The 65,570-nt window shown below is 44.8% G+C and overlaps 1 protein-coding gene across 4 annotated transcripts; it reads left to right on the top strand.

Moving 5' to 3' along the window:
- The first annotated feature begins 9,793 nt into the window (after positions 1 to 9,793).
- Positions 9,794 to 61,923, top strand: MOCOS (molybdenum cofactor sulfurase). 4 transcript variants are annotated; one of them, XM_039238976.1, is made up of 15 exons: positions 9,794 to 10,006; positions 16,062 to 16,151; positions 19,439 to 19,505; positions 20,385 to 21,026; positions 21,814 to 21,890; positions 23,958 to 24,157; positions 30,221 to 30,337; positions 31,566 to 32,024; positions 38,668 to 38,830; positions 43,304 to 43,382; positions 44,677 to 44,798; positions 50,957 to 51,062; positions 54,782 to 54,920; positions 59,807 to 59,911; positions 61,729 to 61,923. In XM_039238976.1, the coding sequence occupies exons 1-15, from the start codon at positions 9,865 to 9,867 to the stop codon at positions 61,879 to 61,881; spliced, it is 2,661 nt and encodes an 886-aa protein (XP_039094907.1). In that variant the 5' UTR covers positions 9,794 to 9,864; the 3' UTR covers positions 61,882 to 61,923. The 4 variants fall into 4 exon arrangements, with proteins under 4 accessions (XP_039094907.1, XP_039094908.1, XP_039094909.1 ...); XM_039238977.1 differs by lacking the exon at positions 30,221 to 30,337; XM_039238978.1 differs by lacking the exon at positions 31,566 to 32,024.
- The last annotated feature ends 3,647 nt before the right edge of the window (positions 61,924 to 65,570 follow it).

The following is a 65,570-nucleotide window of genomic DNA, read 5'->3' as shown; positions in this document are numbered from 1 at the left end:
CAGTCACCTGAATTGATGTGAAGTCACATATATGAGTCATGAGACAAAAAGCGTCCCCGAGGGTGAATGAGTAGTGGAAGCAGAGGGAAGAAGAAGATGCTAGAAACAGAGTGTCGAGGGTGGCAGCTGAAGTTTGGGAGGTGGGCCAGGTCATTTGGGAGCTTGGGAGGTGGGTGGAGGAGGTTAAGCCTGGGAGAGCAGTCCTGGGAAGACTGCCATGAGAGCGGAGGTTTGCCCTGACCCAGTATCCTCTGGCAGATTGGCAGTGACATGAAGGCTTTGCGTAATAAATATGCTGAGGATTGGGACATGGGGATTTTCCTGGGTGGAGTTTGCTGTTATCTAACATGACATTTTCCTTCCAAAGGAGTGGTGATATTTTGTTTAAATGGAGATTTCTACACCAGCATTATCCAGTATTTCTAGCCCAACAGAAATATAATGGAAGCTATATAAGTAATTAATTTTCTGGTAGCTATGTAATAAAAGTAAAAAGAAATAGATGAAATTTATTTTAGTGACCTGTTTCAACCTAGTATGTCCAACATAAGCTATGTATTTCAACATATACAACATCAAAGATTGTAGAGGTATTTTACACTTTTTTTTGTATAAAATCCTTGTATGATATAGAGTGTTGTATACTCAGAGCCCATCTCAGTTTGGACTAGCCACATTTCAAGTGCCCGCTAGCCACATGCCAGTAGCAGCCATCCATATTTGGACAGTGCAGTTCTAGACAGTTGAGTCCATATGAACTTTTTTTCCTCCCTCAGGCACGTGTGTACATGTATGCCCCAAGGCAGGGAGAGTCTGAGTTCCCAACCTCAGAAACTGGGACACCCTACGGTAGTTTCCTTGCTATCAACTGAAGGATCTGAGTCTTTACCCCCCCACCAGCATGCCGGGGTTTGTTGGGATCCCATGCATCTAGGATTCCAGAGCACAATCAGTGAATTAACCTGGTGTTGTAGAACATTAAGCACAGAACTCAACCTCCTAATGTTCCCTGAAAACAGGCCTAGTCTTGGGAAGACTGAATTCATAGGTACTATTTTGTCAGTTGGGTTTGTGTTAGACACTTTCCCCCAAGTTGTCCTGAAGCATCTTCCTCAGGAACACCCTGGGTAAGTCAGTTCAGTAAGCGTTCAGAGGATGCGCTGTACACATGGGCAGTTGGCACTGTAATTCATACACATACGTTGTAATTTGATGTGCATCTTAATCTGCTGAAAGAGCACTGTTTGAGCCATACTATATTACAAACCATATTGTTCATCACATCTAAAGTGAAAAGGTACCGTGGGAACTTTGCTCCAGGGGAGTAGATGGGGTATTTCAGAGTCCCTGACCTGCCCTTCCCCCATCTCACTTCTCTGCCTCATTCACAGTATCAGAGCTCAGATCTATGCTGAGCGCCAACCTAAGCAGTAGCTGCCTTCTGACCTGTACAGCTTCCTAGACAGGAAGTTGAGTTGTTCTGAGGACATTTGGATTTCTGAGCCAAATCCCTTCCCAGTAGCCTCAGAGGAAGCAGAGTCAGTTACTGATTCCAAAGGGGGAATGTGGGAAATGAAGAGACTGCAAATTCAGGAGTAAAATGGAAGAACAGAATCAATCTCTTTTAAATGAGAAATTCTGGCCACCACGGAAAAGCCTGGGTTGTCGAAGGAATATGCCACGCCTGTGAATCACTACGTACAAGCCTGTGTGTTTCTCAAGGCACTCTGGGTGGGGGTTGGAGACCGGATGTAAGGAAGCGCTTTGATCCTAGCTCATACTGTCAGTGATTGTGGGTAAGTGTTTTCCCTCATCTCTAAATGCAGATAATACCAGTGGATCAGTCTGACTTCAGTTCAACTTGTGTGAAAGGAAATGCCAATGTTCTTTCTGGTTTTTGCAAGGTAGAAGTTTTCTCTGAAAAGGAATCAAGATAGGCAGACTATGACAGGCAGGGAGACTTCTCAACGTGATCAAGGACCCAGGCTCTTTTTCTTTGGTGTCGCCATCCTCAGTGAGTGGCTTCCTCACCACCGAGGATGGCTGCTTGGCCTCCTGCCATAATCTTTGCATTCCAGCCAACAGAAAGGAAAGGCTCATCCCTAGCTTTAAGAAAACTTCTTGGAAGTCCACACAGTTCTGCCTAATCTCCTTGGCCAGAATTTAGTCTTGTGGCCACACCTCAAGAGAAACTAGGAAATGAAATTTTCATTCCAAAGGCCTTGTGGTCAGCTGGGAACTGAAGTGTTTTATTCTGAAAGAATGAACAAATGTTAGTCTCATTTTGCAAAAAGACAACCACTTTGTAGGGTGGTTTTGAAGATTAAATGAGCCAGTGCATGAAAAACACTAGCTGGGGTAGCACTGGTATGTGTATATATATATTTTGTATAACATATACACATATATATAATATGTATATTATATATATACATATATATAAAATAAGACACCAACTGTTAGATTTAAGTAATTCTCAGCTCACTCACCTCTCTAGAACCTTTATTAACTCCCCCGTCTCAAGTATTCTTTTTCTGAATGCCACCGTATTTTATTCTCATTTTCCTTTATGGCATTTCTCATTTCCTATCTTTTGTTTTACATATGTCTTATATTGTATCAGATTCTTTCTATGGGAAGAAAGTTTGTCTCAAAATGATATGGGGAAATAATTAGATCACATACTTGAAAACAAATTCAGTGGTAGGACAAAGTTCAGGTAGAGTTTCATGAGGACACTGCCCCTTTGTCTACTTCTTTCAGAGGACCTCTCCATGGGTCAGCCAGCTTCCAAGGCTGCCCTCCCCCGTGGATGAAAGCAGCCATTGAAGTTACAGATTTCCTTGCTCATATGGCAAAGGGGATACATTTTTAAACATTAAGTCCCAAGCTTTACTAAGTGGAATATCCTGAACTACTAACAGTGGGCAGGGGGAAACCGCACATTGAGTGGCATGGGCCTGCCCATCTGACACGGCAAGAGCCATGAGATTACTCTAGAACTGAAGGAAGGCAAGGTTGGTCCCATTAGGACCACATTGCTGATCTATGTGGGGTGGTTTTTCCAAATCAAAATCAAGGGCAGTGGTTGGTGGGTAGGCAACCAATGAAATCTCCCTATACAAGCCTACTAAAACCTAAGTATCTGGGTATCACATTTGTTTTCTCGTTCTCCACGGCATTTAACAGTGCATCTAGCAATGTATTGTCAAATATTTTCTAAACTTATGAGTAAATTTGACAACACAGATGGCTGGCTGGTGGAGGAAGGATTCTCCAGTGTAATCCACTAGTCAGTGAATAGAATGATTGGTATCAGAGCCTTTCCCTGTCTTGGTGGCATAGAGGGGTAGGGGACAAAGAGCGAGAGGAAGGTGTCATTGCAGAAGGGACCAAGAAGGAGAAGGGCTTGTCTACACCTGCCCCTGAATGAACATAGGGAGAAGCTGAGCCCCCTGGAAAACAGCCTCAAGAAAATCCCCCCCTCGGGGTCCACCCACCCTGTGTCTACTACAGTCTCCCTAGTACTGGTGGGGTTTTGTTGTTTTGAATATTATGGACTTAGATAGAATGGAGCTTTGTTCATGATTCCAAGCTGCCCTTTTAGCTTCTATTCACAGAAAAGGTCTCCTTTCCCTCTAGGGGAGGGAGCTTCCTGGGGTTTCTGATCATTCTTTCCATTGCTTCCGAGTTCTTTCTCCCAGAACTTCTCCTCTGCCAGGCTTTGGAGAGAAAGCGGCTCCATTATTGTCTCTCTCATTCCTGCTTGTCGATGTCTGAAGATCTCAGTCAGCAGGAAATAATAAATTCACTCTCCTAACCAGATTTTGCCCCTAAACACCCACTCTCCATCCTAACTACATGGCGGGAAATTGGATACACCGTAATAGCAGCCCCCAATACCTCCAGGATCAAGAGTCCTTGATGCTTAGCCAGTAGGAAAACCTCTACCCCCATCAGCATTTAACACTTGAATGGAGCTTGTAAATGGAGCTCCCTTCCCGACCAAGATAAAAGTGTCTCACTTAGGTCACTGCACACCTCCTGGCCAGCACATTCAATAATCTGATTGGCCCTTGTCCTCACTGGCCTGTCAGTCTTAGGGGTGGCTCTCACTCTACCTCCCTGACTATGCCTTCTCACCAAGTAGTGGCATGGAGGCGGACATCACTTAAATGTGGCTGTCCCCAAGGCTCTGTCTCTCCCTGAACACTCCAGAGCCCCTGGGGTGACCTCTGCACAGGCCTCCCCTATGAGTCGTGTCTCCAACTCCTGGCACTGTCCTTCCTGAGCCTGGGCCCCAATCTCCAATCCCCACTTAGATGTCCTGAACCATCTTGTGTCCCTGTGCCTGAGCCCCCCCCCCCCCGCATCCACCTAAGGCATCCAGTCCAACACTGCTGAGCCCATCCTCCCTCAGTCCCCATTTTCCCTGAATTTCATCACCTCTGCACCTTCTGGACCCTCATTGCTCCTCTCCAGGACTCCTGCCCAGCCTCCCTACATGACCCTAAGTGCTGCCAGGGTGTCAGACAGACCTTTGACACAGCCACTGTCCTGTGGGCACTTCTTGGTATCTTCCCATCCCTACTGTCTGCAGAGTTTGCCCCGCTCCCTTTCTTCACTCCCTATCCCCACCCCCTTATCCCTGCACAACCACATCCTGTGCTCCAGCCTCACTGAAGGTCCGGTCTTTGTAATTTTTGGAGCCTTTTCCTGTCTCCAGCATTTGCACCTGGAATGCTGCCTTCTCTCTCTCACCTTCTCTTCCAGGACTTCTGGAGTCCTAGGTTGGGGGGCTCTCTCCCCCACAGACTTGACCTCTTTGGGAAGCCCCTTCTCTGGCACTGCGCAGTGTGGAAGGGTGATCTAGCTGTGGCCCCATCTCCTTCCCTGTCCTGGGGCCTCCCAGGCACTCAGGCTGCCTTATTGACTAATGGCTCCCCAGTGAACACTGGGTGACGCCCCTGCCAAAGCCCACTTTCATCTCCAGTGACTCAAGCCTGGAGGTTGCAGGAGGTTGTAGCTGGTCTCCCTACCCCCAGTTCTTACCACCCCATCCAGCCTGGTCATGGCCATTAGGCGATCTGTCTAAATCACCTCTTGCAAGCACTTTCTTGCTCAAATATTTTCAGAATGAAATTCCAGTCCTTTTGGGTGACTTACAGCCTTCCAAAATCTGGCCTCAAGCCTACATTGCCTTTTACTTCAACCACTGTAGACTTTAACTCTGAGAAGTACTCGTTGAACGTTTGCCAAGTGAGTGAATGAATGAAGAACATATGAATAAGTACCTTGAGTATAGTGGTGATTTCTAGAAATGGAATCTATTGCCAGGAGACCCTGGGGCTGGGGTCCCATAGAAGTCTGTTAATGTGGGAGCAAGTGGTTTTGGCAGGTATCATCCTAAGTAGAAAACTAAGCTCAGTGAACTGGATCAGGGACAAAGCCTTGCCCAGGGGGAAAGATTTTAAGTACAAAATCAATGCTCTCAGTCTGCCTGATCTGGCCTTCAGGCACATATTTTTCATGGCTCCCAGGTGAGAGAGGGCTGTAAGTAGGTGCTGAAGAGCTGTTTCCCTACAAAGCTCTAAACTTTGGGCGCAGAAGCTAGTTTCTTGGGACCTCTGCATAGACTGGCTTAGGCTCGTCCAAGGCCCCTCGGCCAGTAGCTGGACCAGGTCAGATGAGGCAGTGACAGGCATACAGCACAGGAACGCATGTAAGACATTCACCAGTGGGGGGAGGGTACGAAGGAGCAATCTGATTTCTGACTGCCTCTTTCTGGCAGGAGAGGCCTGGGGAATCTTGGTGAAATAAATTTTAGGGTGCCAGTTAGAGGCTGAGCCTCCCAGCATCCTCAGACCCCACTATTCTCCTTCCCTTCTTCACAGGCTCATTGCTATGGCCCAGGTCAAAGGCTTCCTCCTTTGGGTGCTTTCCCTGAACTCCCTGGTGGGAAGTAGTCCCTTTCCTCTTCCTTGTAATTCTACACCTGCATCCTAGAGCAGTGGTAGGGGACTCAGGCCACATGGCCTTGTAGCTGGACGTTCAGTAGTTCATTTCCCTGCATGCCTGTAGGTGCAAGTCCTTCCTGTCCTCCTGAGCATGCAGTGCTCTGGGAAGAGCCAGGAGCCAGGAGCTTAAAGATCTTTCTTTCTTTCTTTCTTTCTTTCTTTCTTTCTTTCTTTCTTTCTTTCTTTCTTTCTTTCTTTCTTTCTTTCTTTCTTTCTTTCTTTCTTTCTTTCTTTCTTCCTTCCTTCCTTCCTTCCTTCCTTCCTTCCTTCCTTCCTTCCTTCCTTCTTTTTTTTCTTTCTTTCTTTCTTTCTTTCTTTCTTTCTTTCTTTCTTTCTTTCTTTCTTTCTTTCTTTCTTTTTTTGAGAGAGAGAGAGAGAGACAGAGAGAGCTTGAGCAGGGAAGGCAGAGAGAGAGGGAAAGAGAATCCCAAGCAGGCTCTACACTCAGCACAGAGCCCCACCCAGGGCTCAATCTCATGACCATGAGATCATGATCTGAGCTGAAATCGAGTCAGGCACTCAACCCCTTAAAGATATTACTTTACTGAATGGTAGTTCAGTGATTTTTGATGATCTTCAAGAGTTCTGCACTGTACATAAAAGGATACAATTAACAAAGTGAAAAGACCATCTACAGAATGGGAGAAAATATTGCAAATTATGTACTTGACAAGGGGTTAATATTCAGAAAATATAAAGAACTCCTACAACTTAGCAATTTTTAAAAAAGCTCAGTCGACAAAATGAGCAAAAGACTTGAATAAAGATTTCTCCAAAGAATACATAAAGTGGCCAAAATGCACAGGAAAAGATGTTCAACATCATTAATCGTTAGGGAAATGTACATTAAAACTGCAATGAGATGCTACCTGACACCCAGTAGAATGCCTACTATAACATCAACAACAGAAAACAAATGTTGGTGAGAATGAGGAGAAATGGGAATCCTCATGCACTGTAGAAATGTAAAATGGTGCAGCTGCTAATGGAAAACTATATTTTCCTTGAAAATTAAAAATCGAGTGACACATTATCCAGCAATTCTACTTCTGGTTAGATATCCAAAAGAACTGAAAGTAGAGTTTCAAAAGAAGTATTTGTATATCCATGTTAATAGCAACATTATTCACAATAGCCAAGAAGTGGAAGTGATCCAAGTGTCCATCAATGGATGCATGGATAAACAAAATGTAATCTATATACACAGTGGCATATTCTTCCGTCTTAGAAAGGAAATTCTGAAACACGCTACAACATGGATGAATCTTAAGGACATTATGCTAATTGAAATAATCCCGTCACAAAAAGACAGATACTGTATGATCCCACTAATGTGATGTACTTAGAATAGCCAAATTCAGAGAGACAGAAGATAATGGTGATTGCCAGGAGCTGGGGAAGGGGGAAATGGGGAGTTGTTTAATGGATACAGACTTTCAGTTTTTGCAAGATGGAAAAAGGTCTGGAGATTGCACACAATGTGAATGCACTTAACACTACTGAACAGTACACTTAAAATGGCAAGGTCTGTAAATTTTGGTTATGTATATTTTACTACAATTAAAAATTAAAAAAAAAAAAAAGTTCTGCATTGAGTTGGCCCATTCAGATTATTCACTAGGCAAGTTTGCCCGTAAGCAGCATGCTGGTGGATTTGCGACTTGCCCACAGAACACCTTGAGGAGAGGTAGATACTCTTTACATTCCCGGGGGAAATAAGGAAGTCACTCACTCCTCAGAGTGCAGTTCATGGACCCAACGAACATCACCCCAATTAAAACTTAAAGAATCGGAATTTGCATTTTAATAGGCTTCCAGGCCATTTGTGTAAGTCAATGCCTGAAAAGCCTGGCCTAGGGGTGATCCTCACTGGGAAGTAGGGCATTAAAGGAGGGGTGAGTGGCACACACAGCATCCAGCGTCTGGGACCACCAACTCCCATCACTCTCCCGACTTAGACATGGGGAGACTGAGGCCTTGAGGACCACAGAGGCTTGCACCAGAGAGGCTGCTGAACACATTTACCTGGTTGGGCTCTGGAGACTTACTTCGCAGGTGCTGGCTTGTCCGTCTTCCTCTAGCTGTGTGCTCTTATGCAAGTTACTCTATGTCTCTGTGATTTAGCTTCTCCACCGGTTAAAAGTCACCTCATTAATTGTGGACTAATTAGTACAGGTCAAAGTGTACAGGTGCCCAGTGCAGTACCTGCTCTTGTCATTGTTCCCAGAAGTCACACTGCAAAAGGGGGTGCTGTGGAGAGGGCTCAAGATGGCACCAGAGCCCAAAGTTCCAGCTCCCAGTGTGGTCAGAAGGTATGCAGAAGAGGATGGGGGGAGGGGTCAGTGATGCCAATGAGCAAATTCCTGTATTGTTCATGAATATGTTCAGTATTCAGAAGTATGAATGCTTCTCCAGTAAGGACCTGGGGATCTGGCAGTGAGGAGGATGAGCAGTGGCTGTGTGGGGGCAGAGGCTACCTAAGTAGGGGTAACCCGTGGACTGGCTCTTATGGATCCAGCCCCAGGACCGGGCCATACAGAACCTCCATCCACCCAGTGCCACCTGGCATTCTGGGGGTGGGCCAGGAGGGGCAGTACGGTGCACGGCCCTCAGGCGGCTCTCTCAAGCTGGGCCAACCCACAGCCCTCGGATGTTTTTTATACAGGCAGAGGCTGGGCCTGGAGTCGGCAGCGCGCATCATCAGGAGTCCCAAGGCTCCGGAGACGCACGCACTGGGCGACAGTGGGCCTGGCTCTGCGGCACAGGCGGTGAACTTGTGGAATGGACGCCCTTTCCACCTCCTCCCACCATGGTATGCTTGGAAAGCCAGTGGTCCACATCACCTTGGGTCGGTGGCCCCACTGGGCCCGCACCTGCTTTCCTCCACCTGGGCTCCCAGCACGGTGTCCGCCCCCCTCCGCAGAAGGTCCTGCACTAAGCCCAACTCGGTTCCACACCAAGCACCTCGCCTTTCATTCACTCCATCCTCCGAAGCGGGCCCCGACCCTGGCTGGGATCGCACTTGAGCTCTCCCTGCCACGCACCTGGGTCCCATGTTGTGCACCCGTCCACTCGCCCCTGCACCGGCTCTGCACTTCCTTCCGACGCCTGGGTTTGGCAGCCGCTCAGTACAGAGGCACTGGAGCCCCGAGACAGAGCCGCTCTGACGCCGGCACCCCGGGTGCAGGCCCAAGGGCGGAGCGCCTCCTGCGCTCAGGGCGCAGTCGTCGCAGCCGAGTTATGTTTTCGACCGCGCGCAGCCACCGAGACCGTATTAGCCAACCAACTTCCTGGATCCCCAATCGTTTTCCTCTTCCACCCTTCGCTCAGCCGCAATCTTAGACACGCAGAGCACACACACCCCTGGGGGCAGCAAGGAGAAGTCTCCTTGCAAACACAGGACAGTGAGGGTCCCGGGTAGTGTGAAGGGCTCGAGATCGGGGGAGTCGGGGGCTCCCCAGGTGTCAGGGTGCCGAGCAGGAAAGAGCAATGCGTTCCTTCTGCCACGAGCCTTTTCGTGGGACCGTAAACGAGAGCTTCGAGTTTCCAGGGTCTTTGGGGGTATCTCTGTGGGCTCCACTGGGAAGCTGTTTAGAGAGACGACGAAAGCGGACACTTCCTCGCCCCGCCCCCAGATGGGAAAAGGGCAGGAAAGAACTGGAACGCTGTGAGTCAGCTCCCCTGGGAAGCCGGACCGCCCGGAGAGGCGTCACCCTCGGCAGCGGACCCGGTGCCGCCGGCTGGCTGGGAGGCGCGGCCCGGGCGCGGCGGGGGCGGAGTCGGGCGCGCCGGCCTCGGCGTTTCCCGGGCCCCGCGGCCGCGACCGAGCGGCTGGCGGGCCTGGGTCATGGCCGGCGGGGCGGCGCCGCGGGGGGCCGAGCTGCTGGCCTTCACGGGGTTCCGGGACTCGAGCACTCAGCTGCTAGCCTACGGCTACGGCCCGCGCAGCCTGCGGGATATGCGCGAGCGCGAATTCGGCCGCCTGGCAGGTGAGGCCAGCCCGGGCACCTGCGCGGGGCGGGCAGGGAGGAGCTGGCGCGCACGAGTTTTCTGGAACTGACGTGGAAGGGGCTTTTGCTTTAGGTGGGAGCAGCGTCACCTCATTTGGGATACATTTTGGATCGAAAGACCGGGAGGGACCTGTCCGCGCGTCCCTGAGGTCCCACCTGGAGCCCAAAACTTCTGCTACCCTAGCTCCTTAGCCTCTCCCGTGGTGTAGGACTAGCCTACTTCTTTCTCGCCTGTGCTCGCTCTTGGCGGATCACGCTTAGGAGTTCTTTTGCCCTTGCCCGCCGCGAGACTCCCGCCTCTAAAGAGCCAACGGGAGCCAGGGTCGCAGAACGCAGGCGTGAGCAGCGGCCCTGGCGTTCAGGTGCGGACAGGTGCAGTGCGTGGGCGGCCAGGGCGCCAGGTCGGGACCCCGCGCCTGGGGGCGTGTGCAGTTGGGACCCGGAGGCCTCTGGACACGAAGCTCATAAGCAGCTTTATGTTCGAGGCTCCTTTTTCTCATTCGTGCCATCTGAATAATGCCTTCGAATTCTTGCTCGCTGGGGGACTTGAATTAGCAAACCGTGCAGTTGGAGCTTTAAGTACAGGGCGAGCCTGTAAATTGGACACGAGTATCAGGATCATATAGTCCTTTTGATATGCGCAAGGCGGAACGGGCCGGTTAAATTTTAAATCGAGCTCGATCGGGCCCTGTGGCCTTGCCCAGACGTTGCAGCAGGGCGGGAGGGCTCCCGCACCCGGGCGGGACTTTCCCTCCTGCCAGGAACCGTGTGCGAGGTCTTCCTGGCCTGAGAACCGCGTGCCGGTTGAGCAGGGAGGGGCCGCAGGTTAAGTGGGCATGGCATGGTCGCGGTGCCAGGCCCCGGGATTTGAGGTGTGTTTATTCTGTCGCGATGAGCAACTGGTGACTGCTCCCTTGCTCATGGCAAAACAGCGGCCTCTGTGACTTAACGTTTCAGTAATCAGGTGGTTGATTTCAGCTCTTTTGAGTCACTTGCTCATGTTTGGGTTGGTTACAATTTTTTTTTTCCTTTTGGGAGCTTTGAGGGCTGTGGCCTTCTCCTAATGTGTCCCCTCTGTAGTTCAGTAGGGAAGCTCAAGAGGGAAATGGGGGAGGGAGCTTCTGGTGGCCTCTCTTCTACCTCTCCATTCTTCTCAGCAACACATTCACCTGGAGGAGACAGTACCTCACCCCTCTGCTTCCACATGCTGTCTCTGAAATTTTTTACTGTGGAAATTTCTACCCAGAGAAATAGATTGATACAGTGAACACCAACAGGTGTGGAGGGAGGGAAGGAGGCTCCCCATTCTTTTGAAGCAAATCTCAGAGGCTGTCTTCATGCAGTCTGTAATTATTTCAGCCCACACCTGCTTAATCCCCTAATCCTTCCATCTCTGATCCCTCACACCCATCACTGACTAACCTTTCCTCTCAATGCTACCCTGGGAAAGCAGAGGTATGTTCTGGGCCCCTACTTGTTTTACTTGTGTCCTTCAGAGAACATTTATTTAAGTGTAAAATTTAAATATAAAATTTAAATGTTCTAGCCAGATCCCAGCATGACCCTCAGAGCCCCTTTAACATCTATTGTATCATATTCTTTCTTTCGCTATCATCTATAAGTTCCTAGCATTTCCTCTACACTATACAGTTGAAGTAGACTTTTGTGGATTAAACCCATCCTTCCCATGGTTGGAAGTCTTAGAACATACCCACTTTTTCCCTCTCATAGTGCAGGGAAAACAAAACAAAACAATGTAACCGTCACCTCTTCTTTCTTTCCCCCTCCTCCTTCCCCTCAGAGATTTTGTGCAGGTTTGAGAGTTTATCTGGTTAAGTGGTAGCTCTAGATAATTACATGCTTAATCTTTAAGTGCTGAAATACTTTGCCTAACCAATTGGATGGGGATTCCCTTGTCTTGGTGAAGGGGGAGTGTTGGATTTTCAGATGTGATTCAAGTGGTTCTTGAAGCCTCAGGGTGCTGATGCATGGCCACTTACCCTATACAGAACTTAAAGAGCATGATCTAGAAGAGACCCTGGAATTTCCTTTCTTGAAGACCCAATACCAATGGGTTTTGGGGTCATTTGCCTCCTGCTTCTACTAACTGCTAAATCTTGGAGTGTTACTGTGTACCAAGCACTAAACTGGGCTCTGTTATAACAGCTCATTTAACCCTCATCCCATTTGCAAATGAAGGGACAGGGATCCAGAATGGCGAGTGGTGGAGCAGGATTCAATCAGGTTGGTTGACTTGGATTCTGCACTGCTCTCCACCATGCTGGCTGACTTCATCTAAAATCAGATCTCTAGATCATCTCACATGGCTGCCTTGTTTTGCAAAATTAACTACTGGACCAAAGGCCAAAGCAGCCTTCCCCCAGACGGCTTCGTGGCCCTGCAGAAGGTTGTGGGCAAAGCATGTGGTGTCCCTGGGAGCCCCTCAGGTTTCACAAGTGCACCGTGGCTTCACATGAGCATCTCCCTGATGGCTGGGTGGACAGAGGCCTTTCTTTTGGTGTGGTGCATTTGTATGTCTCAATTTTCAGTTAAAGAGAACATTATTCTAAAACCAATTTTTTGGACTAGGTAGTACATTTACATAGCACTCAGAAGGTGCCACAGGAGGGTAAAGAATGGCCAGGGAGCCCCTCTCACTCCAGGCCACAGCCATGGTGGCTGCCTCAGGCTCAGTTCCTGACACTTGTGTCTGGTGTGCCTTTTGATTTGTTGTCTTTATTTATATAAGTCTGTACAGTGTTTTTTTTACTATACAACTGAGACATAACATTCATTGTCTGACATAGTTTACATTTATTTGTCTTGCTCTGTCACTGTAATACCAGCTTCTCTCTTTTGTCTATTGTTGTGTCTCTGCCACTTAGAACAGCGCCTGACCCATAGTAAGTACTCAATAAAGATTTATTGAATCTAAAAATACAATAAACCAGGAAATAAAATGACTTCATAAAGGCTGTCTACAGAAAACCCACAGCTAATGTCATACTTAATAGTAAAACAATGACAGCGAGAATAAGACAAGGATGTCTGGACTCACCACTTCTACTCAACATTGTCATAGAGGTTCTAACCAGGACAGTTAGGCAAGAAAATGAAATGAAAGGCATCCGGATTGGAAAGGAAGAAGTGAAACATCTCTATTGGCTGGTAACACAATCTTGTATATAGAAAACCCTAAAGAATCCATGTATAAAACTGTTAGAACTAAAAAACAAGTTCAGAAAGTTATATGATACAAGCTCAATACACAAACATCAACCTGATTTCTCTACACTAGCAAGAAAAGCTGTGAAAATGAAACAAAAAAGAAGTGGAAGATTTATAAACTGAAAACTATAAAATGTCATCAAAGGAAATGATAGAAGACCTAAATAAATGGAAAGACACCCTATATTCATGAATTTGAAGACTAAATATTGTTAAGATGACAGTACTCCCCAAACTGACCTATAGATTGATTGACAATCTGATCGAAGTCCTAGGTACCTTTTTGCAGCAATTGATAATTTTTTTAAAAGTTTTTAATGTTTTTATTTATTATTGAGAAACAGAGTGAGACAGAGTATGAGCATGGGAGGGACAGAGGGGCAGAGAGAGTGGGAGACACAGAACCTGAAGGAGGCTCCAGGCTCTGAGCTATCAGTACAGAGCTGGATGCGGGGCTCAAACTCACAAACCAAGAGATCATGACCTGAGCCGAAGTCAGACACTTAACCGACTGAGCCACCCAGGCACCCCAGCAAATGATAAATTGATTCTAAAATTCATACAGAAATGCAAGGGACCGAGAATAGCCAAACCAACCTTGAAAGAGAACAAAGTTGAAAGACTCATACTTCCCATAAAATTAAAATAAGTAAAATGTAAATAAAGTTACAGTTATCAAGACCATGTGGTACTGGTACAAGGAAAGATGCTTGGACTGATGAAGTAGAATTGTAAGTCCAGAAATAAACCCGCATGTCTATGGTCAGTTGCTTTTTAACAGAAGGCCAGGACTATTCAATAGAGGAAAGAGTAGTCTCTTTAACAAATAGTGTTGGGGTAGCTGGCATGCAAAAGAATGAAGGTGGACCCCTACTTCATACTGTATTAAAAATGAACTAAAAATGGACAAAAGGCCTAAATATAAGAGCTAAAAATATAAAACTCTTAGAAGAAACCATAAGCAAAAATCATCAAGACCTTGGATTAGGCAATGGTTTCTTATGACACTCAAATTACAAACAACAATGGCAACAAAAATAGACAAATTGGACTTCATCAAATTTAAAAACTTTTATGCTTCTGTGAATACCACCAAGAAAGGATAACCCACTGAATGGGAGAAAACAGTGTCCCCACAAATCTTGCACATAGTCATGGTAGCATCGTTTATAATAGACAAAAAATGGAAGCAGCCCATATGTTTATCATTGGATGAGTGGATAAACAAATGTGGTACATCCATACAATGGACTACTATTCAGTCCTAAAAAAGGAATGAAACAAAAATATTGTGCACCTTGAAAATACAGATGCACCTTAAAAATATTAAATGAAAGAAGCCAGACACAAAAGGCCACATATTGCATGTTTTCATTTATATGAAATGCCCAGAATAGGCAAATCTGTAGAGACAGAAGGTAGATGAATGGTTCCCAGGGGCTAGGGCTGAATGGATTAGGGAGTGATTGGTAAGTGGTATGGACTCTCTTTTTGGGATGAATGAAAATGTTCTAAAATTAGATAGTGGTGATGGTTTATGAATCTGCTAAAGGTATCATTAAAAGGGTGAATTTTATGGTGTGGGAATTATATCTCAATAAAGATATTATAAAAGAAACCAAAGAGGGGCACCTGGGTGGGTTAGTCTGTTAAGTGTCTGACTTCAGCTCAGGTCATGATCTCATAGTTCATGAGTTGAGCCCCACTCTATGGGCTCTGTATTGACAGTATGGAGCTTTCTTCAGATCTTCTGTCTTCCTCTCTCTCTGCCTTTCCCCCTCACTCTCTTTCAAAAATAAACATTAAAAAGCAGAAGCCAAAAAAAATCTATTCTGCATAAAACAACAACAAAACCCACTTAAGGGAATGAAAGAAGGAATGAATCTATTCACGTTGTATATTCTTGACAAATGTATCTCAGAGTTTGCTCCATGTCCATACTTATAAAGTCCTAGGTGAAGGGACAAGAATTCTTTATTTTAAACACATGTCCATGGACATTTCAGTCATTTCCAATCTCCTGCTATTGTAGACAGTGCTGCACTAAATGTCCTTATGTGGAGGCCAGTTCACAAACCACAGATATTTAAAAATAACTTTCCTAGTAAAGGAGTTGCTAGGTCAAAGAGGGTTTGCAGTTTAAAGTGTGACAGATACTGCCAAATTGCCGTCCATAAAGAAGTTGTACCAATGGGGCCTCCTCTCCGCAGCCATGTACCAGTGGGCTCATGTTCCAGAACCCTTGCCCACACAGTGAGTTATCCAACCATCTGGTCTCCCCCATCTAATGGGAACATCTTCCTATCTCACTTTCCTCCAAATTTGCCTGTCTCTGTTTATGAGAGAAGGTAGAAAGCTCATTTGCATTCCTAGTATTCTCAAAGCTCTCCAAGCTGTGCTAGGGTGGAGGGCTATAGAATTCACTGTGGGAAAGCACAGTCAGGGCTCACCCACCAGGGAAAAGGCAAGGAAACCCCAGATAGGAAGTGAGTCATAATGTGAAATCGCTTTGTTGTCATTAATCACAGATGTCTGTTGGGCTCCTCCTCTGTGTGGGATGCTGTTCCAGGTTCATAAAAGAGCTGGTTAATCAGGAAGGCTTGCTCGGGGCTCTAAAGGTCATTCAATATTGAAAGCACAATCTTGCATTGCCCATGCCTTAGATTAAGAAGCTCATATCAAGAGGCTTGGAGAAATCAGTGCCCTGGTGGTGCCCACTGCTCACACTCACACAAATCAGATCTAAGCAAAATGAGTGGAATACCTCTGAAAAACAACTACAGCTTGATTCTGTGTTTTCTTTTAGGAACTGTCTACCTTGACCACGCAGGAGCCACAATGTTTCCCCAGAGTCAACTCACCAGCTTCACTAATGATCTCATGGAAAATGTTTATGGTAAAGAAAAACACACCAAAACTGTCTTTTGCATGAATATTAGCCAACTACATTTAGCTGATCTATCTCTGCTTAAAAAATATCAGATTAATAGACTAGGACAGTGCTGAATAGACCCCATGGGAGACGGGTGTCAAGCAAGCACTCAGATCGGTCCCTATAATACGTGCACAGCCAGGATGGGAAGGATTGACTCACGGACACAAAGTTTACTGCCAGAAGAAGGGGTCAGTGTCAGAAGAGCAGAGAAATACAAAGCTACTGTGTTTGGTGGGATGATCCTGGGCAGAGGGTGGGGTGGTGAGAAGGACATTCATTTATTCCTTCACTCCATAAATGTGTGTTGAGCCACTCTGCTGTGGAGGGTGCGGTGCTATAATAAAACAGATAAAGCACAGGCTCTGCCTTCGTGGACTATGATCTAGTCAAAACAGGACCCTAATCAAGTGAGCTCCCAATAAATGGAAATTACTAACTCTCTGAAGGGCTATGAACAAAAGGTCCATGATACCATGGGGTCTGTGGCTGCAGAGTGATGGGGGTGGCAGTGTGATGGCGGAGAAAGCTGCCTTAGGAGTGAGGTGAATACTGGAGGGTGAGCAGGAATTCCCTTGGGAATGAGGAAAAGGGTATTCCAGGCAGAGGTGATAGCAGGAACCAAGACCCGTTAATGGTTTCAGGATTTAGCCCCGGAGGACAGAGGAGGGGAGAAGAGTGGAGGAGGTATGAATGGAGAGGTAGGTCGGGGCATTGTAGGTGCTCTACAGAGTTTGATGTTTATTCTAAATTTTTAAAATGTTTTTTTATTTATTTCTAGGAGAGAGAGAGAGAGAGAGACAACGTGAGCAGGGGAGGGTCAGAGAGAGAGGGAGTCACAGACTCTGAAACAGGCTCCAGGCTCTGAGCTGGCAGTCAGCACATAGCCCGATGTGGGGCTCGAACCCACGAACCGCGAGATCATGACCTAAGCAAAAGTCGGACACTTAACTGACTAAGCCATCCAGGCGCCCCTGATGTTTATTCTAGAAACAATGGGCAGTCACAGAGGACAGTGATCAGCAGCACAGTGTGATGAGGATAAAACATGGGCAGGGAGCTTGAACTAAAGGCAGCAGTAACAGCTGTAGCAGTGGTAATAGTACTAGCAGTGAATATCGTGTCCTGAACACTCACTATACACTTCAGGGACTGTTCCAAATGCTTCATCTCTTCTCTCTCCCTCCATTCTCCAGGCAAATGAGGGTACAGGTTCTTTTATCAAACAAGCTAAGGTACAGGTTCCATCATCACTGCTATTTTACAGGTGAGGAAAGTGAGCCCCAGGGAAGGTAGGTAGCTAACTCGAGGCCACACAGTCAGAAAGCGCTGAAGCTGGAGAGCAGGGTCTCCAGGCCATTGGGCTCCAGAGCACAAGCCCTCATCCCTCGGCCGACTCCCTCGGTTCATGACATCCTGTCATGCCACACTAACGTCCGGGGTAACCAGCAGATATTTAAACTATCTGGGGGGTAGTTTGCAGAGGAGATGTCAGTGAGGGACCTTATCTTAATTTTACTCCATGATTTGCAAAGAGATCTGCAAGTCTTCTTTAACTTTTGCAAGAGTCCTAACTGGGAAAGACGCCGAGAGGTGACACAATTTGTAGACTGTTGGTAGTGCTGATGGTGGCGAGCTAAAAACCAGGGTGGTGAGAGGCAGTGAGGGTCAGTACCAAACCCCCAGGTTACTAGTGCTTATGGAAAAGGAGTGTTGGTAGCTTCAATGGCCAGAAATCCAGTGTGACTAGGCAGTATGTAAGAGAAAACAAGCAAACAAATCCTAAAACAAAAAAGGTCAAGACTGCGTTAATGTGCACATGTGGTCCTGCTCCTAAGAAATGCTTGTGCCTCACCCCTGCATGTCTGGCCCCTTGAGAGGTCTGTGTCCTCACCTGGGGGCCACGTTTTGAGGGAGGTAATAATACTATGGGTCACACTCATGGGGGATCCAAGTAGGGGAGGAGAACTAGAAATTGACAAGTGAAATTAGGAGAGACAGGGGGCACCTGGAGGGCTCAGTTGTTTAAGCATCCAACTCTTGATTTCAGCTCAGGCCATGATCTCATGGTTCATGAGATCAAGTCCTGTGTGGGATTCTGCGCTGTTAGCGTGACACCTGCTTGGGATTCTCTCTCTCTCTCTCTCTCTCTCTCTCTCTCTTTCTGTCCCTTCCCTGCTCTCTCTCTCTCTCTCTCTCAAAATAAATAAACACTTAAACCAATCTTTAAAAAAGAGAAATTAGGAGAGGTTCTAGCCTTGAGAATTAGCTAAGGGGAGATGTGATGTGATGGTCCCCTTCACATATTTGGAGAAGACAGGTGTGTTTCTGCAGGGATGATGCCATTAGCACTGGTGTGAATGCAGGGCAATAGTTGGGGACTTAGATTAAGTGGCATTCATGGCTCTGCCTCATGGCTGGCGGGGGGGTGGGGAGAAGTACAGCCTCCTGAGGTTGTGTACTTGGTTCCCTGGGCTTAATTATGAGAACCATCTGTCAGGGGACTTGCAGAAACGATTCTTGCATTGTTCTGGCTGCCTAAGAGCTTACTCCCAGCTCCAGAATGTTCTTCCCTGATCCCATCTTGCTTTACTAGTTGGGGGCAGGGGGTGGTTGGTTCATTTTTAAAAATTGAATTATATTTTATGTATCATAAAATTCATCTATTTCAAATGTACAATTTATTGATTTTCAGTAACTTTACCAAGCGGTGCAACTATCATAAATCACCTACATTTTCATTTCCCCAATAAGATCTCTAATGTCCATTTATAGTTAATCCCTGTTGCCCTGTCAGTCCCAACAACCACTAACCCACCACTTTCTGAATCTCTCTATATAGTTACCTTTGCTGGACATTTCATATAATATGTGACTGCTTGTGTCTGGTATCTCTCAGTTAGCATGTTTTTGTGGTTCATTCATGACCTAGTCAGTGGGGTCCTTTTTATTGTGAATACTTCCCCATTGTGTGGATAGACCACATTATGTCTATCTGGTCATTAGTTGATGGACATTTATGGTGTTCCCAGGATGTGGCTTTGCCAACAAACCTGCCTGTGAACATTTCTGTGCGTGAATCTTTGAGTAGATGTATGTTTTCATTTCTCTTGAGTATATGGAGTGGCTTCACTGCATCATAAGTAGTCATATGCTTAACTTTTTGAGAAACCGAGGGAGAGGATTTTGGAGGAATACAAGAAGAGAAACCCAAGTAGTGACATGATGGCTTTGTCTCTGTGACCTGCCAGGTAATCCTCACAGCCAGAACATCAGCAGCAAGCTCACCCATGATACCGTGGAGCGCGTGCGCTACAGGTGAGTGTGCGCCGAGTGGGAGCCCCCAGGTGATGGACTTCTTTCCAACCACTTACCACATCCCACAGCGGTTCTGAGCTGGTTTTGGGAAGATCACATTCAGCTAAATGGTCACGTGCACAATGGTAAACATCGGGGGCAGAGGACTGGAAGGTGAGAATGAGGCTGACCTGAAGCATAGGTGGCTGGCCCTGAGGTGCCCGCGGCTGTTTCATGTGGCTTCGGGTTGGTGCCAGAGTGCCTGGGGGCCAGAGTGACAAGGAGTGACCATTTCCTAAGTCTCATTTTCAGAGAGAAGAAAAGCATTCAGTCTGAGCTTTCTTTTCACATTTCATTAGGCATCTTGTTTTATTCATCCCCAGCCCACCCAACCTTTTTACGAATATGCACACTTTAAGCAGCTCTTTATATATTTCTGCGTGTGAATGATTAGTTTTTGGTAAGTAATTTCCACATGGTGCCTAAAATTCCTTGAATCATTATAATTTCAAGTTATTTCCAATTAGAGAGTGGTTCTGGGCTGCCAAATAGGAAAATCACCATGAAACAAGTTGGTGGCTTACAACTTGCCGTGATGGAGACAGAGAGCTGACCAAGGAGAGAGTGTGTCCTAGGATTAAGATCTTGGATTTTTATCTTATCCAATGAGGGTGTGGACTTGGGAGGCAGGAAGTTCTTTGGCCAGTTTGAACCTGCTTGTCACCTCTTCCTGCAACTTTCTTGGCCCCTGTCCTAACTTCACAAGTGTGGCCAAGCCCGTCTGGGTCTTTTCCTAGATGTGGAGGTAGAGAGATGTCATCTTTAGTAGAAACACAGCTACCTCTGGACATTTAACACCAGTGAGACCAAGGAGTGGGCATGATGCTGTGCTTCTTCCAGGATTTTGGAGCACTTCTGCACCTCCGCAGAGGACTACAGTGTGATTTTCACGGCAGGAAGCACGGCTGCTCTTAAACTGGTGGCAGAGGCCTTCCCGTGGGCGTCCCCAGGCCCGGAGAGCAGCGGGAGTCGGTTCTGTTACCTCACCGACAGCCACACGTCCGTGGTGGGCATGAGGAAGGTCACCACGGCCATGAATGTCACTTCCATCCCAGTAAGGCCAGAGGACATGTGTGTGGCGGAGACACGGGGCACTGCTGCCGGTGACCCTGACTGCCAGCTTCCACATCTCTTCTGTTACCCTGCTCAGAGTAACTTTTCTGGAACCAGATACCCCCTGTCCTGGATAGGAGAGATCAAGGCTGGGCGGATGTGCCCTGTGAGCGTGCCTGGGAAGTGGTTCGTGTTGCTTGACGCGGCCTCCTACGTGAGCACCTCGCCTTTGGACCTGTCAGTTCACCAGGCCGACTTTGTCCCCCTCTCCTTCTATAAGATCTTTGGGTTCCCCACTGGCCTGGGCGCTCTGCTGGTGAATAACCGCGTGGCACCTCTGCTGAGGAAAACCTACTTTGGAGGAGGCACGGCCGCAGCGTACCTTGCGGGACAAGACTTCTATATCCCAAGACAGTCGGTGGCAGAAAGGTAACTTCGCCATGGGAGCAGCTGGCTGGAGTTCAGCCAGGAAGGGGTATGGCCTGTGTCCCCTGTAGGACTGTGTAAGGGACTAGGCTGAGCCACCGGGGATAGAAGGCTTGCAGGCAGGGACGGAGGCTGGTGTCAGGGCTCTGGAAGGCAGAGGTCGGCGGGAGGGTGCCCCAGGCAGCTCGGTGAACTGGGCCCGCATGTGCAGGCTTCTTTGCAGCTGTGAGAGGAGAAGGGCTGCAAGCAGAGGACCTGAAGGGCTCTCAGGAGGGTAAGGAGGCTCGGCCACCAGGCCTTTCCCCAGAGCACAGGCAAGAGGTGCAGCAGTTTATCAAAGCAGTTGTTTAAAAAGGTGGCATCGTCTGGAGCAAGTGTGCATGCATGTCGGCGGCGCAGCTGGTCCTCAGCAGCTGGAATCTGCTCAGCTTGGTAGCAGGCTGGCCAGAAGTATTAGTTCATCCAGAAGCCACCAGACATGCGAGGTGCTGTTAACAGTAGCGAGCCCTGTGCATGACAAAGGAAGTTTGGGGGCAGGGAGCTACTCGCCTGCGGAGGGCAGAGGCCTCTGCCCGGGCTTGCTGGTGTGTGTCTTCGTCAGCCTGCGGGGCAGGGTCTCAGCCCGCAAAGCCCTCTGTCCTAACTGGGAGAGGAGCTATTTATAAGGCAGCAGAGAGAACGTATTCATAGATGATGGAGAAACCTAGAATCAGAACCTTGTTACACACTGCAAGATGCACAGGGAGCTGTCGGCCACAGCTTGACCTTGTTCCCCTCAACACTGTTATAGGTTTGAAGACGGCACCATCTCGTTCCTTGACGTGATAGCACTAAAACATGGATTTGATGCCCTGGAGCGCCTCACAGGTCAGTGGACCCTTCTCTCCAGCAGAATGTGCTCCCATTGTCTGTGGCCTCGAGGGCGTCCTGGCACAGGTGTGATTTAGATAAGGGCATGGGGGGCTCTGCGAGTGGCTGGCACCTGGCAGGTGTATGCCCGATGCAGTTGAAGCTAATTCTAAAGAATTTCAGAATGACTTCTGAGACAAGAGCAAGAGACTGCGCCACCCTCTTAAAGACATTTTTGTCAGTTAAAAGAACATTTTAACAAGTAAGAGACGTTCCAAACCAGGAGATTGGTGGCTTCACAGAGGCAGAAGAGCCAGCCTTGGTCACTGGCCTGGGAATGGTGACAGATCCTGAGACCTTATTCCGCTGTGACCTGGCTGGGTCCTCCCTCCTGTCTCAGGGGGTAGCTGTGTGATGAGGAGCTAATACTCAGAGAAGTTAAATGCCTTCCCCGGCGCCACGGACCTAGTAACTGGGTGGGCTAGGGTTTCAACCTCGGCCATAATAATGCCTAACTTTGCACCCCCGTCTCTGCTGCTGGGCTTTGCAAGGATGCACATTTTCTGTCCCGGTGTTGGGCAGGTGGGGGACACTCACTGTAGGCTGACACACACACAGATGCCGCTTCCCATCGTGTGGGGCTTGACACAAATGTATGGGACTAGAAGAGCCTCTGCCTCGCGAGCCAGGCATCCACCCTCCGTTGTGCTCCTAAGCACTCGCCCAATGGCTGAGCTTCTGGAGCTGGGTGGCGCTGCTTGTACCGTCCAAAAGGAGATGGGGTTGTGGTGAACCAGGGATGTGGCTTAATGATTAGGTGGCCCTTCCTCTCTCTCTGTCTCTCTCTGTCTCTCTCTCATCACAGTAATGGGACCTTTCAGGTTCTCAGCCTGAGTCCAGGAAGGGGAGGTGGGGGACAGACAGGATTCACGTGAGGTGAGGTGACACTGATGGTAATGCAGGGAGGTGATGGACACGACAGTATCTAGGACAAAGAGGAGATAATAAGACGAGCACTGAGAAAGGAGCACTTTCCCAAGGAAAGATATTAATAGATACCCGAGCAGCAATATAGGTCAAACAGTGCCAGGGGCGCCTCAGAAAGTGGGTTGGCAGTACCTGTTCCGTAATAAGGCAAACCTCTGATTGTTCCTACTTCAGTGGTCCTGTGAAAAAACCTGTAGTGAAGTACATATAACATAAAATGTGCCACTGTAGCCAATTTAGTGTACATTTCTGAGGCATTAAGCACGTTTACATTGTTATGCAGCCATCTACCACTGACCATCCCTGGGACGTTTACATCATCTGAGACTGAAGCCCATTCAACAGTAACTCCCCATTCCCCCTCCCCTCCAGCCCCAAGTAATCTCTATTCTTTCTGTCTCTTTGAATTTGCCTCTTCTAGGCACTTATATAAGAGGTCTAATACAATATTTGGCTTATTTTACATAATGTTTTCAAGGTTCATCCATGATTTAACATGTATCCTTAATTGATTTGGATACTATTAAAATGATTTAAACATTAAGGGCTCCTGGGTGGCTCAGTTGGTTGGGCATCTGACTCTTAATTTTGGCTCAGGTCATGATCTCAGGGTCATGGGTTTGAAACACGTGCTGGCCTCTGTGTTGAGGGTGGAGCCTGCTTCAGATTCTCTTTCCCTCTGCCCCTCTCCCCTGTTTGCCCTCTCTCTCTCTCAAAAAAAAATGATTTAAACATTAAAAGAAACAGCAAAAAAAGAGATACTTTTAAAGATAAAATGGTGCTTTTTTGCCATTTGTAACCCAAGGGTCTAAATTATCTGAATGCTTAAGTGACATTATTAAAAAAAGAAGATAAAAAAGAGCATGACAGGAATTCCTATGGAAGATTCCATGGAAACAGCAACAGTAAGGTGTTGCTCAGTCTCCCAGGACTACACATTAACCACGTGGACAGTAGCACACCATATTTACCAGATTTACAATTGTTAATCTGAGGTCCGGCTTTGCCGGTTAGAATGCACTTGTGTTCTTAAAAATGACTGAGTGAATTACATGTGAAGTTCATGATTCTGCCTGACATTTCACAATTGTTTTTGAGGTGGAATGGAGAATATACAGCAGCACACATTTACCTTGGCTCAGTACACCTACACTGCCCTGTGTGCTCTCCGGTATCCCAACGGAGCCCCTGTGGTGCGGATTTACAGCGACTCTGAATTCAGCAGCCCAGAGGTGCAGGGGCCTGTCATCAATTTTAATGTTCTCGACCACAGTGGGAACATCATTGGTTATTCTCAGGTGGGTTTTCTCTTTCCTTCCTTCCTTCCTTCCTTCCTTCCTTCCTTCCTTCCTTCCTTCCTTCCTTCCCTCCCTCCCTCCCTCCCTCCCTCCCTCCCTCCCTCCCTCCCTTCATAATTTATTGACAAGTCAGTTAACATACAATGTATACAATGTAGTTGGCTTCGGGAATAGATTTCCATGATTCATCTTACATACAACACCCAGTGCTCATCCCAAGTGTCCTCCTCAATGTCTATCTCCCATTTTCCCTGTTCCCCCAACCCCCCACCCCATCAACCATCAGTTTGTTCTCTGTATTTAAAAGTCTTTTATGGTTTGCTTCCTTCTCTGTTTGAAACTTATTTTTCCTTCCTTTCCCCTATGGTGTTCTGTTAAGTTTCTCAAATTCCACATATGAGTGAAAACATATGATATCTGTATTTTTCTGACTGACTTATTTCACTCAGCATAATACCCTCCAGTTCCCATCACATTGTTGCAAATGGCAAGATTTTGTTCCTTTTCATAGCTGAGTAGCATTCCATTGTGTATATATCCAGGTGGGTTTTCTTGTCACCTTGGGCACCTGTTCACAGCAGAATTGCTCTCCCCTGAACTCTATAGCCTTTTGGACCCCTAAACTTCGCAGTCCAGGTCTCTGAGTCCTTGCAGTAGCTGTGAAAAGAGCAACCTGTGTGTGGTTGGAGAGGCCTGGCCCTTCCTTAGAGGCTCTATTCTCTGATTTGCACTCAGGTCTAACAGGCATGGCTATTTAGTTTACCAGCCCTCCTTTTTTTCAGCCAGAAATTGTCATTTTCAGGTGTGGAGAGAAAGGGTCCAAGTCCTTGATAGCAGTGGAAGGTGACAGATGACAGCTTGCCAGCAAGGGAAGACATCCTAAAACAGTGTAGACAGAAAATCAGTGTAGACAGAATACCATGTCTGAGGTCATTTCATGTGTATTCAGCATGGTAGCCCCATGATACATCAGACAGCATCACAGCATCACACAAAATATGGGCCTGTTCCCACCATGTATTTGCCTGTGGCTTGGATCAGAACTCCTTCTTTGTGATAAGCAGAAATAAATGATGTCCTTAGTATCACAAAAGCCCTTATTTCTGCCATAGTTCGTGCATATTATGAGTTCGAAGGATTTAGTAGTTTGGTTATAACCTAGTTTGTGCAGATATATCCTTTGTATTTATTTTCCCATGAAAACAGTGCAAATAGTGGTTTGCATGCTGGGAACTCTTGAGTCCTTGCCTTAGCTGAGGCAGCTGGTCACTGCTCAGTCCATCAAAATGTCCGGAGGCATACCAAGGACTCAGACATGGTGACAGATGGCCTCCAAATGCATTGTGACAGACCGACAAGGATGGGAGCCCAAGGTCCTTCCCAGATCATGAGTTCCTAAAGCAGCTCTGTGAGGAGCAGTTTCAAGGGTCAGAAAAGTTCAGAAGACAATGTTCACTTTCCCTTGAGAGCCATAATCCGCATTCACCTTTGTTAAATGCAGAATTTCTCAAAGTCCTTTTCTCAAGGGATCATTCCTCCACTCCTTCTCTGAGGAACGCAGTTGAGAACTATTCTTCTGGGGACTTGTCCATTCTTAATGGTATCCGGGAGTGGACCCTCTACAACCACAGGTTGTCTCTTGGGTGGGTTCACTGTGTAGACGCCCCTTAGTTATACACTGGCAGCCTGACGCCACTAAGAACCAGGCAATTTTGAATGCTTTTGGTGGTAGCGGGGGAAGGGGTGGTGGAAAATGGAAAATGCATGATGAGTAAAAGTTTTGCCTTCTTAAATATGTTATTCTGGGTGATTGGTTAAAGTAAGTTTCAATCTTGGATCTAAATAAGTTGTATTTCCCTCGAGGTATAGAGGAGGGCAGGCAGGTGACCATGACATGTAGGGTGGCAGGCAGAGCAGGGAGAGAATTCCTCACTGGCCTTGAGATGCTTCAAAGAGGAGGAAGAGCCTGGGGGCGTGGTGGGGGTCTGGGTGCCCCGCCACCTTTATCAGGACTCTGGTTCCCCGAGGCCAGACATGGGATGAGTTTCTCCCTCTGTGCATTTCTAGAGGAGGCTCATATAATGAGTGGATTCCATGGCTGAGGCGTGGCCAGCTGTGCGACTCAGGAAAGTCCAGCATGGTTTTCCTGGGCCACCTCACTGTGTGGGAATTCCATAGGAACTTTGGTGGCCTTCGGAAAGATTAGATGTGTCATGGTGGGGTTTGGCTCTCTTTTCAGGGATCTGTAAAAGAATTGAGCTTTCTTCTTTTTTTAAAAAAAAAAAATTTAATGTTTATTTTAGAGAGAGAGAGAACAATCAGGGGAGGGCCAGAGAGAGAGGGAGACAGAATCCGAAGCAAGCTCCAAGCTCCGAGCTGTCAGCACAGAGCCTGATGCAGAGCTCAAACTCTACGAACTGTGAGATCATGACCTGAGCCAAAGTCAGAGGCTCACCCGACTGAGCCACCCAGGTGCCTCAAGAATTGAGCTTTCTGTAAGAAGCTTTTGAGTTCTCGGTTTTGATATCCAGTCCTCCTAATTTCATTCTCTACACAGTGGTTAAAAATGTGGGTCCAGATTCTGGCTGCCTTTTGCTTGGCTCTCTGAGCTTGGGCAAGTTAATGTAAGCTCTCCAAGTCTCCATGAAATGGGGATAACAAAGTGCCCTGCTGATAGTGTTGCTAATGAGGACTAAATGAGATACACAGTTTACACGGCCTGAGCAAGGGGCCCTGATATGAAGCAAGGAGGCTCCAGTGTTCACTGTGTGCAGGCTGGTTCCCTGCCTTCCCCGGATGGAGTGCTTATCTTGCCGCAGAAACCAACTCCTTCACCTGGCTGGGCACAGGCCGGGATCCCATAGGGCTTGAGGCTGGAGAGGACTGCCTCATGATGGGAAATTAGGAGCAAGGGGAGGTGTGGCCTAAACAGCCTCTTGTACCCACATCCTCTTCTTTATGGAGGCCTTCTCTCTTCTTGAATCTCAGTGGGTTTGTGACTCTCTCATAACCAGTAAAATGCCACAGAAGTGATGCTGTGTGGCAGAAAAGGCAATGCCACATCAGCATTATTCCTTGGCACATCCACTTTTGGGCCCCAAGTTACCATGTAAGAAATTCTACCCTGAGGCTGCCATGCTGTGAGGAAGCCAAGCCATGTGGAGAGGCCAAGCACAGCCATGATGGTGGCGATCCTGTTTTGAGCCTTCCTGGCTAGGGGACCAGACACACATATGCATAAATAAGTCTCTAGATGATTCCAACTCCCAGACACCATGTCACTGCCAGCCTCAGAGACTTCCCAGCTGGGACTTGAGAAATCATGGAGCAGAGTCAAGCATCTCCTCTGTGCTCTTTCTGAATTCCTGACCTACTGTAGCTGTGAGCACAATAAGATGGCTATTATTTTATCCCCCCGCCCCCCAACATTTGGTGGCTTGTTTCGCAGCAATGGTAACCGGAATAGTGAATGTGGGGTGGGGGTGGGGTGGGTACAGGAGACTTCTAATTCCACTTGGTAGGAGTTGGGGTGGACAGTGAGGGAACTTCCCTAGCAGCTGCCCATTGAATAGAGGCCACCTGACCCTGGAGATGGAGTTGGCCAGACCCAGTGGTGCTGCCAGGTCTTGGCTCAGAGAGCTAGGGAACATCTGGATTTCATTAGCAGGCCTCAACGTCACTGAGCTGTTTGCCCAGAGCAAAGGAGCAGAGTTGTTTTCCTGAGGCTCCCTCAGTTCAACCCAGACAATGGCTTCTTCTCTGACAGTCCAGGGGAGGCAGCTAAAATGACAGCCATGGTCTCAACAGCGTGGGAAGCACCACTGGTATGCTCAGCCTGGCTGGGAGCGGGTGCTGGCTGTGTGGTGACCTGTGGTCTGTGGAGGGTGCTGTACTGCTCCTGGCTGCCTCTGGCTACCCCACGCTGTGAATTCCTGGGGAGAAAACTTTCAAAGATTTGCCCAGCTGGGCAAGATGTGTTTGTTTTCCCAAATGCAGTTCAGTGATTCCCCTGAGTTTAGCCTAAGCCACCCAGGCTGAGGACTCCCATCGGACTCCTAGACCCTTGGGAGAATGGAACCCGGCAAATATCCCCCATGCTAGCCCTGCCTGTGAGCCTTGGATGAAAGCAGATCACCTGTCAGAGTCTTCAGGAATCAGGAAAGAGCCTTGGAGCTTATAGATTGAGTAGCAATTCTGTGATTCAACCTAGAGTAAGGGACATTATGGAAAGCACATTGATAATATCCAGTGTCGACACGGTAATGTGTGTAGCCCAGGCTGTGCACCCAGACAAGGCTGCTCCGAGTGGTAGCTCAGCTGGGAACTGCTCTGTGATCACCCCTGTGGCACAGGATGCCAAGGAGCTGCCCCACGTCCAGGTGCAAATCTCATTGGAGCATGTGGGCTCTTTTTAAGAAAAGTATTTCATTATTTTAAAAAGTTGGGGCACCCATGTGGCTCAGTTAGTTGAGCGTCTGACTCTTGACTTTGGCTCAGGTCATGATCCCAGCGTCATGGGATCGAGCCTCACATTGGAGTCTGTGCTGAGCAGGGAGCCTGCCTGGGATTCTCTCTGTCTTTCTCCCTCTGCCCCTCCCCTGCTTGCATGTGCACATGCACTCCCTCCATCAAATTAAAACAAAATCGAGATAAAATTGACATAGAATATTGTATTACTTTTAGGTGTACAACATAATTATTTGATATGTGTATATAATGTAAAATGATTACTACAGCAAGTCTAGTTAACATCTATCACCATACATAGTTACAGATTTTTTTCTTGTGATGACAACTTTTAAGATTTACTCTCTTAGCAACTTTCAAACACATATAACACAGTATCATCCACTATCATCACTATGCTGTACATTATATCCCTAGAACTTATTTATCTTATGACTAGGAGTTTGTATCTTTTGGCCACCTTTACCCACTTTGCTCACTCCGCCTCCAACCTCTGACAGCCATCAATCTGTAATCCATATCTATGAGTCTGATTTTTTCTTTTGTTCCACCTATAAGTGATATATAGTATTTGTATTTGACATTTTTAGTGTTATCTGATTTTTTAAAAATTTAAAGCCAAGTTACTTAACATATATTATAATAATGGTTTCCGAAGTAGAATTTAGTGATTCATCACTTACATATAATACCTGGTGCTCATCACAACAAATACCTTCCTTAATGCCCGTCACCCATTTAGCCCATCTTCCCCACAGCATGTCCTCGAGGTCCATCCATATTGTCACAAATGATAGATTTCCTTGTTTTCTTTTTTTATGACTGAAAAATATTCCATTGTGTATACACCCCCCCCCAAATTTTCTTTATTCTTTCATCCTTTGATGGATACCTAAGTTGTTTCCATGTCTTAGGTATTGTAAATAATGCTGCAATGAACATGGGGTGTACATATCTTTTCAAGATAGTATTTTCATTTTCTTCAGGTAGATATTCAGAAGGGGGATTGCGAGATCACAGGGTAGCTCTTTTTTCAATTTTTTGAGGAGCCTTTATGCTGTTTTCCAGAGAGGCTGTGGCAACTTACATTCTCACCAACAGAACATGAGGGTTTCTTTTCTCTACATTGTTTCCAACACTTGTTATTTCTGTTTTCTTTGTAATAGGTGTGCCATAATATCTCATTGTTGCTTTGCCTTACATTTCCCCGATGACTAGTGATATTCAACATCTTTTCACGTACTGCTTGGCCCTTTGTATGTCCTCTTTGGAAAGATGTCTATTCAAATCTTCTGTCCATTTTTAATAGCACTATTTGTTGAAACATAAGCTCCTAACGTGGGAGTTTGGCCTGAATTTGGTATTTTCGGTTTTCTCAGGCATACGTTATAATCCATTTGGATAAACTGTAATTATCAGTGACATTTTAGTAAACCCATGATAGAACATGGCACTTGAGAGCAAAATTCCAAGCACATATTTTCATTTTATTGTTAGGAAAAAGAGGTCCAAATATTGATCTGAAACTCTCTTTCAGATGATCAGAATAAAACTGGACATCCTTAACACTGGTCTCATGTTATGTTGACCCTGCAGGTGGATAAAATGGCCAGTCTTCACAACATTCACGTGCGAACCGGCTGCTTCTGTAACACTGGGGCCTGCCAGAGGCACCTGGGGATAAGCGACGAGATGGTCAAGAAGCATCTTCAGGTTGGTAATGCTGGTCATTACTATTGGTCAGCAAGACCCAATGGTGGCATCTCCAGCCACCCTGGAGGCTGGTCTTACGTCTGGGGTGAGGGCCGGTTCTGTGCACTGGACTCATTTCTCCGAGCCCACCCTGGGGATGAGCAAAGGAAAAAGGGGTCAACAAAAAAAGAAAACAGCATCGTTGTAGCATTCATCTTTTACTTTGAGGGCAAAATTTTAAGGCAGAGGATGGGTGTTAGTAGGGGGCAAGCATGTGCTTCTGTGTGCAGAGGGCCCTTAACTAGTTCAGTCCTACCAGAATATCTCCACACTAGAGTTAGTTCATTGCTGGGTGAGGAGAGAAACTCTTCCAGGGGCCATTCTGCATCTCCCAGAATCCTCTCGTCCCTCCTTCTCCCCTGGGCTGAGGGTTTTCACTTCAGGGTACAGCTACTATTTTGAACCATTTAATAAGAATAGTTTCTAACTTGAGTTTCTGTTGGGTGTCACTAAATATTGTATATACTAGATCCCAACCAACCATGAACTGGATTTTATTTCAAAAGAGAGAGGAAGTCCCAGAATACAAACAAATGCAGTTCCAGATGTAGTATTTGATCCTGCGGAGCGTTGTGGCCCCAGCTCTTTGGGACCGACCTGGGTTCAGCACTGGGAGAGGTGGGTGGCCAGAGAAGCGACCAACACCGGGCAGCCCAGCTTGGAGAGGCTTGGGGACTTCTTGTCTTTCTCTCTCCACCTCCCAGCAGGAGCACCCAGCCTGACTTTGGCTTTGGGTAGGCCTTGTCTGGTCACTCCCAGAGGGAGCACGTCTGTCTTGCCTTCTTGTCAAACGGCAGCTGTCAGGGACCCAGCCCTCCCTTTGGTTCTGAGGGAGGCTCAAGGGAGCAGCCAAAAGGCGTTTCTCCTGCCACAGCCCTGGGTAGACAAGAAGCTGACCCGTAGTGCTTCTGAAACTTTGGTCTGTCTTTGGAGGGGTCTGTGGGTTGGCATTGTGTGCGGCTCTGAAGTATTTCTTTTAAACTTTTTAATGATCCGTTGAGATTGGTATTGGCCCCAATTTATACTTGAGCAAAGTGAGACTCCAGAAAGGGAGTCCTTGCCTCTGGCAAACAGCATGTATTAGTGTTGCGATTTTGTGTTCCTGGGTGAATTTTCTTCTACAAAACTATTTCCGACTTATCCATGAGGAATGAGTCACTCCAAATGGCTTATTTCCCTTGTATTCTAGGCCGGTCATGTCTGTGGAGATGATGTGGACCTCATAGATGGGCATCCTACAGGATCTGTGAGGATTTCTTTTGGATATATGTCTACACTTGAGGATGCCCAGGCCTTTCTCAGGTTCATCATGGCAATGCAGCTGCACCAGTGTGATGGCCAGCCTCTTCCTCAGACTATCCCTGGGGAGGCTGGAGCCCCGCCAGAGAGTGAGGCTCAGGACGCTGTGCCTGCCACCGTGGACAGATGTAGTTCCTCACCTCAGGAAGATGCTCCCACAGACGCTGGGCTTTCCAACGACTTGCCTCCCAATGTGGCTGCAGTGGGCTTGCACCCACCTCTGCTGACGGCCAGCAGAACCCAGCAGACCCCTTCAGAGAAAGCAGCAGGAGTCCTGGATGGGGGCCTTGGGCCACACGTCATCACCAACCTTTACCTCTACCCAATTAAATCCTGTGCTGCATTTGAGGTAAGGGTTTTAATGACAGCACAGAGACATGATGAGCTGTCCTCCTGCCTCTCTTGGTTGGGGCTGACTATTGAATATGGCTCTGCTTAGACAGACTCCTGAGAGGCCCCTGTTTCTGAGTGATGGATACCTAGTTACTCTTAATAATTATGGACATAGGTTTCACTGAGTGTGTGTGTGCTGGTTCCCTGCTGAAGTATTTTACCTAGGTTCCAATTTTTAAACAACAATATGTGGGGTGCCTGAGTGGCTCAGTCGGTGGAGCATCGGACTTTGGCTCAGGTCATGATCTCACGGTTCCTGGGTTCGAGCCCCGCATTGGGCTCTGTGCTGATGGCTCAGAGCCTGGAGCCTTTCTTGGATTCTGTATGTGTGTGTCTCTCTCTGTCCCTCCTCTGTTCATGCTCTCTTTCTCTCTCTCTCTCTCTCTCTCTGAAAACAAATAAATAAAACATTAAAAAATTTTAAAAATAAAACAACAATATGTGGGAGTGATAATATCATCCCCATTTTATAGCTATGGAGCATGAGGGCTATTGAGGTTAGGTACTTTGCCCAGTAATCAATGATAGAGTAAAGATTTGAGCCCAGGTCTGCTGACTCCTTGGGTCAATGCTTTCATGTGACTTGTTCTGCTCAACCCCCCCTGCGGATATGAGCTACATATGTCTTGAAATGTGCTGGCCTGGTGGTTAGCTGAGCTACGAGACTAGAGTGTCCTCCTTGGCTGACCAGCCAGTCCTGACGTCCCTCTGTGGCCAAACTGAGGCTATCTTTCTATAATCTGTGTATGTACCAAGTCCCAGGCAAAGGTCCCAGATTCCCAAGGCTCTGGGGTAACAGGCTTGCTAGTTCCTGGTCGTATATCTCATGGTCATGGCTGTTTGTTGCCTGCCATTCAGGGTGGTCCCATGGGAGCCTGTCCTCTAAGCTGAGACCATAAACAAGCAACCTCATCTTCACTCTCTAATGGAGGAGGGTGAGGAGTCCATGTTTCCCCTGTGTGTTGGGACTCTTATTTTCACAGATAGGTCATGTTTCATAGGATAGCCACATAGCAGAAATACTCTGGGCAGGCATTAGTGCCCATTTTACAGATAAGGACACTGATACTCAACAAGGTTTGCTAAAGATCTTCTATCCATCTGCTCATTCAAAAACTGCTTACCAAGCACCCACTACCTTCTAGGCCTTGGGCCAGCACCATTTTGATGAGCAAAATGGAAATTGTTCCTTCCCTCAGACAGTGCAACATCTCAGAAGGGAAACAGACAGAAGACCAAACACCACCTATGAATAGAATCACGCTGGTGATACAGGCCAAGAAGGCAAGAAATGGGATGTACCAGATAGAGTTCTGGTGGATGGATGTTTTAGTCCATTCAACTGTATGGCTTATAAACAAATATTTATTTCTCATGATTCTGGAGACTGAAAATCTACGATCATGGTGCTGGCAGTTTCGATGTCCAGTGAGGGCTCACTTCTGGTTTATAGAGTCTTCTCACTGTGTCCTCACATGGCAGAGGGGTGGGGGAGCTCTCTGGGGCCTCTTTTATAAGACCTTTAATCACATTTATGACAGCCCCACCCTTATGACCTGGTCACCTCCCAAGTCCTCCTAACCATCAATGTGATGGTATTAACTGAGATTTCCTTGCAATTTCTGTATTTTTGGCAGAAATTCTGTAAGAGTGATACTATGCTTTCTCGGTGCATCCCAGAAGGAGACACACACTGTTAATTTGTTCCAGTGCTGGTGACATTAACTTTTATCACTTGCTTAAGATGGGGTCTGCCAGGTTTCTCTACCATTAAGTTCATTAATGAATAATTAATCAATATTTGTGGAAGGATAGTTTGAGAACATGTAAATACCTCTTCCTTGTCAACTTTTATTCACTAGATTTAGCATCTGTTGGTGGGCAGCCTACATCAGTGCCTAAGTTAGTGATTGGTATGATGGCTGCAAAATGGTAATTTAAGAACTTCTATCACTCCTTCTAGATTTATCAGTAGGTATCCTATTATAGGATAGAGCTATCTTTCTTCCATGTTTATTTCATCATTAACTCTTCTCTCTCTCTTTCTTTTTGTATCTGCATGGACTCATGTATTCTTATTTTGCTCAGAATATTACAACCCATTATAGTCAGTACTTATATTTTAATTTATTTTTTCAAATATTGGGGCACCTGGGCAGCACAGTCTGCTAAGTGTCCAACCTCAGCTCAGGTCATGATCTCGCAGTCTGTGAGTTCGAGCCCTACGTTGGGCTCTGTGCTGACAGCTTAGAGCCTGGAGCCTGCTTTGGATTCTGTATCTCCCTATCTCTCTGCCTCTCCAATGCTCAAAGTCTGTCTCTCTCTGTCTCTCTCTCAAAAATATGTAAACATTTAAAAAACTTTTAAAAATGTTTATTTATTTATTTTGAGAGAGAGAGAGAGAGAGAGAGAGAGAGAGAGAGAGAGCACAGGCACATGAGCAGGGGAGAGGCAGAGAGAGAATCCCAAGCAGGCTCCACATTCAGCACAGAGCCAAACATGGGACTCAGTTGTGTCCCCTGAGATATGACCTGAGCTGAAATCAAATGTTGGATGACTAAGCCACCCAGGTGCCCATCAATGTTTATTGTGATGCTTAAATTGCCACAGAGTTGGCCACTGGGAGCTCCTTCAAATCAGCTCCTGTGTCCTTTTGATATGTCTCCATCATTCTTTGAGCATTCCCGTACTTTCTGGTGCAATAATATGTTCTAGACTCACTCTGTATTTCCCCTGCCTGAGAAATGGAGTTGACCATTTCATCAAGGCACTTCACTTCTTATATTAGAGAATGAATGATGCTGAGAAACATATATTTGGTTGTTAGGACTGATTCTTGCTTCTGTGATGTTATTGTTCCCAAGCCCTCTCAGTGTACAGAGCTTAGAAATATTTGCTGCTGTGACAAATTATCATAAACTTTTAACAGGACTCATCTGATGAGATTGAGCCCACCAGGAAAATCCAGGAAGATCTCCCCATTTCAGGGTCTTCAGCTTTAATCACACCTCCAAGTCCTTTTTGCCTAATTCCAGGGATTAGGATATGGACATGTTTGGGGCACCATTATTCTGTCCACCACACATATGTAGGTGTTAAGACTTTTGGGATACTCTGCATACTTGTTTGTACACACACATCTATATCTATCTATCTATCTATCTATCTATCTATCTATCTATCTATCTATCATCTATCAGTCATCTGTGTTAGTTAGCCATGCTCCTGATTTCCCACTAACACCTCCACTTTTACTCCAACACCACATAGTTTATTCTATTTATCCCCCTTTCCATACTTGAAACCCCTGTGAGAAACTTTGCTTCCATATCTTCAACAGATGTTTATTTGCTCAACTCCACCGTATGTAACCAAACCCCACCTTAGTGGGGTACCCCCCCACTTTAGTACATGCACATTGGCTGAAAGCTTGACTCAGATGAAGAGGAAGAAGAAAGGAGGAAGGGAGAAGCCAACACATTAAATTTTAAGGTCACAAGTTAAAGGATAGAAAATATAGACCTATTTGAACAAATAGTTGTGAAGAACTGTGAAGAGTCTGACTTTTCCCTCTTTGTAAGCTAACAAGCCAGCCTGCCACAGTGTCCTCAATGCTGACAAAAGACATGAGACTCCCGGTTCAGAGATAAAGGGTTTTATTACTCACAGAGCAGCAGGCAGCATGAGCTTCATGTTTGTGTTGCTTCTCTGTGCTCCCCAAGTCGTAACAGGCGGTAATAGAGGGACCCAGGTGGATGCTGTGCATATCCCTCACTCAGGGAAACTGACTCTTTCATAATGGGATGTGAGCAAACTGCCTGGCTGCTGCTTTGGAGGAAGACATTGTAATACTGGACTGTGAGCAAACCTGTTCTCCCCAGAGGTTATATAAACATCTCCAAAAAGATAGTTTGGAACAAAAGGGCAGTTAGTGCTTCTGCTTGTTATAGCAGACATACAGCAGAAATGAGAGACCATGGAGAATTGTGTCCAGTAATACATTGTCTTCTAAAAAGCTATTTGTAATTCAAAACATGTTTTCCTATAGAAATAATGATTTATGGTGGTTCTGGGCTTACCCATAAAGGCTTATATAGACCATAATATTGCTGAGCTGGAGTGTTCTACTAACAGAGGCAGCTACAGTCAATGGGGAGAGTATTTGATACACAAAAAAATTGATGGGAGAGGTAAAGTGATGTACATCTATCAATTATCTGATATATTTTAGTTGCTTTACATTTTATATTTCATTTTAGTTTTTAGCCAATACTATGAGAAATGAGAATAATGTTCATCTTACCTATGACAAAGCCAAGACTCAGGAAGTTTAGGAAGTTGTTCAAAAGTAATAGTGGTTAGGGGCGCCTGGGTGGCTTAGTCGGTTATGCGTCCGACTTTCACTTAGGTCATGATCTCGCGGTTCGTGGGTTCGAGCCCCGCGTCGGGCTCTGTGCTGACTGCCAGCTCAGAGCCTGGAGCCTGTTTCAGTCTGTGACTCCCTGTCTCTCTGACCCTCCCCTGCTCCCGCTGTCTCTCTCTCTCTCTCTCCTAGAAATAAAAACATTAAAAAAATTAAAAAAAAAGTGATAGTGGTTGAGGTGGGATTTAAACCCAGGTCTGTCAGTCCCCAGGGTACTCCCACCCCTCATTAACATCATTAACATGACATTTCCGTTTCCTGAGTACAGGGCTCACCCTGCTTGAGGTGAAGTTTACTTGACATTCTTCCTCCTTGAGTTCTGTGCCCTCCCCCTGTGCCGTGCAGCTCCTCTCCTTCACTTTCTGTGGTGCCTCCGTCTTCCCTGATGTCCTTCACTGGAAGACCCACCCCCCAAAATGCTCCTTCGTTAAAAAATGCTTCCCTTTCTTCATTACCCACAATTGAAGTTCTTCAGGTTCTTTCGAGAAGCTGAATCTAGTGCTCAAAGGAAAACAATTGCATGAAATTGTTTCACAATTGGTTCAAGAATTATTATCTCTTAAGTATTTCAAAAGCGTTTTTTTCCACCTTGCCTGTGCTTCTCTTCGGTGGAGAGCTGGCTCCAGAAGCGCCCTCACGGATGAGGCTACTGCGCATGTGCTGTCACATGGGCGCTGCTAGCAAGTAAGCTGTGGACAAAACTCCTGTGAAGACCTGGTCATACTTCATTGAAATGTCGTGATTTTTTTCCTAATGGCCTTTTTCTGTTACAGGATTTCATCCAGGATGTCATAGTATATTTAGCGGTCATGTCTCCGTACACTTATATAGGCTATACCAATTTCTCAGACTTTCCTTGTTCTTGATGACCTTGACAATTTTGAGGAGTACTGGTCATATTTTTTAGCATGTCCCTCAATTTGGGTTTGTCTGATGTCTTTATCATGATTAGACAGGGGTTATGAGCTTTTTGGGGGGAGGAAGACCACAGAGGTAACGTGTTACTCTCATCATATCATGTATATCTGTATCATATCATATAGCAAAACATATTATTAGTATATACTACCAACATGATTTATTGCTATTGATGTGAACCCTGATCATCCAGGTTGAGATGATGTTTGCCAAGTTTGTTCACTGTAAAGTTTCTCCTCCACCCCTTTTCCACACTGAACTCTTTGGAAGCCAGTCAAGAAGGATAGCCCACATGTAAGGAGTGGGGAGTTATGCTTCTTGAGTGGGAAGCATCTACATCAATTCTTTGAGGTTCTTCTGTATAGGAGATTTAACTTTTCTTATTTACATATTTGTGTATTTATTATTTATTCAAGCATTTATTTATTTGGTATTGACTCATGCATATTTATTTTATACGTTGGGCTATAATCGAATACATTAAAAAAATTTTTTTTTGCTCAAATTGTTTTGAGCAGTCTTGGCCAGAGTCATGCTTTCAGTTGACTCCTGCATCCCTTTGCCATACTCCTATCATTCTCTTTTTTGAGTACTTCCTTACTTTTCTACCACCGCCAGATGCTCCTGATCCAGTCCTAGAATCAATCATTTCTCCAAGGAATCCCAGTTCTTTTATATTGGAGCATGGTATTAGATTGCAAGATCTATATGGTCAGTGGGTATAGTTTATATTTTAATTTTGTAGAAATATGAAGAATTCAGGAAAACTTATACACTTCAAGTGGACCAACTCAGTGACCATTCCGGTGTAGCCACAATTTGTGCAAGGAATATGTCTGCAGGATCAGGGTATGCCTGTACAGGCATTTACCATGTGGAAGCGTATATAGAGAGCAGGAGTGATGGAGGCTTATGGGGAGGGGAGCTGGGGTACTGGGTGGGGCGGAGACTTACTTTCCGTGCACATTTTTGTTCTCTTTGAAAATTGCTCCATGTGCACACATTACCCATGTAAAAGACAGGTCGAAGAGGAGAAGAGTAGGATGTGGATCTGGAGGGTGAATTGAAGGTATCTAGGTCTCTCACCGTCTCTTTTGTAGTGTCTTCTATGCTTTACTTTCTTTTTTTCCTTCATTTCCTCCTCCAAGAGTATGTACTGAATTCATGAAGATCATCCGTACTTGTGCAGCCACTGTACAATAGTGTGAAGACCATTTTGAGGAGCCCTGCCCTAAAAAACACTTACCTTTTTGTTTAGGTGACCAAGTGGCCTATAGGAAATCAAGGGCTGCTGTATGACCGCAGCTGGATGGTTGTGAATCGCAATGGTGTTTGCCTGAGTCAGAAGCAGGAGCCCCGGCTCTGCCTGATCCAGCCCTTCATTGACCTGCAGCAAAAGATCATGGTCATCAAAGCCAAAGGTGTGAAAACTGAGTTCATTTTCACAAATTAAAAATAACAAGAGTAGTTTTTATCCTCATATGAAAGCAAAATAATAGGTTTTCCTCTGCCAAATATTAAAATAATCCTGAAGGAAGTGAAATGATGTCTGTAAGACATCTCGTGTTTTGAGAAATTTCTGGAGAGAGGCAAAGATCTAATGAATCAATCAAAGAATAAAATTTGAAATTATATGTCTTTTTACTTACATTCTCTTTACTTCCATCACCTGTCATGATATGTACTCAAACTTTCATTCTTCCTTGTTGATGTTTTGTTATGAACTATCTAAAAAGTATAGATCGGCTCTGTGCAATGGAATTTTATTTGATGATGGAAATGTCCAGTATCTATCTAGTCCAAATTGATAGCCATTAGTTACTATAGCTCAATATGTGGCTATTGAGGACATGAAATGTGGCTAGTGGAAAGTGTACAGTTTGGGAGTTTTTTGGTGCATTTACAATAGCCTCTTCTGGATATTTCATATAAAAGGAATTGTGCAGTATATGACTGGGTTCTTTCACTTAGCATCATCTTTTATTTTTAGTTATTATTCTATTTAATTTATTTTTTAAAATTTACATTCAAGTTAATTAACATATAGTGCAACAATGATTTCAGTAGATTCCTTAATGCCCCTTACCCAGGTAGCACCCCCTCCCACAACCTCTCCAGCAACTCTGTTTGTTCCCCATATTTGAGTCTCTTATGTTTTTGTCCCTCTCCTTGTTTTTATATTATTTTTGCTTCCCTTCCCTCATGTTCATCTGTTTTGTATCTTCAAGTCCTCACATGAGTTAGCATCATGTTTTTGAGGGTCATCTATATTGTTGAATAATATTCCATTGTATGGATATACCATTAAAAAATCCATTTATTAGTTGGTGGATATTTAGATTGTTTCCACTTTTTGGCTATTTGAAGTCATGCTTCTCTGAACATTTGTGTATAAGTTTTTGTGTGGACATATGTTTTCAATTCTATTGGGTCTGTCCCTTGGGGTAGAATTGCTGGATCATGTGGGAAATCTATGTTCAGCATTTCCAAAGTTGCTACATCACCATTTTACATTGCCCACCAGCAATGTATGATGGTTCTAATTTTTCCATGTCCCCAGCACTTATTGTTTTCTGTTGTTTTTGTTTATTAATAACCATCAGAGTGGTGTGTAGTGGTATGTTTGTGGCTTTGATTTGCATTTCCTTAATGATTATCTTTTCATGTGTTTATGGGTCATTTATATATCTTCTTCAGAAAAATACCTATTCAGATTCTTTGCCTGTTTATTTTTGAGTTATTGAGTTATAAGAGTCCTTTATATATTCTGTAAAGAAGTCCCTTTTCAGATCTATGATTTTCAAATATTTCCTCCCATTCTGCAGGTTGTCTTTATACCTTCTTGATGGCTCTTTGCTTTTAATCTGCCTATATCACTATTGAGTTTCCTGTATCTAGCATAGAATTGGCTCATGCTTTTTCATCTACTTTGACAATCTGTGTATTTTTATTGGTGTGTCCTGTTGGGATTTTGATTGTAAAAATCACATATTTTGCAGTCATATATCTGTAATCATATTTTTATTGTAATATCACATATTAATTTCAAAACAACTTACATCATTTAATATCAAGTCTTTTATTTACAAAGTGTGTCTCTCCATTTAAGACTTCTTTCTTTAATTACTCCAAAATTTAATAATATTTCCCAGACACATTTATACTTTTTTTTGCTATGTAATAGTTTATTAGAATATTTTTAATACTGTTTTTTTCTATTAAATATTTTAATTGGTTATTAACGCATATAGAAACACTATTGCGTTTTGTATATTAATGTTTTACCCAGGACTTTTTATGAATTCTTGTTTGTTTTATTAGTTGGCCTGAAGATTTTCTCACATATTTTGTATAAATAGGCATATCATCTTCTAATAATGATAATATCATATATTTCTTTCTAATTTTATTTATCTTCTTTTTCTTTATTGCATTGGCTAGGCCTTCTCATATAATGGCAGAGCAGTGACGGAAGATATCCTTCTTTATTACTGATTTAAATAGAATGTCTCAAAAATAAGAATGATACTTGCTGTAGATTTTTGATAGATTTGCTTTGCCGGGCTAATGTAGTTCTTTTCTTATTTAGCCAAGTGATGACTAGTAGTCAATCTTATTGAACACTTTTTCTGTACCTGTTGGTCATCATATTTTTTTTCCTATAGCCTATTAGTGTGATAATTTACATTAGTAGATTGTCTAGTAGTAAATTACCCTTGGACTCTTGTGGGCGAAAACACTAGTTGACAATGATTTTAGGATACACTAATGGATTTGGTTTGCTAATATTTTGTTTAGTATTTTTGTTCCTATTTCTTAGTGATATTGATACATCATCTTCTCTTACTGTGGTTTTCTTATTTAAGTTTAGGTACCCAGGATATTAACATACAAAAATAATTGAGTAGATTGCTTTCTTTCTATTCTCTGTAGCATAAAAATACATATTATGACTAAGTAGAGTTTATCCCAACATGTAAACAATGGGAGAGAGAAAGAAAGCAAATGCCCAATACCTTCCACTCCAAATCAGCAGCACGTTTTGAGGTGGTATGGTCCCCACTCCCAACATGTTTCAGGTACTCTGCTCACTTGCAGGGGACCCCTGCATCGTGGGTGGTGTAACGGCATCCTTTGGCAATGCATGGCAGGCCAAACTAGATAATAAATAGTAAAACAAGACATTAGAATGGTTTCATGTGTGTGATTTGTCACTCCCAAAGATTTTAGGCATCCAGATGTCAGGCTGTTTTATTTCTCTGTATCTCTGAGCTGAGCACATACGTACATAAGGAACTCACTTCCTATGAACTTTGTTAGGGGCCCTTGAGTTCACTTCATGGATGGCTCCCAGACTCTGTTGCCTTAACCAGAGGTCTGCAATGACCTTCAGAAGGCAGCTGAAGGCCAAAGACCTTGTGTGATTTATTTAGAGCCTTGGGTAAGGATAGAAAGAGGCTGAGCACAGGCCTGCCACTTGGGTGTGCACTTGTCTACATGCTGTGGCCCCTGCTGCAGTTACTTCCGCATAACCAATGTTCCGAGCTCGCCGTACTGCTCTCCCCTGTGGGTGCATACCTGGCACTATATCCTTCCATCCACGCTCTTTGGACAGGGCAGCATCTATACTTACTGAGCACAGTGCACTCCTTCTCTGAACTTTATGAGCAATCTGGATTAGCTCTTCTTCTGGTTTTCCCCACACAAGGCCAGGAGTGTGGAACTGGCTGTGCATGTGTAGGGTACAGACAAGCAGGGGACACAGTTCCCTGTAGAATACTAGGTACTCAGATCATTGCATCTCTGCCTTTGTCGTGGTGAAAGCCCTGTTGTGAGGGGCAGGCCTGAGCTGAAGCTCGTGATGTGCCAGTTGGCTGTTCTGTGTTGTGCTCTGTGTGATGAAGAAGGACCAGGATGGGCAGGGACGCAGGTGTGCATGACATGTGCTTGCCCGAGGGACAGGTTGGGCCACTGTGAGCAGTGCGACTGGCAGCCATACTGAGAGGGCTGGAGGGCACAGGTGGGTCACACAGGAGGAGCTCCTTCTTTCAGTGTCCACAGAGTAGGGACTGCCACACATTCCGCTCAGGTGTCTTGGCTCCATGCCTCTCCCTATACTCTTACTGACTCATGGAGGACAAGGGGTGCAGAGTGACAGAGGGCCTGGCAGTTTCAGCCTTTACCAAAGGCCTTTCACTCCTTAATGGCATTGGACCAGTTTCCTCTCATTTCATCCACGTACTTCACTCTGATTTTATTAAAGAATGGATACCACTTTAGCTGGGTAATGGGTATGTGTTAACCATTATTCTTTAAACTGTTACATGCATATGCTCTATAGTCTTCATACATATGATACTTGTAACTAATTTTTTAAAAAAGCTTTCCAACCCCACTAACATAGTAACAGTTTTATTTCTGTCTATCTATCCGTCATGATAACAATGATTGGTATAGGAGTCGAATTTGATGCTAACTCCCAGGGGCTGTTGAGAATTACCACTTCATGCTGATAGCTTTACAGAATGAGCCTTCATGCCTGCCTATTTCTACAGGATGTGAGAGAGCTTAGAGAACAATGACTTTAGGATGTGGAGTCATCCAGACATAGAGAAATCTTCTAAGGGATTTATAGTGTTTCAGCTACCATGGATGTAACTGCCTACGTGCAGGGTCTTCCATAAGAAGGCTGTTTGGGGTACCTACTATTATTGGTAATGACCATGCTAAAGAGAATCTCTGTGTTATAAAGAGATTTCCAAGACCTGGCTAATTATTTGATGCAATCAATTTCCAAGGTCATTACAATTTTCGTATACTTCATGATAATGTACTTTCACTTATATTGTTCTTTTTGTGTGATGATAAATCTGTCTCTAACCTTTGTTCATTAGAGATGGAGCCGATAGAGGTGCCTCTTGAGGAAAATGGTGAACGGACTCAGATTTGCCAAAGCAAGGTCTGTGCAGACAGGTGAGACTCTGCCGCAGGTAAAGATCTCAGGTCCATCTGCAGAGTGACACAGAGAAGGAAGAGAGCAGTGCCCTGTTGATTGGTCCTCAGGTGCACCAGCCCCTCCCAGCCAGTCTGCTGCCTCTTTCCCCTTGTGAACTCCACACTGACCCCACTGACCCCTGCTGTTCTTCAAACCTGCCAAGCTTGTTTCCTAGCCATTTAGGGATACCTGCTGTTATTTATGAAGCTCATTCCTGGTTGTACATTTCCTTTAGCCACATTTGAGATGAATGCTGTTTTCTGGCTGATGAAGAAGTAGTTAGGCTTCTTCTGCTCAGATCCATCAGTGTGCTCAGATGAGTGAAAACAGACGTAGGTTCAATCTCTCAAAGCATCGAAGAGAATGTGAAACTAAATGAGGTTTTATTCTACTCCTCCCTTTCTAGACACAGATAGGCAGCTATTTGATCCAATAAAAATGAAGGATATGACAGGTTTTCTACACTATCTGCCTTGTAATTCCGATGTAGGTTATTAGCAATTTTGCATTATGAATTCTGGTGATGGTAGATTTTAAATAATTTTCTAAAATTTAAATTCTTGGGGTTCCTGGGTGGCTCAGTCGGTTGAGTGTCCAACTCTTGATCTCAGTTCAGGTCTCAATCTCAGGGTTCTGAGTTCAAGCCCTGCATTGGACTCCATGCTGGGCATGGAGGCTACTTAAATTATTTTAAAAATTATTTAAATTCTTTAAATTATATTTAAAATGTCTCTAATATTGCAGAGTTTTATTTTAAAAAAAGCTAGATCAATGAATGTACTTATACTGGTAACTGAAAGGCATAGTGTTCTTCCCACAAACCAGACCAATTATTCCATGTGGCCTGGCCTTGAGGGAAAAGATTAGCCAGGCGCATAGTAAAAATCCAGAACATATGCCTGGGTTCAAGGGCTTCTTAAAGCAAAATATTGGTCTGGAAGCTCTCAAATTCTAAGCTTTGTGGTATTGAGTGGGTATAATTAATATAAACAAGGTCTTTTAAGAGGAACTTCCAAAGCTTCTTATCTGATCTAAAGGCTTCGCACAAGCCCCAGACCTCTGGTCATCCCACACTTTGGGCATCTGCCTGCAGCTTCCTGAGCACACAGTCCCTTAGGCGTTCTTCTCCCTGGGGTCCAGTACTGTAGCTACATCATATTTATTATATTATATTGTATTATATTTTACAATTGAAAATATTTTTGCTATGTATATTATTATTTAAAGGAATACTATAGAACATTCACCACCCCTTCCCCTTTCTTCCCCCAGGGTAAATACTTATAATTGTGGAGAAAAAATTTCAAGCTGGTTGTCAAGTTTTCTTGGCCATCCATGTCAATTGCTCAAACAAAGTTCAAACTTTCAAAGAAGTGCAAAGAAACGGGGCAAAGGTATTACATTTCTGATTGGTTCTTAGGGGACAGGAACTTGGGTTTACCCTTGCATCCCTCAAAATCAGCACATGATTTATGAGTTTGAGCCCCATATTGGGCTCGCTGCTGTCAGCGCAGAGGCTGCTTCAGATCCTCTGTCCCCCTCTCTCTCTGCCCCTCCCTTCCATCTCTGTTAAAAATAAAAAGAAACATTAAAAAAAAAATCAGCCCCTGAAATGGATTCACAGGGTAACTTGCTCTTGTGCAGAAAGCAGGGTGGTCCACAGGACCTATCTGTGGTCTCCAGAATGACCCCGAGGAGGTGGAGGTGGGGTTCCAACCAGCTGTTTTGCCTCTGACAAGCACTCTGTCTCAGTCTGCCATGTTTAGAAGCACAATTTCACTGGGTTAGGTAAAAGCATCGGTAGCTTGGGGGCACCTGGGTCAGTTAAGCATCCAACTTAGGCTCAGGTCATGATCTCACAGCTCGTGAGTTTGAGCCCTGCATTGGGCTCTGTGCTGAGAGCTCAGAGCCTGGGGCCTGCCTCGGATTCTGTGTCTCCCTCTCTCTCTCTGCCCCTCCCTTGCTTGTGCTCTGTCTCTCTCTGAAAAAACAAACATTAGTAGCTCGCTGTGTCCTCAGTTTGTATGTGGGAACGAGAAAACCTGGTTTCTAGTCATGGCTGAGAACTTGGCAAATGTGGAGCCTTGTGGTGCCCAGACTGGTATAGACTTCAGTGCCTTCAGTTTGTAAAAATGCTGGCAGTTTTTCCTGCCATAGCTGTTGTGAGCTGAACGGATACAACAGAGAAGAAAGTACAGTAAAACCTTGGTTTGCGAGCATAATTCGCTCTGGAAGCAGACTTGTACTCTGAAACACTTGTAGTATATCAAAGTGAATTTCCCCATAAGAAATAATGGAAACTCAGATGATTCATTCCACAACCCAAAAATATTCATATAAAAATGATTATGATACAGTGATATAATAAAGAAAAATAAATTAATCTGTATTTACCTTTAAGAACCTTCATGGCTGGTATGAGGAGACAACGGAGAGGAGGGTTATAGTGTAGGATGACTTTCATTATCACTAACAGATGTTGATTACAGTACAGTATTTTAAAAAATGTTAATGTTTATTTATTTTTGAAGGAGAGAGACAGAGTGTGAGCAGGGGAGGGACAGAGAGAGAGGAAGACACAGAATCCACAACAGGCTCCAGGCTCTGAGCTGTCAACACAGAGCTTGGTGTGGGGCTCAAACTTGCGAGTTGTGAGGTCATGACCTGAGCCGAAGTTGGAGGCTTAACCGACTGAGCCACCCAGGTGCCACTACAGTACAGTATTAATAAACTCTTGTCATATACTGTATTTAATGTAACTGGCAATAAGGCAGCAGAGGAAAGGGTCTGTATCTTCAAGTATCCTGACCTAGAATGAAATAAAGCATTCCTAAGCTTAGTCTTGTATGGAAAAGCAAAGGACTGTCCATAGGTGCTTTGAAGTGACAAAAAGTACACTAGTGCCAGTTGTGGGCACTTTCCAATGTTCTGAAGAATTACTGATTTCTGCCAAACACTTGCCTGAGACCGAGCATCCAAGCATTGGACATGATCACCCACAATCCCACAGTGAGAGGGGTGGCAGAAAGAGAGAGAGAGAAAGAAGAACCATTGACTCAGTAGTGATCATGCGACATTCGGTGTCAGGCACTACTCATATTGTAAGACAGTGCTTGTTTATCAAGTTAAACTTTATTGGAAATGTTTGACCAACTTGACAATAAACTATTTGTAAAAAAAATTAAAAAAAAAAAAAAAAGATGATCCTGAGGTCATCCTTACCTGAAATCCATGTCACAAGACTCTAGTCCAGCCAGTCATTGATCAGGAGAGGATCCTTGGTCAGATCATTTTTTTAATTAAAAAAAAATTGATTTCCATCCTGTAAATATCTTCCTGTTCATTTAAATTAAAGAGCATTTCTTCTTTGGAAGAAAAAAAAAAGAAATGTTTGCTCATCTTGCGGAACACTCACAGAACAAATTACTCGCAATCCAAGGTTTCACTGTACTTGGAAGTAAATGGTATCACACAGGAAGAAGAGATCACTTTCAGGTAGACTGTCTGTTCGAGGGCTGGCTTCTCAGGGAAGCCTGGCTGACTGCTCTCCTTAGGACCAGAGCCCCCACCTGAACCTCTTTAGTTTATTCCTGTTTTATTTTCTGTGGAGTGCTTTTTGCATTTGATGGGTCATGCATTTTATTCAGTTATTCTGTGTATTAGATTGTGACAGATTGTAAGCTCTGGGAGGGCAGGGATTTTTATGCACTTGGTTTAGTGCTGCATCCCCTGTGCTCAGAACAGCGTCTGGCACATAGTAGTTGCTCAGTAAATACTAGATGAACAAATGAATGTGTCACTGCCACACCATCGATTAGTGTGGGAATGACCTGGCTTAGTGATTAGCTCCCAGGGAGACTGGCTTATAAATCTGAGTAACATTGTGACAGTATGGGGACCAGTGACTGGATCTTGTGACCTGCACAGATGAACCCATGAATCCCTGAATATGTATGATAGAGAGACAATTCAATGGATATAAAATAATTCTACCCTTAGAAGTGTTGACAATTTGTCATGTCATAAGTTGTACAAGAATCTGAGTTGCTATGTGATGGAAAAAGGGAATAAATGTATGCTCATCTTATTGAGGGGGTGAGCTGATGGTGTTTGGGCATGGGTAAGCTTAGAGACGTGATAAAAGGGGAGAGAGAGAGGGGCAATTCTCTGAGTAGGGACAAACGTGCAAGGAGTGGGGCTCGACAGGTCCGGGGCCACCATCTAAATGAGTTGATAGAGTAAGGTCCAATCATTCCTAGTGCCTGCTGTCTCCTTGGGCTCAGCTGGGTCCTCAGGATGCTTGCTGAGATTACAAAGCAATGGTTGTGGTCCTTCAAGATCTAAGTTTAGAGGCAACGACCTACCAGTAGATAGTGACACTAATATAAAGGTCACAATAAAGGTCTATGCAAAGGGCATGGGTTGAGGGGGAGGTATCTTCTACACAGTGAGTGAGTCACAGATGGCTTCAGGGAGATGACTTTGGAGCTGTGTCTTAATATGAGAGCAGGAGTTTTCTAGGCAGGGAGAGGTGGGGAGCAGTATGGCAGGTCTTGGCATTTGATGGGCCCAGAGAGGTGTTTAGGAGGGTTGAATGTGGGAGGGGAGCCATGGGGGAGAGCTGGGGAGAAAGGATGAATGTTTGGCTGAGGAGTCAGTAAGTGCTACCTGTGGTTGGGGGCACTCATTGAAAGCTCTAAGCTGACGAGTTTCGTGGTGCCACATGTGTTAGAAAGATACTCTTGATGCCATGTGGAGACTGCATCAGAGATGGAGGTGAGGAGGGCACAGGGGCCAGAGAGAAGGTGTCAGTGACTGTCTTCGTGGGAGATGGGGACCTGGGTGAGGCAAAGGTAGGTGCAGAGAGGAGTTTGTTTCTTGCATGATGCAGTATCAGGGAGCGTCAGCTTGAGAATATTATACTTCAAGGATGCCTTTTATGGAAGAGAGGTCTCTGATGGTCTAGGCCACTGGTCTTTGAATATTTTTAGGTTGGTATACCTGATAGGAGCCTTTTTAAGGCTACATTATTTAGGGGCATCTGGGTGGCTCAGTCAGTTAAGCGTCCAACTTTAGTTCAGGTCATGATCTGATGATTTGTGAGTTTGAGCCTCGCATTGGGGTCTGTGCTAATAACTCAGAGCCTGGAGCCTGCTCCAGATTCTGTGTCTCCCTCTCTCTCTGTCTCTCCCTTGCTCACAATGTGTCTCTCTATCTCTCTCAAAAATAAACATTACCCCCCCCATAAAGCTACATTATTTACATTGTCATCTAAATTGGCCAGTGGAATCTCAATACTTAGTGGTTTGGTTTTCAAGAATATTCACTAATATATAGATATAGTTAGATAGATAGGTAGATAAACTGTCTTTTAATGGTCAAGTATTTTATTTCTTTCCTTTTCCTTCTTCAACTTATATTTCCAGTCCACTTCCATGACAGAATTTTATTTTAGTGTTATATATTTTATGCTTGAAAATCTTTCTTTGTTCACTCTACCACATTTATCTGAAACTACAATTATATGTAAATTGAAATGTATACATATTTTTCAAGTTTACTGTGATCAAGAGTCTACGTGTTAGGAGATCCTTTTGGTTAGTTCCTCTTTAATGGTACACAGTTTATCAAGCAACAAAAGTATATTATACATTTTGAAAAATGGTTAATAAACATAAAGAGAAAACATTGTTGAAAAGGAATCTCTTACTGAGGCACTTGAGCCCCGCCCCGCCCCTCCCCGCCCCGCCCTGCCCCATTCATTCCAGTATCCATGAATGAATGTCACCTGTACCAGAATAGCCCATGCTCAGTATGGATTCTTTGCTGGAGAACCTTATTTAAGTCACTAAAAAGCTGGGGACTAAAGGAATTTGGTTAATGCACTGTCACTCAAACCTTTCATCTAAGGCACATGACCAAAGCCCTGAGATCTAACATTATGATGACTTTAATCATCTGTCATGTGGCCGCTTAATTAGGTTGAGCTGTTTTGTGTATAGTGAGGAATGGGATCCTCTCTGACCTAGGGGAGGCCCATTCACCCAAGCTTTAGAGGTTTGTATTTTCTCAGCACACACTCCGGGGCTTTGAATGGGGCTTTTGTTTTCCACCCTGGAGTTTTAGCCTCCCGTGGCAATGTGCCTTAGGAAAGGCGAGGCTTTCTTCTGGGAAGTGCAAGAAGGGCCTTTGCTGAAGGGGCTGGAATCCCTCTCCCGCCTCTGACAGGGCCATTTTAGCATAAAGAACATTTGGAAGTAGCGGATCTGAAAAGCAATTCTCTTAAAAGTATCCATTCTTGTGTACACTGGGTCCCAGACCCTTGGTTTGGAGACACCTCTGTAGGCTTTGGCCCAGCTGATCCCCTTTCTCAAAATCTCCCGCAAAGACAGAGATGGCCTCCCAACGAATGGTCTGACAGAAGGTGCTAGCAGTTCTGGGTGCCCTTGAGATTTTCTTTCACTAGATTTTTTCCCTTCCAGTAGTTTAAAACTTGTATTATTTATTTCTAAAGTCAATATCACACACTTGTCTAAGGACAGAAGACAGCTTTCCCTGACTGGACTCAGATCTTCCCTGGTCTGTGGTCCTCATCAAGGACCCTCTTTCCACCATCTTGGGGAAGCTCCCTATCCCTGCCTCCCTCTCATTTCTCCTTCTCTAAATGTTGCCTCCAGGTCTTCTTTGCTGGGACAATTTCACTTCAGCGTTTTATTATTATTCTTTTTCCAGAGTATTAACAGAGTATTAACAGCTCATTTTCTTTCTGTTTCTGAGAGGTTTGAGCAATGCTTAGAACATTTTTATTATTTCCAGGGCACCATTTTTTTTCCTCTCAAAGATATATTCTCTACTTTTTAAAAATGCAAGTTAATGGAAGCAGGATTCATTTGTATTCCAAGAAAGCAATTCTTTTTCATTTATTTAAACATTTTATCAAGGTATACATGACATATAACACTGTATTACTTTCAGATGTACAGCATAATGATTTGGTGTTTGTATGTATTGAGAAATGGTCACCACAATAAATCTGGTTAACATCTGTCACCACACACAGTTAATTTTTTTCTTGTGATGAGAACTTTTAAGATTTACTCTCTTAGCAACTTTCAAATATGCGGTACAGTGGTATTAACTATAGTCACCATGGTGTGCACTACATCCTCACGATGTATTTATTTTATAACTGAAGCTTGTGTCTTTTGACTCCATCTTGTATCCATCTTGCCTGCCCCCACCCCCTGCGTCTGTTAACCACCAGTCTGTTCTCTGTGTCTATGAGCTTGTTTTGTTTTGTTTGTTTCGGATTCCACATATAAGTGAAGTCATATGGCATTTCTGTCTGACTTATTTCATTTAGTGTAATGTCCTCAGGGTCTATTCATGTTGTCAAAAATGGCAAGATTTCATTATTTTTTTATGGCTGAGTAATTTATATATATAAATATATAATATATTATAATATGTATATTTATTATAGAATATGTATAAATACATTATTATATATATGTATTTGGCAACTTCTTTAAAAATACCCCATCACTTTTAGATCAGTCTTCTGGTTCAACAGCCACCCTTTCTCTGGTGAACGAAGCGCAGTATTTGCTGATAAACACATCCAGTGTTTTGGAGCTTCAGCAGCAGTTAAAGTCCAGGTAAGATCCTCTGCCTAGGGAATAGCAGGCAGGTGTAACCACTTGACCAGGTTTAGCCTGGCGCCTGCCTGGGGGGTCATGGAGTCTAGGTGAGCGACGGAGGCCCCGAGAAGTTACAAAGCCTTTTGGGTCCAGTTCCCACATCTCTCTTGATGACTTCATGATGCTAAGTGAACCCCAACTGTCATTTTTAATCATTCCATTTCTTAGCATTTGCTTTAATTGAATTGAACTTGACCCAATTTTGTTGCCCGCACCCCCACCTGCCCCCTGTCCCCTAGGAGCCTTGCCCTACTTCTACAGTCATTTTGAGTGAAAAGAAGGGTAGTTATGAAAGCTTTAAAGTTGTAACTATAGATATTATTTGTTTGTATCAGCAGACAGAGCTGGCTGCTCACTTCCACCCAAGGTGCTTCCAAGGGCCCTGACGTATTAGCAGGTCACCTCCAGAAAGAGTTAGTTCAACCCCCTTCATCGTATTTAGAGGAAATTGAAGTCCCACGGTAATCAGACAGTTAGAGCAAAAAAACCTGCCCCACTGTTACGTGAGAGCTGCGACTGGCTGCTTATTCCCAGTGCACAGACTAGGAGAGGTGTGCACAAGGCTGTCACCATGAGCCAGGGATCCTGTGACTCTCACGTGCCTTGTGGTCTCGGGCACATGTGTGTGTACTCAGAAACATGTACAAATGTAGCTTAATAAAAATGACAAAGATGGACTGTTTGTAATGATTCCTGTTTATAGTCATTGGCAAAAACATACAACAGAGTTCCCTGGCCATGGCCTCGCTCGCCCTCCTTGGGTATGTAAGTATGATGCAGCTTCATGGTCCCTGGGAGTTCACAGAACTATCCCGGCACCTCCTCAGGTAGCCAGAGCCCTGGGGAGAGCAGGTCAGTGGTTTTCTGGGGTTCTTGGTGAGGGAAATAGGAGGTGGAGACCAGCTTGCTGCAATCCTGGTTCCTCCCAGGAGGGGACCATGTTTCCTACAGGGTGGCTTAATGCAGGGCTGCTAAGCAGGGAGTGGGTGTGACAGGTAAGTGGACCAACCTGTGCCTCATACCTGGGAGGGCCTCTGGGGGCTGTGGTTGCAGTATCTTTGTTCTACTTTCAAATTTGATGGACTCTATAATGCATATGCTGATGATAGTATCTTTTTTTTTTTTTTTTAGTTTACATCCCAGTTAATTAGCATCTAGTGCAATAATGATTTCAGGAGTAGAATCCCCTGATTCATCCCCTACATATAACAGCCAGTGCTCCTCCCAACAAGTGTCCTCCTTAATGACCCTCACCCATTTAGCCCATCCCGACCCACAACCCCTCCAGCAACCCTCAGTTTGCTCTCTATATTTAAGAGTCTCTTATGTTTTGTCCCCCTTCCTGTTGTTTCTATTATTTTTGCTTCCTTTCTCTTATGTTTATCTGTTTTGTATCTTAAAGTCCACATGAGTGGAGTCATGATATTTGTCTTTCTCCAATTTCGCTTAGCAAAACCCTCTGGTTCCATCTGCATTGTTCCATCTTGCAGATGGCAACATTTCATTCTTTTTGATTGCCGGGTAATATTCCATTGTATATAATGCCACATCTTTTTTTTTTAATGCTTTTTTTTAATTTTTGAGAGTCAGAGAGAGACAGCGTGAGCAGGGGAGGGTCAGAGAGAGAGAGAGATACAGAATCCAAAGACAGGCTCCAGGCTCTGAGCTAGCTGTCAGCACAGAGCCTGAGGTGGGGCTTGAACCCACGAATCGTGAGTTCATGACCTGAGCTGAAGTCGGACACTTAACCAACTGAGCCACCCAGGTGCCCCTCACATCTTCTTATCCATTCATTTGTTGATAGGCATTTGGGCTCTTTCCATACTTTGGCTATTGTCGATAGCACTGCTATAAACATTGGGGTGCGTGTGTCCCTTCGAAACAGTACACCTGTATCCCTTGGATAAATACCAGGTAGTGCAATTGCTGGGTCGTAGGGTGCTTCTATTATTTTTAGTTTTCTGAGAAACCTCCATACTGTTTTCCAGAGTGGCTGCAATCTGCAGTTTGCATTCCCACCAGCAGTGCAAAAGGGTTCCCCTTCCTCTGCATCCTTGCCAACACCTGTTGTTGCCTGAGTTGTTAATTTTAGCCATTCCAACTGGTACGAGGTGATACCTCACTGTAGTTTTGATGTTTATTTCCCTGATGATGAGCATAATATTTTTTGAACATAAAACTTTCCCTTTTACAAAGCGCAAAGGGAACATATGTAACTCGGAGGACAAATCCAGGATCAAAGGATTTTAGGACTGGAAAGTGCTAGCCCTCTCATTTCAGATGAAGAAACTCTAGTTCTCATTGCTTGTGGGAGTTGCACATAGTGCTGAAATCAGGCTTGGTTATCCTGGTCCCGGCTTTTCACACACCGGTCCCTACTTGGAAGGGGTTTGGGATATTACAGACTTATTCTGTACCAGAGCTTTTCAGTTCTGTTTTCAGGGAAAATTCCAGGCGTACTTTGGGACAATTACTTTTTACATATATCTATACATATACCACTGTCCAGATCAATTAGAGAACATTTCTAGTACACCAGAAATGTTCCTCATATGCCCTGTTAGTCAGTCCTACCACAGATCACCGCTGTTTTGACTTTTTTCACCATCCATAGTTTTGCCTGTTCTTGAACCCAACACAACAGGATCACACAGTGTGTTTGTTTTTGTTGAAGTTTTCAGATGCTTTATTTTTAGTGCTTTTCCCCTTTGGTGCACGGAGGTGCCAAGAGTCATTTTATAGGACCTCACGGCAGTAAACAAAAATCTTAAATGAGAATTACAAAAATGGTGCATGCTCATTAAAACTGCAAACAGTACAGAAGTTAGGAAGTAAATTTGTTTTATGGAAATATAATTGACATACAGCATTTTATTAGTTTCAGGTGTACAATAGCATGATTTGTTATTTGTACATATTGAGAAACAGTCACCACAATAAGTCTGGTTAACATCTGTCACCGTATATAGTTACAAATTTTTTTCTTGTGATGAGAACTTATAAGATGTACTATCTTAGCAACTTTTAAATGTGCAGTAGAGTATTAACAGCTATAGTCATCACGCCTGTACATTACATCCCCATGATGTCTTTATTTTATAACTGGAAGTTTGTACCTTTTGACCTCTTTCACCCATTTTGCCCACTCCCACCCCCGCCTCTGGTAGCCACCAGTCTGTTCTCTGTGGGAAATACATACTAAAACATCCCGTATGTACACGTTGTTGCTTTATGGTGTTCTTAGATCCAAAAAAAAAGTATGAGCCCTTGGAACATTTTAGGTTCTTGGTAGTTAAGCCTGTTGACACTCCTTAAACGCCTTGTCCGGACTCACCATATAGAACTGGTATTTTCATAGCAGTTTGTTCACTTGACTCCTGTTCACTTGGTTTCCAGAGTTCTTTATCTCTTCACCTAAGATCTACTCACCCTGCACTGCCTCTTATGGGCCTGTCCACAGAGATGGGACCATCCCCCACAGAACACCATCAACGTCTGCCTAACAGATGGGTGTCTGTTGGCCTTACGCTCATGGCAGAAACTGGTTCTGATCATCTAGGCTCAGGCCTGAGTACAGTTGATGAAGTCAGGCATCAAGGGCTAAAAATGTTGAAGAATTACAACAGCTCCATTATCTCCCCTTCCCACGTCTCCCCTTTTGGTATGTCTTTAAACAGTGATGAGCATGGAGAGGAGGAATTATTCCCAACGAAAGAACTCATCTCACGTTTCCGGGCCAATATTATTACCAATGGAACAAGGGCTTTTGAAGAAGAGACGTGGGATGAGATTTCAATCGGTTCCTTGCGTTTCCAGGTGAGTCGGGGAGTTCAGTTATCCTCCCTCAAGGGTTGTCGATGGAGCCTGACCTCCGTCTGTGGCCAGGATGGTGGCAGCTGGGAGTCCCCTTTCTGTCTTTGACTCTGACCCGCAAAGCCTCGGCCAGAGGGCTGTGACATCTGCATTCTGGGACTCCCCTTGCAAGGATCCATCTCTTATTCCCCATGAGGGTGGCAGCTGTCAGCTGCCCACGGGGCAGAAAGTGCTCATACAGGTGATCAGGGCTCAGTGCTGCCTCCACCTCATCATTATGTTTAGGCTTGAACTCTGTTTTCTTAGAATACTTGTGTCCATGGGAATGTTCTCCTCCCGAAGCCTCTTGGACTTCCCTGCTGTCTAGTGCTGGTGGAGGAGAACCCAGATGTCTCGTGGTCCCTCAGTGTCTGTGGCCACCACTCCACCTTCTTCCCACGCTCTGGCTTCCTGCCCTGCTGGCCATGGTGGAGGAGCTTACAGTCAGAGTGGCAAAGCCACCCCCTGCCCTCTCTCCCCAGGCTCTGGGCCCCCCAAACAGTGCTGTGGGCCTGAAAAATGTGAGAAAGCCTTGGGCTAAAACCTACATTCTTCCTTGGACACAATAGGGCCCCTGAGACCTGATCCCCCGACCTCTCCAGCTGATCTGAGCTCACTAGCCCTCCCCTGCCTGCCACACCACCCTTCTCTCCATTTCCTCAACATCCCAAGCTTCCTGCCTCAGCCTGTCCCTTCCGCCTGGTGTGTTCTTCCTGCAGCCACTTCAGGGTCTACACTCAGATGGCACCTCCTTGGGAAGGTCACACTCTGCATAGCACCTGCTTATTCCCTCAGAGCACGCGAGGGTGGGGACTAGTATGTTTGTTCCTGCTGTACCTCTAGGGCCCAGAACTGTCCTGGCCCAGAGTCAGTGCTCAATAACCATCCAGAGAATTAATAGACAGGAAAGATCAGAATAGCTCAGGACAGAAGGATGGGTCATCTGCACAGAATGTCCTGGGTACTTTAGTGGGGGGAGGAAATGATTTTCATAGTAGTGGTATTAATCTTGGTATACACGGTCTACAATGGGGCTATCTTGTGTCCTGGCTCTGTACTTGGAAGGAACACCACTGTGGTATCCAGAAAGGCAGCAAGCAATCATTTAAATCTTTCTGGAAGAATGGTGGAGGTCTGGGGTTGTGGAGGGCAGTTAAATTACATGACATAAGAAGTCCTAAAGAATTTTTTTTATCCACTGAAGTCTCCAAACCTCCTCTTATCCTGGCAGATTTCCCCCCTTGAAAAAACAATCTCTCCTCTCCCGGACATTGACTCCCACAGGTCTCTCTCTGGAGCCAACCATCCTGCTGTCCCCCCTCACCCCTGCATCCTGACTTACTCTTCTCTTCCTTATTTCCTGTTGCTCTGTCCCTGCCGTGTCTTTAAAACACTTGCTCTTGGGGCGCCTGGGTGGCTTAGTCGGTTAAGCATCCGACTTTCGCTTAGGTCATGATCTCGCGGTTCGTGGGTTCGAGCCCCGTGTCGGGCTCTGTGCTGACGGCCAGCTCAGAGCCTGGAGCCTGTTTCAGTCTGTGACTCCCTCTCTCTCTGACCCTCCCCTGCTCACGCTGTCTCTCTCTCTCTCCTAGAAATAAATTAAAAAAACATTAAAAAAATAAATAAAACACTTGCTCTTATGTATCCTGCCTGATACAGAGTAGGTACTAATACATGCTGTTTGATAAATGGAGAGAAGGAGGAAGAAGAAAAGGAAGAAAAGAAGGAAGAGGAAAGAGAAAGAACTAGAATTAGCTTATTGTCACTGTCAGAAACTCACCTGGCAACACAGCACGTGCAGCTTGTCAGGTACCTGGGCCATAAATAGAAGTAAGATTCTTTACAAATGCTTTGCTCTCCTTTTTTTTAATTAAAAAATTTTAAAATATTTACTTAATTTTGAGAGAGAGACAGAGCCTGAGTGAGGGAGGGGCAGAGAGAGGGAGACACAGAATCCAAAGCAGGCTCCAGGCTCTGAGCTGTCAGCACAGAGCCCAACATGGGGCTGGAACTCATGAACTGTGAGGTCATGACCTGAGCTGGAGTCGAACGCTTAACTAACTGAGCCACCCAGGTGCCCTGATCTTTTGCTTTCTTTAGGTCAGTGTTCTTAATAAACATTTATTAATAAAAGTTAAAATATAACTGCACTTTGGCCTCATAATCTCAGTTGTAGAAACCTATTCCATAAATACACACATACAAGTATGCGGAGCTGTATCAGAAGTTTATTTATTGTAATGCTTTTAGAAAGAGGAAAAATTGGAGGCCATCATAAATATCCATAAAAGGGAGATTGTTTAAAATAAATTATGCTGGATTCATACAATATAGTCCTGTGCAACACTAAAAAGTGTAAACTATAGTTAGTACTGTGCTTGCAAAAACTAAACACTGAAAAGATGTTTGCTGATGATAATACTCAGGCTGAGGCTGTTGCAATGCCAGAAGACTGAGCACATCTCTTTTGGAAAGTCATTTTTCACTGGGTATCATCAAGTCATAAAAACTTTTATAATCTCATTTATAATCTCATTTAGAGAGATAACCCCCCCCCCCAAGTTTTAAACAGCAGATAGGGTTATGTGGATTAAGAACTTCATTGCAAAATTATTGATAACAGCACAGAATTAGAAACTGGCTAATAGAACTTGGCTTCAGAGAACAACGAAGAACATCACGCCACAGGAATGCAAGGCCATGGTGAAAATCGCAAGCCCGAGGATGAGGCAGTCTCTGTATAGACACGGAGGTGCCCAGTGTGTATTGTGGAGTAATGAAGTCAGGGAAGACGCCCCGCGGCCTCTCAGAGCTCCGGGAGTGTGTTGCACACGTGCATGTGTGGTTGTGTCCAACTATGAGCTGCAGTCTGAAGAGATCTGGAGCCACATCAGCAGCACTTGCCTCTGAAGACAGTGAGGGGGGCCACTGCTCAGTGTTATCCTTTTTAAACGTTTTTTTTTTAAGTGTTTATTTATTTTTGAGAGAGAGAGACAGAGTGCAAGTGGGGGAGGGGCAGAGAGAAGGAGATACAGAACCTGAATCAGGCTCCAGGCTCTGGGCTGTCAGCCCAGAGTCCAATGCGGGGCTTAAACTCACGAACCTTGAGATCGTGACCTGACCTGAGGTCAGATGCTTAACTGACCTGAGCCACCCAGGTGCCCTGAATGCTTTCTATTTTAATTCTTAAATCTTCTCTGTATAGTTTGAGTTATTTTTCAAAGAACAAGTACACTAGTCAACAATTTTTTTTTAATGCCAGTGGATAAGAGTGCTAGAATAAACGCTTAAAAAAGCGAAAATTTTTTAAGAAAATTGATTTCTTTGCCTCAGTGTTTGAAAAAAGTTCTGGAAAATATTTTTCCTTCTGCCAGTTTGAAAAGCTGTTTTATGAGTCTTTTTGCCAAAGCGACAGGAGTTTTACATGAAGTGCTGTCTGTTGGGTGGCGGCAGGGGCCCGGGCCCAGGGCTGGTGGGACATCCCTTCTGTGGGACATGTCTCCTTGCTCTGCAAGGTCAGAGGGAGCCTGGCCTGGGAATCATAGCATTCTAGGCAGAGAAGGTAGCATGTTCTGTGCTTGGTCCTGGAGGGCTTAGTGCTCTGATCTTGTGGAAGTCCTGTTCCGTCTCGGGCATTCTCCTGTACAAGAATCCTGGGTGCGGCATCCTAGAAGTAGTGTCTGGAATCCTCACCACATCAAGCGAAGGGGCTGGATGAGATGAGGCCTGAGGAGGTCATAGGTCTGCCCAGTGTCAAGGCAAGTGCTGGGCAGAGCCCTGTGCGGCACACCGCAGCTGCCTATGGAGGCCCAGGAGCCTTGACTTTGGTACTACAGTGAGGTTCTATTTCCCCAGGTCTAGTGCCCAGTAGGCAGCAAGCGAGGGCCAGGCACGAGCCAAGACTCATCCAGATTTCGTTTCTAGTTTCAGTGCATACTTGGTGTTTGCCCATAAGTGAGCAGAGGAGCAAATGTGCAAATGCTTTGCCCTTTGCCCTTTTAATATGTGCAACAGAAGAAGTGTCCTGTCACTGCTGAGCTACATACTTTCTTTTTTTGTGTTAACATTTAGGGGAGATTTTTCTCACTTTAAAGAAACTCATGGGCATGGCAGGCCAACCTGATAATCCCTGTTAAGAAGCTGTGTGTGTGTGTGTGTGTGTGTGTGTGTCTATGAATACACATATAATTTTCTTTCCTCCTTATTTCACTTATAAAAATAAACATTTCCCATTTTATTTAAAACCCTTTATAGATTAATTTTAATGCCTGCATGATATATTCATAGACCTGTAGTATAGCCATTGTTCTCTACTAGTTGATGTTTAAGATACTCTCAGATTTCCCCAGTTAACAAATAATGTGAGAAAGATTGTACATGAACCTGTGTTTGTGGTTCTTTTCTTAGGGGAAATTCCTAGTAGTGAAATTTCTGTCTGTCAAAGGACAAGGACACAGTAAGGTTCTTTCTGATGACTCAGTGCTGGGCTCTGGGGTGTTTGTCTTCTCCTAGCTTACCCTCCAGTCAGTTAGTTCTTTTCTTCCTGGGCGGATCTCCAAGATTCTCTGATAACCATCCGAGATTCATAACTCTTTTGTTTCTCCACGAAGCCCGGAAGCAGCAGCCTTTCAGCTGATGAACAAACACGGAAGATTCCTTAGGACCCATGTGAGGAGGTGCCAGTGTCTGGCTCCTTACGGTTAGCAGAGCACTGGGCATTTCTGTGTGGGTGGGGCCAAAGACCCCCTCTTACAGCCAGTCCTCCTGGACCCAGATGCCTCCCGGCCCTAGCAGGAGCGTCCGGTCACTTTCATGGCAACACTGTCTTTTCCCTTCTTACCTCCTCCTAGGTGGTAGCTCCTTGTCACAGATGCCAGATGATTTGCATCAACCAGCAAACTGGGCAGCGAAACCAAAATGTTTTCCAAAAGCTTTCCGAGAGTCGCGCGAGAAAAGTAAGCATGGTTGCAAACTGTGACACCTGTTTTGAGATCCTGTTTTTTTTTTTTTAAGTTTATTTATTTATTTTTTGGGGGGAGGGGCAGAGAGAGAGAGAGAGAGAGAGACAGGGAGAGTGAGAGAGAGAGAATCCCAAGCAGAGCCTTTGATGGGGCTCAAACTTATGAAACTGTGAGATCATGACTTGAGCTGAAACCAAGTTAGACGCTTAACTGACTGAGTCACCCAGGTGCCCCTAAGGTCCTATTTTAAGATCCTGGCTTGTTATCTGCACCAGAACTGTAGTTCTGAGTATTAATACTGAATACTTTTTTTTTTTTACTTTGCCATTTCTTTTTTTTTTTTTTTTTTACAAATAGTTTATTGTCAAATTAGTTTCCACATAATACTGAATACTTTTTAAAAGTGTGAAGACATTCGAAAGCGGATCGTATACCATTAAGGTTCTGACCTCATCCGTGGTACCATCTTATTTTTCCTTTTCATCTATTTTCTTACTTTTTGATATCTTACTTATGTGTACTTTTGATGCTCTCAAATTTTGTCAAAGAGATACAGGGTTTAAATAAGAAATAAGTAAATAAGCAAAATGATTTTTATTATCTTGATCATTATTTTCTTCACTACAGGTGTCTTATGAGAGTAAAATGCCCTGTGGTGAATAGAGTAGCTGCATAGAGAGATTCAGTAAATTTCACTTTAAGAAGGCTGTAAGTCATCTGGTTGAAGGTTAGAATGACTGGATGTTGGTTTTGTGGATTCCAGATTATAGAAACTGAATTTCTAATAGATTGATTCTTTAGGAAGATTTATGTCCCGACTAGTGCTTTCTGGTTTTGTTTGCAAAGAATTCTAGGAAGCCAGGTAGGCAGTCAAGGTTGCATGGAACATTTCTTGAAAATTAACTGAATTAACACGTCTGTCTGCTTGGCTGAGGCAGGCCGTGTCACCTGAGGGTGTGAGGACCTTGCAGGTTGCCAGAGGACAGGGGATGGGTGTGCACAAATACTATGGTGCATGGAAGGAAATCACTGTACATCTTAGAATCACTGTAATTCTCATATGCACACAACTTTTATTTTTTTATTATTTTATTTTTAAGATAATTTTTGGGATAATTGTAGATTTACAGATAAATTGCAAAGAGAATACAGAAAGTTCCTGTGAACCCTTCTCCCACACGTGCACAAATCATAAGGAATTAATTTGGCTTCTGCCCCTAGCCTGGGTCCTGGAAGATGGGACGTCCAGCTGATGTCATCACAGGAATGAACAGATCTGGGAGTGCATCACAGGCTCCAAAGAGTTCTTATTGGCTCACTTGCATTGATGACAAACCTTGAATAGACTCACACTGTTTTTTTTTTTTTTTTTTTTTTTTTTTTCACAGCTCTTTACTTTAGACCTTCTATTTTTCTTCTAGAGAGTTTGGAGAACTTAACCTACATCACCTCAAAAAAAAAATCACATTAAGGAAAATGCAAAATTTTGCTATTCTTTTCACAAAATAGTTTTTACATCAGGCAACAGAGCAGAAATTGGCCTGGCAGTGATCAGAAGCACAGAGCAGGATGCCAGCCCTCCTCCCAGACGTTCAGGGTATATAGGAAAGAGAAAAACAGATGTGCGGGGACTGTCAAGAAAGAACATTTTACATGAGAATCTTTGTCTGAAATTGGGATTCTTGGTTCCCCCTACATACAAGTACCTGTCTTTAACAATCTGACTTGATTTTAGTTGAACATTATTATTTGCAAAATTATCTCAACTGCTAAAATAATCTGACTTGTTGTTGCTGCTGTCTTGTTCACAGGTGAACTTTGGAGTGTACCTGATGCATACGTCTTTGGATTTTTCTTCCCCATCTTTCCTGTCTGTAGGATCTCAGGTGCTCCCTGTGTTGAAAGAAAACACAGAACGCCAGGATCTACTGGCTTCCGAGAAACATCAGGATGTTATCTCCTAAAAATCATTTTCAGTGTAAATTAAAATTTCTCTTTTACAACTATGTCTGCTCTAATTCAGGCTGGCACATGGCTCAGTGCAACAGGGAGAGTTCTCTCTGGGGTAGAGGGAAGCCTCGTTGGCCCCTGCTGACTGCCACTCTCCACGTGTGCACTGGTCAAGCTCACAAGGGCAGTTCTGGGGCTTCTGTGGTTTCCACAGCTGTGCTGCACCCAGCAAGGTTCCCATATGCATTTGAAGTATGATAATTTTAATTAGGTGAGGGTTTTTTCCTGTTATAATTCTCTTTCTCCTTTTTTCTATCACTATTTTTAAAAACGTAAGTGTAGTTGACACACAATGTCAGTTTTGGGTGTATAGCATAGGGATTCACAGTGTCTATATGTTACACTATGCTCATGACAAGTGTTAACTACCATCTGTCCATGTAAAGCACTATCACAGTACCACTGACTGTATTCCCTATGCTGTACCTTTTATCCTGGTGACTTTTTTTAAAAAAATTTTAAAAAAATGTTTTATTTATTTCTGAGAGAGAGAGACAGCGTGAGCAGAGGAGGGTCAGAGAGAGAGGGAGATACAGAATCTGAAGCAGGCGCCAGGCTCTGAGCTAGCTGTCAGAGCCCAACGCGGGACCTGAACCCACGAACCGTGAGATCATGACCTGAGCTAAAGTCGGACGCTTAACCGACGGAGCCACCCAGGTGCCCCGCCAGTGACTTATTTCTTTCCATAAATGGAAGTAATTGGGTGAGATCTTTAATGAAGCTCCCTGGGAATGCTGAACCTCCATTTTGCCATTTCCCTACACAGTTGCTTTGTCTTCAGAAAGCCTCTCTAGGGCTCCTCCACCCCTCTGTAATGAGGGTGGGAGCCTGTGTCCAGTGATCTTGAGAGAATGAGAATGTGCCCCTTTCCTCTCGTGGACATAGAGGAGGTGGGCTTCTGAGTTGTGGCCACATTCCTTCGGGGAGATTTGAGCAGCGTATTTTTGTGTTGAGCGAAGTCACAGGCTGGCAACCTCCCCCCTCTTCCTTCCTGTCTCGCTCACTCCTCCTCTCCTGCATCGGGTTGATGCTCTGGGGGCTGCTCATGAGCCTGACGTCACACTCAGTGATGGCGGTGCTCTGTGAGCAGTCGTGCTCCCTCGACAAGCTCGCGGGGCCGTGCCAGCCCACCCACTGACTGAGCCACCCAGCCTCCAACTCCCAGTTCAGAGAGGAACTCCGGGGGTTCAGGGTCCTTTCCATATCACCTCAGACCTCTGCTCCTGCAGCCTCCAGTTGGAGACATCCAGTGACAGCAAGCTCACCCTCTAATGAAGTTACTTATCCCACTGAGTTGCTGAAAGGTTCCTCCCTATATTGAACTTGTCTCTGCCACCTCATGACGCCCAGCCATGGGTCTTGCCCTGTCGTACAGAGCCGTGTAGAGTGAGCACGTACACTCCTACGTCCACTCTGCTCAAGTCCTCTGAAGCATGGTGTCCACATATGAACCCCAGGTCCTTCCTAAGGCCCCCAGCACCTCCCGCCTGGATTGTTCATGAGTCCAATCACCTCATCCCCAACCCCCTGCCCACCACCGCCCACAGTGCCTTCCTGAAGCCAGTGTCCTGCTTCTCTCTCCTGTGCTGTGTTTGCATATCAGGCTCAGGCTTCCCTGCCTCACATACTCAGACCCCTTGGGTTAGGAGTCAGTTTGTTCCATTATATCATTTGCAGAACTTCGTGATGCTTTCACCACTATGTGGGGTTTGAAAGATGACACTTGCCTCTGTTCTTGAGGGTTTGCTGAGATGGGGCCATGCCCTTGCACTTTCATTTTGTATGTGGAGTTAAGTGTCAAAACTGACTTTCTGGGTGTCGCCTTCGTGGTTCTTGTAGCTGGGGGAGAGATTCTCTTCTGCATGTGTTGGGGTGAGTGCCAAGACTCCTTTGAGGAAGGTGGTGGTGCTGACCTCCTCCCACTGAGACTTAGCTTTGTGAGGACAGAGAGGGGCAGGTGGTGATTTCTTCCTCCTCTTGAAAGATGTCCATCCATTTACTTTTTATTCAATATGTGCCATTCAGCTTCTAGGTAGGCCTATAGAAAGGCAAGAAACAGAACATGCATTCAAAGATCTCACCACAGAGGTAATAGCAAGAGGAAAAAGACAGACCAGTACGTAGTCAGGCATGATATGGAGTGTTTGAAAACCGTGCTACGTTCTAATGCATGCACCTGTTGTTTGGGCTTTTCTTAAAGTATTTAGGACATGTCCTTTGGAGAGAAGATTCTAGAAAGGTCACAAGTACACACAGATATTCCTGGGTATTTGTGCCCCCTGTTACAGTTTGACTTCTAGGCTGAGATAGATGGCCTGCACTCCAGGTCATGCAGGCTTACACCCATTTAGAATTTGACCCTCTACACATTCCGTATTTGGTTTTATCTAGGTGAAAGCAGAAGAGCATATTTTTAACAGTATTGTGACTCCCCCAGGCTGGAAAGGGACTAAATGTCCACTAACAGGAGAATGGATATAAGGTGGTAGTGGGAGATGAAGGGATTAGAACTGCGTGGGCCGGCATGGGTGACCACGGTGGTGAGAGAAAGAAGCAAGTTGCAGAACACATGTGGTGAGATTGAAGGTCAAAGACGAAAAAAAAAAAACCCCACAAGCAGAAGACTCCTATACATTGCTTTAGGAGTACATGCATATGCAGTAAACGTATAAAGAAATAGAATGATAAATTATGCATTTTGAGGGTGAGGAATTAGAAGTAGGGAGGGTGTATAGGGGCTTTGGCTCTACTGGGAACGCCTTGCTTCTTAAGCTCTAGGATAATAAATGCATAAGTATTAGTTGTAGTATTCTTTATATCTTTTCAAATGACTTAAATGTTTAATAATAATTAAAGTAAGGTTTTCAGGAAAATTTGCCTTTAGTTCTCTTTCCATTGCTTAAGAGCAAAACATTGAGCAAGAGAGGGTCCCAGCCTGCTGTCTGACTTATGAGAGCTTGCCCTGCACGAGGCTAATAGATTTGCTATGTAGGTAGCAGACAGTGTTGTCTGAAACTTATGAATTGCATTGTATTTTTTAAATGTTATTTTATGGCAGTAAGAACACTTAACAGAGATATAATTTCTTTTTTTAATGTCTTTTTTTGAGAGAGAGAGAGAGAGAGAATGAGCAGGGGAAGGGCAGAGAGAGACACACAGAATCTGAAGTAGCCTCCAGGTTCCGAGCTGTTAGCACAGAGCCCAACGTGGGGCTCGAACTCATGAATCACGAGATCATGACCTGAGCTGAAGTTGGATGCTTAACTGACTGAGCCACTCATGTGCCCCATGCAATCTAATCTCCTAACAAATATTACATGTACAGTAATTACTGTTGACTGTCGGTACAGTGTTGCATAGCAGATGTCTGAGAGCATACTCATGTTGCTTAACTGAAACTTTATGCCTGTTGATTAGTAACTCCCAATTTCCGCTCTCCTCAGCTCCCAGCAACCAGCATCACTTTTTTGATTCTGTGAATTGACTATTTTAGATACGTCATATAAGTAGAATTATACAGTACACATCTTTCTGTGACTGGCTGATTTCACTTATCATAATGCCCTCAAATTTCATCCATGTTGTTGCATGTTGCAGACTTTCTCACTTTATTTGGAAGGCTGAATCGTATTCCATTGTATGT

This window comes from Hyaena hyaena, unplaced genomic scaffold (assembly GCF_003009895.1).
Source record: "Hyaena hyaena isolate Hyena2069 unplaced genomic scaffold, ASM300989v1 scaffold_150, whole genome shotgun sequence".
NCBI classification, from domain to species: domain Eukaryota; kingdom Metazoa; phylum Chordata; class Mammalia; order Carnivora; family Hyaenidae; genus Hyaena; species Hyaena hyaena.
Note: the sequence above shows the minus strand (reverse complement) of the source record. Positions and strands in the feature narration are given on the sequence as shown.

Coding starts and splice junctions, on each gene's coding strand:
- MOCOS (XM_039238976.1), top strand. CDS start 9,865: ATGGCCGGCGGGGCGGCGCCGCGGGGGGCCGAGCTGCTGGCCTTCACG. Junction 16,152..19,438: donor TCTCATGGAAAATGTTTATG/GTAAAGAAAAAC, acceptor GTGACCTGCCAG/GTAATCCTCACAGCCAGAAC. Junction 51,063..54,781: donor CAGCAGCAGTTAAAGTCCAG/GTAAGATCCTCT, acceptor GTCTTTAAACAG/TGATGAGCATGGAGAGGAGG.